The sequence below is a fragment of the Artibeus jamaicensis genome, unplaced genomic scaffold (genome assembly GCF_021234435.1).
Source record: "Artibeus jamaicensis isolate MK-2021 breed Jamaican fruit bat unplaced genomic scaffold, CSHL_Jam_final contig_354, whole genome shotgun sequence".
Taxonomy (NCBI): Eukaryota; Metazoa; Chordata; class Mammalia; order Chiroptera; family Phyllostomidae; genus Artibeus; species Artibeus jamaicensis.
In genome coordinates, this window is record NW_026521803.1 from 42857994 (window position 1) to 42928631 (window position 70638).

Consider the following 70638-nt stretch of genomic DNA (forward strand, 5'->3'; position numbering starts at 1 on the left):
CAGTGCAGAGGGTGCCCTTGGAAGGCTGCCTGGGGCACCCCGTCCTGCGTCACCCGGTTTTCTCAACTCTAGGCTCCTCTCCTTTCTCCTACCGGAAGAAGGGGAAACGCCCAATGGCGAGAAATCAAACCAGATTTGAAATTGGGCGATAGCGGTGCTAGTCATGACTCAACCACTCTTCACTCTGTCACCTTGGGCGAGTCCTGTGACCTCTGTGTCTGCTTCCTACTCTCTAAAACGCGGATGTGCAGGAGGGTCACTGAGGGTCCCCCTGGCTCTGTAAGCTCTGACTTCAGGAAGAAGAGGGACTCTGCTCCGATGCCTGAGTCAGGACGCTTTCGATAGGACCCTTGCCATCCCCATCTTTCACCAAGTGTATCTGTCAGACAGTATTTGTGGTTGCAGATGACAGTGACTGATTATCTTGAGCACACCAGGGATTTATTAGAAGGCTCTTGGGGGCTGGCGCTAAGAACAAACCGGTCCAGGTACCCCTGCAGGGTGAATCTGGTCCCCGCTCCGCTCCCAGATATCCCCACGTTTGCACAACTTGCTTGAGTGTCAGAGCTCTGGGAAGCGTCTCAGTCAGGGGCCTACCTTCCAGCTGTGCTGAGTGTGGGCCCGAGATAAAGTCTTATCTTCTCTCCAACCCCAGAGGGCTGATCAAAGGGAAGGCTGGATGGTGGGCCAATGAAACACCCGCGTCCACCAATGAGTGTTTGGAATTCAGCCAAGAATGGAGGTTTTAATACTATATTCAGTCACTAGTTTCTCTACACTAAAGTTGTTCCTGTATTATTATACTGTTGTCGCTATTGTTTTAATTCCCTGGGTAAGAGCTCATATTCTGGAGTGAGAGAGACCTGAGCTTGAATTTCAGCTCTCGCACGGTAGCAGTGTGGCTTTGGGAAAGGTACTTACTGCTTATGCTTACATACAAGGGGCCCATCTCATCCTCTGTAATGTGGGGATAATACTGACGTCTCAAAGGAGATATATTATCTCCTTTAAATGGTTAAAATTAAGGGAGATAATATATACAACAGAACTTAATGCAAAACCCGGCCCACAAAATATACATCACTAGTAATTAATAATCGGTATGGATCAGGCACCAACATTAAGTGCCTTTGTGCATTGTTTCATATAATCCTCACGACTACTTGATAGTGTTAACATCACAAGCCGCTCCCCTACCCCAACCCCCTTCTATGAAAGTAGAAACTGAGGTCACACCTGAGAAGCTTGGTTAAGGATACACAACTGCACGAATTACCAAAGTGGAGATGCCAGACCTGCTCCACCAGACTCAGACTTGACCTTGTCTCCTAAGCTCAGCTCCTTGTTGGCTTAGTGCTCACCGGCCCTGCTGCACAGCCTCCCAGTCCAGGTGCTCTGGAGACTGGGCACCCAGGCTTGTGCCCGAGGTCCTCCAATCTGCCCGGTGCCTTCCTCCGAAAGGGCTGGAAACAAGAGGTGTGGGGGCGGGAGAGTCTGCTTCTTTCCTGGTTACTACTTGTTTTCGCCACTGACCTCGCTGACCATTCTGTCAGCCTCCACCCACTGTGACTGGATATTTGAGAAGCGAGTTCCACCTAAATTAGGGTAAGAAGGTGCTCTTACCGTGGTTTGCTGGGTGACATCAACCTTATGTATATACTATTTGGTCACACAAACCAATGGAGTCACCTGACAATCCAATTTTTAATTATTAGTCTAGGTTTTGTGTTTAGTGAGTATTGTACATCAGACATTTATCGGAGTGAAGATCAATTACTGGAACTCTCTTAAATAACAGCTTTATTGAGGTACAATTCAGATATCAATTCACACGTGAAAGACTTTAAGAATTTTTCCTCTTAGCCTATTGGTTTCTTTTGTAAAAGGTCCCTACTATTCCAGACACAACTTTTAAAGTTAACAATAAAATAACTCAAGTTGGACTTTCACGATACTTGTCCGCAATCGCTTTTCTTCAAAAGAGAAGCAAACCGTTTCCTGTTGATTCCCACGGACAAAAATCAAACCTGTTGTTGCTGCCACACATCAGTAGCGCGTTCGGCCCATTTCCAAAGAAATGAGTCAAGCGACCGGCATCGCGGTTTGGAACCGAGCGGCGCAGCCGGAGCGAACTCGCCCTCGAGGAAAACCCGGCAGAAGAGGACACCGCGGGGAGGCGGGCGGCTTGGGGCAAAGACCAAGTTTTCTCTGAACAAGTCAGTTCGCGATTAGCCCGAGGAGGTGCGGGCAGGGCTTCCCGCGGGCGCCCGGGCCTCTCCCTCCCCGCGGAGACAGGCCCGGGTCGCAGCTACAGGTGAGCGAGCCTCGGGCCCGGGGGCCGGCGGGGTCCCGACCCCGGTGGCCCGGGCCCGCAGGCGGGGAGCGGAGTGGGGGGACCGACCGGGATCCGAGGCGCAGCCGCCGGGAGGAGCGCGGCGGGGGCGGGGGCGCGGGAGGGCGGGCCCGGGGCCGCCGAGGTGCGGGGCAGCCCGGGGGCCGCAGGGCGCACGCCGCCCCCGCCCCCCGCCCCCGGCGCGATCCCGCCCCCGGCGCGCCCGGGTCCCCGCGCCGGACGCCCGCCTGCGCTGCGGGCCGAGTCGTGGGCGCAGGGCGGTCCGCACAGAGGAGGAGGAGGAGGAGGAGGAGGAAGAGGAGGGGGAGGAAGGCGGCGGGGGAGGAGCTGCGGGGAGGCGGGCCGAGCGCCGCAGTCGCGCCGGCGCTGGGCGAGGAAGCGGAGCCGCCGCGGCCGGTGAGCGTCTGCGGGGCAGGGTCGGGGCCGGGCTGGGCGTCCGCCGGCCCCCCGCGGTCGGGCGGCCGGGCGCGGGGCGCTGCTCCCGGGGCGGCGGGGCCGGGCCCGGAGGAGGCCGGTGCAGCCCGGGGGCCGGGCGGCGCGAGGCCCTGCGCCTGGGCGCGGGCCGGCGGGCGGGGAGCGGCGTCCGGGGAGCCGGCGGGGAGGGCCGAGGCCTGCTTCCGCCGCCGCCCGCCTGACCCTCGGCCTCCGGGGCCGCCGCGCGCCGGGCCGCGCCGCCGCCTTTGTGGCCCCGCAGCCGCCGGGGAGAGGCCGGGGCGCGGCCTGGCCTGGGGCGGCGGCGCGGGGCCTGCGGGCTCCTCACCCGCGCTCGGCCCGCTCGGACCCCGGTGCCGGGGCCCGGGGACCGGGATCTGCGGGGCCCGAGCGGGGAGGCGCGGCCGGGCCCCCGGGCGACTCCGCAGGGCGCTGCTGGTTGGATTCACTGTCGGGGCTGCGGGTGTTCGGAGGTGGAACCGGGGCAGGCCGCGGTTCCCAGTTCGCCTCGGGACCTGGCAACTTCGGGGACACCGAGGTGGCTCGCGGCGGAGCAGGGCCGTTGACGTTTCCCGGTGCGGGTCCTGGCCCACAACTTGCCGCGCGTGCAGGTACCTCCGTGCGGGGCACGTGCAGCCGGGATGGGGGTTCCGTCCCCACTTTCTGGAACTGAGGGCCCGGTGGGAACACGCGGTGGAAGGCGGGCTCTTCCGGGGAGGAAGCGCCCAACGTTGGACTCGGTGCCCGGAACGTTCCCGGGACCAGGCGACGGCACCGAGCCAGAACGGTTCCCAAACAGGGTGCTCATCGAACGGGTTCCTCGGAATGAAAACGTGTTCGTAATCGAACAGAAGTGAACTGCCCTGTCCGGCCAGGTGAAGTCTCCGGGGTGTTCTCGGCCCTGGGAGGCATGCATTTCTCTGGACTCTTTCCTTAACCCAGCACGTACCGCGGCATGAAATGCGCTTCACTTCCCTGAATGAATGAATTCTAAGGGGTAATATCTAGTGCTGTGGACAGTCGAGTGGCCTTTAAAACCGCGAACAGCACGGTTGACCAAGTTTCACCGGTAAAGCCCCCAAACGTAGCCCGGGGTACAACTCTCCCCACTTCGGGGTTCTCCTCCCTGCTGCTTGACCTGGAAGCCCACATGGTGGGTGAGGTTCAGAATCTTTCGGGCCCTTAGATTTCCGCAGGGACCCCAATGTTCTCTGGTTGCTGTGGGGGAAGCTGTCTGGTTATTCACCCGAACCTCTGTCCTTTTTAGGACTCCCTTCCTCATCTCTTTGAAACACTTTCCTCCTTATTCTGGTCCTTAAATATCTTAGGAGTTGGTGGGGGAAGTATGCTGTTCCTTTCCCTGTCTTTTTATTTATTCCTCACCCCAGGACATTTTTTCATTGCTTTTAGAGAGAGAGGACTGGGGGGGAGGGGGGCGGGGAGAAACATCAATTGGCTGCCTGCCCTGTGCGCCCCCAGTAGGGATCCAGCGTGTAACCTGGGTATGTGCCCTGACTGGGAATTGAACCCACAACCTTTCCATCTAGGGGATGATGCTCCAACCAGCTGAGGCACCTACCAGGGCTCCTTTCCCCTTCTTTCTGTGGAAAGACTGGTGGACCTTAAACGGGACTGCTAGAGGATCCAGGGACACACCTCCAGGCGTCACCTGGCACCCTGCCCTTTCTAGGCAGTGCCTCACAGGGAGTGGCAGAGAAGGGGGCTGGGAGCCCTTGACCTGGGCTGTACCTGACCTCCGAGGAAAAGCTCCCCTGTCCTGGCCAGATTCCTGCTCCTTTCGGGGCCCAGGGTCCTGCGGGCTCCCTTTAATGGCCCTGTTTTTAGGGAACAGAAGCCAGTTTCTTAAGACTGTCTTGTTATGTACCTTCACTCCTCACTGATAACTTGGGGAGTTTGGTCACTTTTGTGTTACTAGTAGTAACTAAGAATGTTACTAGTAGAAACAATGTTACTAGTAGAAACAGTGTTAGTAGAAACATTGTGGTCACGTGTCAGGAAACGTTTGTGTTACTCGTAGTTAAGTACCTTTTATTTTGCTTGCATATGTTACTGTGCAGTCTTCTTTAAAAGTCATAAGCTATTCTGAAAAAAGAAAACGTTCGGTCCGTTTCCAGTTTGTGGCAGTCATTGTTTTCGCTCAGAAACATGCCGCCCTGTGAAATGGGTTGGCACACAACTATGCTGAAGTGTGGCCTTTATTTATAATCCACTCTAGCTAATGGGTGTCCATGCATCCCTTCAGTACTTCACAAGGGCAGACAGGTACACGCCCCTGAGCTGAGATGGCCTCGTGCTGTTTCCTGCTTGGGGCGTCTTGTAAGGGACGTGAAGGTTGTCTGTTTCAGTCCCCTGTCCTCATCCCTCGCCCCGTCCAGTTTGGGGACCGTGCACCTGTCGTGCCGGAGTACTTTTGTAAAATTACACCTTTTACAAGGGAGGCATTTATAATAGCTAGTGTATGTCACAGGCAGGCCAAACTTTTTGGTGTGACGGGGCTGATCAAAAGAGTCACCTAGGCAGGAAACTGGAAACGCAGTGGGACGCGATTCCTTTGGACTGAGAGTGAAATTGGCACCCGTTTGCTGGTGGATTTATTATTCTCTGGAGCACAATACATAGTGAAGGCTTTAGGACTCAGGGCGCATCTTACTTTAAACTCAGTGTCTTCTGTGATGATGCCCACAAACATCACATTTCACTGAGTTGGAACAGTTGTTTTTAGGCAGCTGTTGGTTGTGTTGAAATTTCAATAACAGATGTAGTAGGTGAAGCCATTGAAGATTTCATTTCTCGCGTTGCGCCCAGAGGACGTTTTGGGCGTGTTAGATCTTTAAGAAAGAGTGTGTGTTGTTGTTAGACCCTGGACAGGTGTTCTGTCCCCTCTGAGTCTCTTCCTCTCATGTGGCCAAAGTGGGGGCCAAGGTGACACCGCTGTGGTAAGCATGTTTTGTTTCAAGGAAAATCCGAACCCTGCCCTGGGTTACAGGGTCCCTGTCTGGTTCTGCAGAAATTCACAGAGTAGGTTTTTGAAATCAGCTGTCAGTCTCGTTTGCCTCGTCTGTAAAATCGTGCCTTTCTCAGCCTTGGCGTGAACATTAAGTGAGATAATGGGTGTAAGTGTATGAGTTCGGTGCCTGGCATGGGACCAGTGCAACTAGTCACAGTTAGTTTAAAATATTCTGGGACTGGTGAACAGGAGTAGTATCCTTGTGTATCCTCAACGTCTACATGAGACTCGGCCTTTCCGGTTCAGGAATCCCTGTGTGGGGACAGAGGGAGGTGGGAATGAAAGAGGGGAGAATGGGAGCCCAGCTGCTCTGGGTGTGAGGTGACAGGGGCTTGTGATATGAGCAGCGGTTCGGCTGCTTGGCCCTGGGTCATGGTGGTGAGCGAGGGGTCGAGAACACAAAGGTCCTACCCGTGTCCTTCTGCAAGCCCCACGCTGGTTTTCATACATTTTCACGTTGTTTGATCACTCTCAACAGCTGTCACACTGAACTTTTTTTTTTAATCATTAAAAGGGCATCACACTCCAAGAGTATGTCTGGGGAGCGGTGGCTCCCCCCTTGTCCCGGGGAGCAGACCGTGGAGTAGAAAAGACAGAGAGCAGAAGACAAGACCGACGCTCTGAAGGCCTGGGGGGCGAGCAGTCCGTCGTCCGGGCGTCACGGAACCTGACGGCGTCACGGAACCTGACGGTGTCACCGAACCTGCCGGCGTCACCATGCCGTCCTGAAACTTCCAACAGGTGAGTGCAGTTGTCCGAAGAGGCCCGTGCTCCCTACCGCAGCTTCGTGGCAGTGTGAGCTTATATTTAATACACACACTTGTGTTGAAAGTTGTTGTTTTTTCCCCCAGAAAGCAGAAGGTATATCTGGGTCCTATTCGGTAAGATGTTCATGAAGAACAATTTGAAGAGTTTGACGTTATTCTTCAGAACTGTCTACACAGTTCTAAATACACGGTGTATTCACCAGGTGCTCCCGACAGACTCTCACTTGGTGCTGTGTACGGCTGTCCTTGCGGTGACGGCCGTTGTGCTGGACGCCCCTGCAACCCGCTGCACGGTCGAAACAGCAGCGATCCGCTTGTACACGGAGGTGAATTCTTACTCGTGGGCTGTTTACTCAGTTTTGGTTTTGAAGGAAATATCCTTTTGACAGTTGTCGTTTTTGCCCGTTGACGTTTTTTAAAGATGAACACATACACACACCCCTCCCCCATACACGTGGACTTCGGGAGTAACGGCGTTACCAGGTATCACAGACTCAGACTGTGTAAGCGGGAACCAGACTGTGTTAGGATGTCTGTGGTTCGGCACACGGGTGGGGTTCCTGCGTTGTGGACTCAGAAGGACGCTGCTGAGGGTTGACCGGCTTCATCCTCACCCAGACGATGAGGAGGCCGAGACTTGGAGTGGTTACCGAGTGGCCAGAGTCCCACACCCCGTGACAGACCCCGCAGTGGATTCTGGAATCTGCTGCCTGTCGCTGGTACCACCGGTGCAGGGTGTCGCATTGACTCCTGGCAGCAGGAGAGTTTGGATTTGTGTCTTCATGGCAGATGTCACCACAAAGCTGGCTCTTAAGAGGGTGACCTGTGTGTGATTGGGAAGGGCTAGTGACGATAGGACTGTTCCCGCAAACAGGGGGAATCAAACCCGAGCTGTATCATCCTCCTGGAGTTTTCTTCCCCCCTCTTTCCCAAGTAGGGTTTGCCTGTTTTCTATTTCTTAGTTTCCTTCCTCGATTTGATGGAGCTCATCCTTCTGGTGATTTCCCAGATGGGGGATGGCGGAGCAGGGTGGTGTCATGTGTGTGAGTGTTTGACACCTTGCATGTCAGAAAATGTCTGTGTTCTCAGTGTTGGATTTGGAGTCTGGCTGCATGTAGATTTCTAGGCTGCTGTTTAAGTCAGTGGCAGCCTAAGTCAGAAATCTCAGCACAACAAGAAAAGGTGCGTTTCTCGCCTTTGCCGCGTCTGCTGCGGCCTGGGCTCCTCTGGCATCTTCCTTGGGCTCAGCCTGCTTTCACCGGCGCCCCCTCTCATTCCCTGTGGCCCGGGCCACCACAGCAGGGGCAGACAGAGCTGACAGGCGGGACGGGGCCGGCACTGAAATATTTGCCGCAGACGTGGCGCATGTCACGCTTGGTCACAGTCCGTCACCTGGAGCCAGTCACACACCCGTGCTGGGGTGCTGAGAGCAGTCATTGGCTGAGAGCCTGTGCCGCGTGGAAGGTCCGTCTCCGGAATCCGCAGGGCGCTGGCTCTCAGTGGGTGTCATCGCGTCCTCTCCCTGGATGCCCTGTGGGACCTTTGTGTCATTTCCGAAATTCTAACATGTTACGGTGATGTGCCTGATGATTATTTGTTCTTTTTTGGATGTGCTGACCATTCCATGGGTCCTTAGACTCTGTAAACTTGCAATCTTTGGTTTTGGGAAAATGTTTAAAATTTCTTTCATAATTTTTTTCCCTTGAATTTTTTTTCTTTTTTGGACTGAAGTTCTGTGTTACATGTTGGACTGCCCGAATTGATACATTATTATTTTCTAACTTTTTTTCCACCTCAATTTTGTAAAATTAGCTTTGTGGGGAGGGAAATGTTCTCAATTTTTTCTTTTTTCTTGAATTTTAATTTTGGCTGTAGGAGGATTTGTTTGCTAACTGTTCTCTCCCTACTTTTTATTTTTATTTTTTTAAAGATTTTATTTATTTACTTTCAGAGATTGAGGAAGGGGGGGAGAAGCGAGGGAGAGAAACCTCAATGTGTGGTTGCCTCTCACATGCCCCCAACTGGAAACCTGGCCTGCAGCCCAGGCATGTGCCCTGACTGGGAATCGAACTGGCAACCCTTTAGTCTGCAGGTTGGCACTCAGTCCACTGAGCCACATCAGCCAGGGCCTCTCCCCACTTAATAGAATAGATAGCTTATGACTCTCTTGTTTCGGATTTGTGATACCTTTTCTCAGATGCCTCTTTATACTGCCTTCCCTCCCAGTAGGGGAAACTCAGATTTCAGTTTTCTTCATTCTCTCTAAGCCGGTTCACACTGTTATCTGTTTGCCATTCCTCAGTGTCCTTGTGTGTTTTTTTGTGGGGAGGGGGAATAGTGGAGATAAAGAAGTATTCAAGTTCATTTAAAGTTTTTTTTGTTCTTTTTAATAGTTTGTGTTTATTTTCCTGCATCAGTGAATATTCAAGCCTTTTGCTTCCCGGGGGAAGCTCACATCTAATTTCCCTTTAAACAAATTCGTCATTGTCATGGAGACGCACCTGTGTCCCCAGGTTCCCTGTAAGTGAGATATGAAGGGTCCGCTGATCTGCAGCGGGCGGTGCACTGTTTTAAGTGGGATCATTGTAAAATCGAGAGTTCCCATGTTTGGCAGTTTATAATAGATGATCACATTCGACAGTTATCATTTTACAATGCGTAAGTTTTCCGTTGTGTGAGATTTTTATACTGTTTGCTTAATAGGGCTGCATTATTAATTTGAATGATGATTGTACCTCAGGATCCACTTTATCTCTAAAGGTCAGTGAGTGAAGTTTGCATTTGCCATTAACATACATTTAGTAAATCTTATGGGGATTTCTTTTGCATCCCAAGCCTGCTATTAATTTCAGTGTACTAATAAGAAATGTGGAAGAATTATTTTAACTGAAAGCTCATATTCTCTAATGTGAGCTGAATGAAAAAACTCACATCTTCTCCGCAAAAGCATTTGAAGGGTTGACAAACTGCTTGTTAAAATTGGAGCTTCTGTGTTAAGATCTAAGGGCTGTTAGTTATTTTTATGTGCCTGTTGCTCTTAAGAGTTAAACGATTTTGCTTCAGTACTTCAGTATGGTTAAGAAATTTTGTGTATAAGTGAATAACCTGAAATTTTGAAGGATGTAACGAAAGTAACGAAGGAACTTGGTCATTGGACTGTCTGGTCAGCGACTTCGCCGCAGAACGAAAACAAAACCAGAGCTACACCTTCGGAGACTACTTCTGTGTCAGTGTTTGTCAGAAATTCTCCCAGGATGCTACCTACCCGGTGGCTGAAACAATGAGGTCATTCTTTGTCATCGGCAGTCACAGCGCTGAGGTGCTTTATGGAATCCGCTGTGCTCTCAGCCCAAACCCCGAAAAGTGCTTGGAAAGGTGTAAAGATATGCCCATTAACATTCAGTATGCACATATATCAAGATGGGGGGGGGTGAATGGTTATATAAGTGTACTCCTTTTTAAAATCCAACATGTTAAAACTCCAACTAGAAAATTAAGGAGGGAGTTTATTTCATTAACTAATTCTTACAAGGCAGCTCCGTTAATATTTTACACGATTTCCTATTCAATTTCCTATTCAGTAGGAATGCTGGGACACAGTTATAGAAGATGCTTAGGAACGAGCAGGTGAAAGTTCTCTGCAGGCTTAATGTCTGAGTGTTTGCAGGTTTTGTTTTTGTTGAGTCACATGCTGTGAGAGCAGGGTCCGGGTTTGAGATGAACTTGTTTCCAGGGGAAGACAGACGCAGGGTTTGCTCGGTGCCCGCAGGCAAGGCGGTGCCGCCCTGTATTTTTACTGAGGTGGCCTGCAAAGTGGGAATGAATACTTATCAGAACTTTTGGTATAACTATACATTCATTTTAATGTATTAAATTTTAAATTATTTGACACCTTTAAGTCCATTTTTCTTAACATGGTTATCTTTAAATTTTTTTACCCACCTTTGTGGTCATGCAGGTGTTCATAGTTTTTGTGAATAAAGCTTATTGTGGTAAGATCTAGAGGCTCTGAAAGAAGGCAAAACCTTTACTGTGTTTCAGTTATTTTTATTTGCATGTAATTCTCACGAATGTGAAGAGTTCCAGATTTTACCCCATGGGCAAGCGGACAAGTTAGCCTGAAACAGAAGAAATGAGACCCCCCAGCCGGAGATACAGGACTTTTTCCAGGATACGGTCAGTAGCCAGGGGTCAGCATTTGCGCCACCTTCTCGAGCACCAGTGCCACGCTGAGCAGAGGAAATAGGGGACCGACCAAGAAATCCAGGAAAACTCCTTGGAGGCTGGTGCTGTGGAGCTGGGACGATGGGGCCGCAGCGCAGACCAGCGTGGGGGTGCAAAGTGGTTGGGTTCTGCGTGCACGGTGACCGTGGCCAAGCCTGGGATTTTGTGACATGGGGGACGTGGGGTGTGAAAGAGAGCAAGGAGCCGAGGGCGACTCCAGATGTTTGATCTGAGCAGCTGGACGAATGGAGTAGCCGCGAGTGAGCGGGAAAGGCAGAGAGGAGAGAGCGGTGTGGGGTGGGACGGGAGAGATCCCAAGTCATCTTCTGAGCTGGCCCATCCGTGTCATTTAAGGCCAGTGAAGTCACTGAGGGCAGACGAGTGGATGGAGAAGTGACCGAGGATGCGTGCTGTGCTGGGAGCTCCAGGACGGAGAGACTGGAGGCTGCTGGGGGCACCACCCGAGTGTCAGATGCTGCCGATGGCGCCTGCAGATGAGGACCAGGAGCTGGGGCAGGATGTGCAGCGCGGGCGTCACTAGGACCTAGAGGAGGGCCGTTTCCGTGTGGCGGCGGTGGAGGCGGTGTCTGGAGTGGTTGCAGAGAATGCCGGGAGAAGCGGGCGGCAGGCCTCGCGTGTGCGTGCTTTCCCCGCCGCGTTTGCTGCAGGCGGTTTGAAAAATGGAAGCTCTCTTCCCATAGCTGGTGGGAAAGTGGGGTCAGGACAAGTTCGCTTATTCGTGTGAGAATTGACATTTTCAGGAGTGATCTTGTAGAGTGGGGAAATTGGACAGTGAGGGAGAGCGTGTGTGCAGGTGGAGGGGGCCCTTGGAAAGGTGTGTGTCCCTACACGGGGGGGAAACAGGGAAACCCATGTCGCCAGGTCGGTGGGAATGATGCTGGAGTTTGAGGTTTTTCTGTGATGTTCATTTTCTCAGTGAAACAGGAAGCCGGGCCATCAGCTGAGGTCGATGGTGGTCGATGGCGTGTCACAGATGTGTGGAAAGCTGTGGAATGGTCCACCAGAGCAGCGAGAGGGGGCGCGGACCAGGGAGGTGCAGTTTGATTTCCAGGCAGCATGGCGACTCCCTCTGAAGTTCATGGGCTGGGCTATCGAGTGAGACCATGGGTTTCTCCAGCCACATTCCCCTGGAAGGGTACAGGTGTGGTCTAGACAGAGTTGGCCCTAAATGGTATTGGGGTTTTGCCAAGAGAGTGAGAGAAGCGGCGGATTGAGGGTCTCTGCTGGGAAGCGATTGTGATTATCGTGGAAAATAAGCTGAGTTCAGAGCCTTTTGGGCTTTGAATAGGTCAGGCCATTCCCTGATTATATAGACACCCAACAAAACGTTAGATTTGCAAAAAGCTATTTTTGGTGGGGTGAGGAGAAGGTGGAGTCTGCCTAGGTTCTAATACAACAAAAGTAATACAGTTATTTTTATCTACCGATTTATGTCTTTGTTTGGCGGTCACCATTCACTGAAAGCCAAGAAAAGGCCTGTGTTTTGCTCTGGCCTGATGGATTTGCACGACCATTCCCTTTTAAAGAAGAACAAACACACACACACTTCATTCTTCCGCTGAAAATAAAATGCTGAAAGTGACATTTACAAAGACTTCTGTGATCAGCTGGACAGTTTTGCTGTATTTCCTGCTGGTCTTGTTTTCCACCCTATTCTTTCTGTATAATCGAGACCATGCTTTACATGCTACGATTTTGTTCCCTGCGCTTTTGCACGTAACAAACGAACAATGTGAACTTCTCTCCCATGTTATTTATCTCTAGTATAAATTTCGGTGTAAGTGCTTCCTTCAAAGCCCACTGTGTAGATGGACCAGAATTCTGTTTACAGTTCTCTTACTACTAGAAGTTAGAATGCCTCTGGTATTTAAGTCTTAAATTTATTTTTTTCATATATATGAATGCAGGGGACATATGCTTTGATTTCATATCATTTCTCGAAGATTTATAAAAATAGCATTGTCAGGTCACAAAGTATGGATATTTTGGAGTTGTGTATCTCCAAGTTATATTTTTACAGCCATATTAAGACATCTTCGTATAATCAGCATCATTGTTTAGATAAATCTTTGCTGATGTGACTTGTGAAAAATCATTACTGTTTTAATTTGCACATCTTTGATTCTTATGAGGGTCAGTATTTTTCTGGGAACATGTAGAACCAATTAGTTATTTATGGGGAAAAGTATATAATTTTCTCTGCCTCGTACATACACCAGTACCAGATTAATCAAAGACTCACATTTGAAAAGTGCAACCTCAGTACTTTTCTAGGTAATACAGGAGGCTCTAGTGCTTTCAGGTGTCAGGGGATTTCTTAAGAAAATAGAGGGGCAAGCAGTAAAGGAAGACTGACAGATTCGACTAAAGTAAAATGAGAAACTCCTGTTCTTCAAGATGCCACACAAAAAAGAGAAAGTCGGGACACAAGATCTCCACCATGGTGGAGAAAATAGGGGGGTGATCTGTGGGAGCTGGCATGGAGTGATTTAGGGTCTGGAACGGACCTGCCAAATCATGAATCTTTTTGTTGTGTATATTTGGCCATGCGTTTAAATGATTTTTCCCACAGTAATCAGGAAAAGAAAAACGTTGATTAAAAGCCAGCTAATTGGATGTGCCCAGTGGTATTGCATGAGGGTTCCCAGTCTCGGCAGTGGTGCGGACCCTGGGCTTGCCCCTCAAGTGGAGGGGGGTGGCACCTCACTGTGCTTTTCATTCCCAGGGACCAGTGTGATTAAACACCTTTTCATGTGGTCATCACTCATTTGTATGTCTTCTTTGGTAAAAGTTCTATTCCAGTCTGTTGCCCATTTGACAAATCGGGTTATTGCCTTACCTACATGTTCTGGGTCCAAGTTCTTTGTCAGATAAATGATATGCAGGTATTTGCCCCCTTTCTGTGGCTTGTCTTTCAGTGATGCGTTGGGGAGCACAGAAGTCTGGGGTGTCAGTGAACCCAGAGCTGAGTGGTTTGCATCAGCACTTTCTCAGCTGGCGCTGCTTATCTCCAGAATGGTGACTTTGGACAGAGTGGCCCACTAGAGTGTTGGGTTTTGCAGGGACAGTTTGTTCCCTCCCTCCAGAAGTGACTCCCCCGGGACTGTGTTTATTGACTCCTTTCCGATCAGGAAACTGAGGCATGAACACCCAAGCCTGGTGGGAAGCGGCGGCTGTGGTCTGAGCTCAGGCGGCACTGCCAGGCTCTGTCCCCCGAGCCGGTAGTGGGCTCTCGCAGTCGGATGAGGTGCTGGCTTCAGGTCCTGTCCCAAGGGGGCCAGCACTTGCGTTTAGGCGGCTTCCTTTGTGACTTTGAGCCAGTTGTTGAAACTTTCTAACATTTAGTACCTTCCAAGTGGAGTTCTTGGGAGGATTCAAGAAGATTAATGCACATTTCTCAGTACGCACCTGGTGTGTAACCGTCAACTAGGTGGTGGTGGTGGTGGTGACAGAGCCGGAGCAGGGTAACAGGAAAGCACCCCTCCTCCTGGTGTGAGTGGGGCGTCTCTCTCAATGGTGGTGCTGTCCTCCACGCGGTTCTTCCTCTGAGTATTCTCTTGCTTACCCTCTACACTGGAGCCTTGCGGGTGGGTGTGGGGACTTGGTTTTTCATCCCTGGGGTTAGACTGGCTGGCCGCTGTCTCCTTCTACTTTTCAAGGGAGGGCGGCGTTGCATCAGCATCAGGACCAGGGTGGGACCTGGAGGGTTAGAGGGAAGCAGGTGTGGGGCCCTGGTTGGGCGGCTCCGCAGATTGGAGCGTCGTACCCCACACCTGGGTTTGGTTTGGTCGCAGGTCCGGGTGCACGTGGGAGGCAACTGGCGGATGTTTCTCTCCCTTCCTCTCTCTCTAAAATCAATATAAACATATCCTCAGGTGAGAGGATTAAGAAAAGTAGGCAGGCAAGGGAGGCAAAGAGGTGGGCTTGCATCGTGGAAGTTTTCAGCATCAGGGTGGCTGAGGAGAACCACTCGCTCTGCGGGGTGAACTCGGGTGCCAGGGTTGTGCAGTGGGGTTGTTTGGCCGGCGCCTCGGGAAGCGGAGCCCAGAGGAGTCTGAGTTGCGAAGACAGAAACTGTCTGGGTGTAGGTGGGGTCTGCAGAGTGAGGCAGGCAGGGGTGGGCAGAGCGCCCTGTGGGTTAGGACCGGGGGAACCGGGAGTGGTTGGGAGGGCCGAGGGAGAGAGAGCAGGGGAGGCTGTTGGGGCCTGGACCCAGAGGGGTGCAGGGTCCTGCTTCCCATGATCGTCGGTGGCAGAGATGCTCGGACAGGCACTGTTTACCTGGACCGCCTGCGCTCCCAGTGTGGGTGGGGTGGCGGTTCTGTCGTGAAAGGAAGCCTGCCCCGCCGTCACTGAGAGATATAGTGGAGAAAGCATGTGACTGCCAGCCTCCAGCTCTTGTTTCCTGTCCCCTGGAGGTGGTCACCGATGTTGGGCTCTTCTTTTAGAGGTTTACTCTACCGATTTAGGCTTATCAACACACACACCAATGGGGTCACTGTGGCATTTTGTTTTGTAGCTTGTCTTCTCCAACATGTGCCTCGGACCTCTTTCTTTACCTGTGTAATATTCATTGTACTGTTGGAGGGTATAACTTACTAAACCAGTGCACTGATTTTTGATGCTTGTGATTGTGTCTTGGAAGATATTTAGGTCAAGTCCACAATTCCAGCAAAGAGACTTAGACAATAAAAAGTCTGTGTAATGATTAAGCGGGCTCTTTCTATAGAATCAGTTTTGTGATTTTAGGTGAGAGCCGTCCTCTCTGCCTCAGCTTCCCTGTCTGTGCAATGGGAGCATCACTATTGTTATGACTCCCATTAGCTGCAAGCACTCCAACTTCTATAGCCTCGTACGTGCTAGACTTTTTTAAAGGACATCACGTATATTAATGCATTTAAACACCACAACTAACTGCAGTGATCCATACTGTTATTTATAAGATCACACAACCGTTAAAAAGGGTGGAGCCAGGACGCACGGGAACTTGTGCTTTCTGGTTCCAGAAGAGCACCCCCCACTGTGCTGTGTGTGAGCATGGTACTGAATTTTCAGGGCTACAATGATTGAATGAGACACATCAAGTTCAATGGCTTCAGCCAAGGCCCGGCACCCATTAGGCCAATATGTGGCTTGTTTTTACCAACAATAGGCTTGGTACTAGGTAAATGACCAAGTACTATTAGCCTTTTTTAAATTTTTTAATTAATGCTGTAGGAACATCACTTTCCATATGTCCTTATTTTAGGCGTGAGTATATATCCAAAAGATAAACTCCCAAAGGCATAATTACGTGGTTAAACCATATGTGAATTTAAAATTTTGATACATATTTTAAATAACCCTGCGCAATTGTACCATTTACACTTAAACAGTTACCTGTGAGTGCCCAGTCTCCCCTACCCTTGCCAACATTGTTAGTGACTCAACTTTTGAGCTTCACGGGTGAAAGATACTCTCTCGTTTTGAGCGGAATTTCCTTCTCAGTGAATTTTTAGGGTTCAGGTACCATTTCCGTGCAGCGAGACTCACCCTGCCCGGCGCACTGTCTGCTGTTTACGCCAGTGCAGGTAGGTGTGTGGCCACCGCTCACACCCAAGATTCAGAAGGGTTCCCACCGCCCCCAGGGGCCAGCGACATCTCTGTGATCTCAGAATCTTCCAGGCTGTTGGTCGGTCACTTGAGTTAGTTTGCCCCTCTCTTTCTTGCTTTATTTCTCTTGCTTCTTTTCTTGCCTTTTTTTCTTCCATCTTTTCTTCCTTTGTCTTTCTTTTGGTGTGAACGGTTCACCGGGATATTTTGCCCATTTGCTGATGAGATCGTGTGCCTGTTTACTGATTTCTGAGAGCACAGCCTACCTTGTGAAAGTTGGTCTTTCGTCACGTTTGCGGTTTTTCTCCAGTTTCCATTTGTGCTTTATGCCATTTTTTGGCGATCTGGAAATTTGTAAGTTTTGCTTTTTTTGATTTATTGTTCTTTTCCTTTGTGGAGTCAAGGCTTTATGTAATGCATAGAAAGGCTTTCTGTAGTGCAAGGTTTTTATTGGAACATCTTTTCCCAACTTTGATGGTTAACGTTTGCATATTGGACCCCCCTGGAATTTATTTTGATGTGAGAAATAAAGTACAAAGCTCTGCTTCCCCCTCCCCACTCCCAGGTGGTTATCCAGCCTACTCATCGTCAGGTCTTGAATAATCCCTCCTCCTCCCAGTAGTGGAACATGCCCTCTGAGTCACACACTCTTCTGAATGTGTCTTGGTCTATTCCTTAACTTTCTGGTCTTCTTTTCCCCTCCACTTGTAAGGTGTCACACTGTGTTTTAATGCCTTGTGCTGCCTATTTTTTCTTATTTGTCCTTTAGAATTTTTCTTACTCTTTCTTTTTATCTGTCAAAGTTAGCTTTGTCATTTGTCAGGTTTCTTGAAAAATCTTTTCAGGATATTTTTTGGGATTTTGAGTGACTATTTGGACAGGAGGGAGTTGCTTTATCTGAGAGCAGGGTGTGTCTTTCTGTATTTCTGTAGAACAAGGACGATCCCCCGAGTGAAGTTCTCAGATGGTTTTAGATTTCGAGGCACAGTCACCTGCAGAAACTGTCACTTGTTGGCTTTTGGTGTAGTATCACGGAAGGATGTCCACAGTTACGTGGAAAGGTCATTGCATAAAACACCCCTCCCCGGACCTCCCTGCCCTTACCTGTAGGAGGTTGGATTTTCTTCTTGAACTGAAACTGCGTACTGGAAATGACGGAATGCAGAGATGCTGACGGGAGAGTCCCCCAGTCGTGAGTCAGAAGATAAAGAAAGATTTCCAGTAACGTGGGACACTGCCGCTTCTCTCACCGAAGTTTTATCGTTTGAGAAATATGCGTTTATTTCTCCCTGACAGTGTTATGCTCACATGAGTGCATATATTGTCATTTTAAAATGAATCAGTAATTACGTATTTTTAAGTCTTCTCAGTTTTCATTTCTAAGTAGAAATTTCAGGCAGTGTAACCCACAGAGACACAGCTTCGCGAGGTCTTCGCTCACCTGGCGGGAGGTAGAGGAGCGCGGAGCCCGGCCACCGTGGGACCCACCGAGGTGACAACAGGACAGTCCTCCGGCGGGGCGCTCGTCCGGGGGATGGGCTGGAGCTCGGGCGCCAGCGGCCTGGCTCGGGCTCTGGATCTGCTGCTTCCTAGTGGCTCTTGTTTAACGTCACTGGGCAAATGTTAATCTTTCTGGGACCCGGCTTCCTTACTCACAGACTGACAGTAAAAAGCTGTTTCAGTCGTTGAAGGTTAAGTAGTTCCATGCTGTCTTTTAGTTTTTTTTATGAGGTGTTACAATGACATATGTGACTATGTCCTGTCATTTTTTAAAAAATGGATTGTCGATACTTAAAGATATTATCTTCTGCCTTTGTGCATGAAATATTCATGTCTAAAACCTTTCCCCTTGCAATGTTATACATGTTTTCAAGTATATGTGTAAACCTGAACTTCGACAGTGAGGGAAGCAGCAAAAGCAAGTCAGGATGTTCCCTCAGGCAGCGGGAGGCAGATGGTAACCCTAGAAGGAGGTGGCGTGTATTTTTAGAAGTGCAAACAGAAAAACAGATTCTCCTAAAAATTCCCGTGTAATCTCTGCCTAGAAAATGAAGGGAAGGGATAGAAGACCACATGGCCTAATAGAACTTTTATAGTTTATGATGTCTAGAATTGAATTTTGTTTATTTAATGTTAGTGTTGAGCTGCGTGTGGATCGATACTGAAAAAAGAATAATCGGTCCCATAGAGAATTACTGAGTACTTTTAACTGTGATTGTCCATCTCTTGCTTCCTGTGAAGTGCGTGCAGTAGTGGGGAGCAGGAGTGCATGACCCCAAACTGAGCGAGGGTAATGTCAGTGTGGATGCCTGTCACGCGGGAGCAGTTGTGTGACGCCTCAGCGTCGAACTGCCTGTCACTGTGGACCGTTCTCACTCAGTTCAGTCCACCGTTCACTCACCCTGTGTTCATGGAGCGCCTTCTTTGGACAGGTGCGCGCTAGGGGCTGGGGAGACCGTGCTGAGGAAAGAATTGACGTTCTCTCTGCCTTTGCGCCGACGAGACTCTGCTGGGGTGCGAGGTGTTCGTCCAATGGTGACAGGCCAGGCCTGAGCCCAGGTGCACTAACAGCAGGCGGGGATTCTGGGCAGGAGAGGTGCGCAGTCTTCCGTGGGCCTGAGGCTGGGGGATTCCATAGTCGGGCAGAGGGGGGCGTGGGTGGCGCCTGAGGAATCGAGAGACACGCTGGAGTTTGAGCAGATTAATCAGAAAGGAGACTGAAAGACACAAATTCAAATCAAAGGGCCAGTAGCTTAAAGAGTTCTGTATTGAGAGTATGGTGAACATGAGTGCTTTCAATGTGATGGACCAGGTATCAAGTCAAGGGAAGGCAGACCGTGTCCCAGCGGTGTCCAACCTTTGGACGTCTCGGCCACATATTCAATACATCGTGACATGTGATCACACAATAATCTCACAATGTTTTAAGTCGGCGTATGATTTTGGGTTGAGCCACCGTCATAGCCTTTCTGGGCCACAGGTGGGACACCCCTGGTCGGACCTTTTTTTATACCTTTTTCCTAAATAGTGATAAATTATCCCTCAGGAGGGGACTGAGTGGGTGGAGGTGGTCAGGGTATCTCACCGCTGCACCCGATTAGAATTGCATGTCTGAATTCATTTACTCACAATTACTGGGCCCCTCCGACGCCCTTGCAGAGGCCCTGGACTTTTGGGGGATGTCGGTGGGTAAAGCACAGTTACAACCCCTGCTTCTGTAAAGCTTACATTCTTCAATGTAGGGGGTCGGGGGCAGGCAAAGAATGCAACAAATGAGAAAGTCTGTTGTATGCCAGACAAAAAAAAATAACAGTGCCCTGTAAGAGGCTTAGTGATGCAGCTCAATGGTGAGGTCAGGGCAGGTCTCACAGAGAAAGGGCAGTTGGCCCTTGAAGGACTGAGGGGAGCAGCTGGTCGTATCTGCAGCACCAAGGCCTGAACGACAGCATGTTGCCGAATTCAGAGCATCGAGAAGTCCGGGCAGGGGCCGGGGAACAGTGGTGTGAAGACGGGGGCGTCAGGTCACGTGGCCCGCAGCCCCGTGCCTTAGGGCTCACAGACCCCTGTAAAGACTTTGGTTTGTACTGAGTGAAGTGGAACGTTACCTTGGGATTCACCCTTCTGGATGTTTGGCTGTTGGATTTGAGACAGACCGGAGTCTGTGTGGGCAGGAGACGAGGCTGCTGCCCCCTCACGGCCTGCCTTCCACACCCCGGGCCGGGTCTGCATCTTCTGTCCTCGTCCGCACGTACCGTGTGTGGGTCCTTCTACCCTGGACTCACCAGGTGGGGTGCCCAGCGTCTTCCTGGCAACTCGAGATGGGCCCGCCCCTACTCCTGCCACATCAGTGGTGCCCACACCCCGACACACGTGTCTGATGTCAGCACGAGTACACTGTGAACCGGTGGACCCGGCAGGGTCTGCAGCCAGGAGCGTTTCCGGTCAGGTGTCAACTTTCAGCCAATTAATAATTCTGATTGAATGTTCGTTAGTGTCTCCAACATTACACCACAAAATGGAGGCATGATGAAGAATTTCTTGAAATGGAAATTAGATGTGAATAAAATTTCCATTGCAGTTGACTCAGGTCTGAGACTTTCCAATGCTTCTATGTTGAACTTGAACTTTTTAAATCAAACCATTGTTGGGGAAATTTAAGAGGCTTGTGACCTACTAGGGAAAAGTGGACAGTACTCTCCTGGAGCCAGCAGTGGTTGTTTTAACAACTTACATTTTATTAAACCGCTAGTCCTTCTTAAAAATGGGGCAATTCGAGACCTTTGGGATGTTCTCCTTCGCTCTGTATCTCGTCATCAGAGTTGCTTTCCTGGTAGGTTGGGGTTTGCGCACTGAAGAGGGTGCACTGTGGGCTCGGAAACTGGGACGTATACATATAAACTAGACCATGTTGGTATCTGAAGCCTTTTAATTCTTCTCCTTGCACTTAGACCCGAATACCTTGAACTTGGCCATCACGTGCCCCTCACTCACGCCCCAGGCTTCAGACACGTTGGGCTTCTCAGTGTTTGTATCTGCTGGTCCCGTCTCAGCGCCTTAGCTCAATCTGGAACCCAGGTGGCAAACACAGGGCCTGCGGGCTGAATCCGGCCCAGCACCTTGTTCCTACCCGGAGGCCGCGCCGAGCTCCTTGCCCCTAGTTAAGGAGAAGTTGCACGTATACAGTCCTAAAATTACACTCAGCCCTTCGAAGGCAGCCGTGAGGCCGATGTGGCCCCTGGTGAAAATGAATTCGACACCCTGCTCTAGCCAGTCGTTCCGTCCACTCCAGCCTTTCCATTGGTGACTTGCTCCTTCTCGTCATTCCTGTCTTGGCACGAATACTGGCTCCTCCAAGGGTTTGGGGGCCCTCAGGTGTTTGTGGAATCTGGAGCAAAAGCCCCAGTAGTTGCCAATGACCTTCTTCTTTATGGTCTGTGTCACAGTGACCAATCGTCATGTCCTCCCCGGTTCACTTGTGTTGTCTGCGTTTCCCAGACGGCCTCTGCCAGGGAACGGTGATGTGAGGACACAGCTGCTGGGCTCTGCTCCCACCCGCCTGGCTTCTTCCTCCCAATTACTACGTTTTCTCTGGGGACAGACCTTTGTGTGGGTTCCATCTCCTCGGAGGATGTGACGGTGGTGACGGCTGGAGGAAAGAACATGGGCAAGCCATTGGGTATGTAAAGTTCAGGGGGTTCACAGAGACTCGGGGACCCGCCCGTGGCTTCGCCCGCACCCTGTTGTGCAGCGGGGTCAGGGTGCTGCTAGGAGGCAGAATCAGAAATCGCCGTCGGTTATGAATGGCCATATTCTTGTCCGACAAATAATATATGTTAGTAATTTAAATGGTACATTTTTGTGCTCGGTAGAGGACAGTGGCACTTGGACAGTGAGTTCATCTAACATACAATAATGTTTAGAAGGGACTGGGTGTTCTGAACGTGTAGATGTATTTTAATTTTCACAACTTGCTCAGACACACGGGATGTAACGGAAAGACTTTTTTTTAGCTTGTTTCTTCCATTATAGACATGAGATTGCTGATCCCCCAGGAGGTTCTCCGATCTGAGTGGCTTTTACTATAAATGACTTCGTGGATTCTGCCCACGTAGGAAGCAAATCAATGTATTACTAAATCAGTGTCGGTGAGCTATCTCTCTCCTTTCAACTCCTACTGTGTGTTTTGTCGCTGTGCTGCTGATGGGTTTGCATTATAATTTATCCGCCGATCGACCCCTCTCCTGCGGGGTTGTGAGGCCATGCACCCTGCATTCAGCTGCGTCTCCCCACACAGCGCTGGGTTTGTAGTAGGCTTAGTGAACACACAGTGAATTCATGAGTGTCACCCAGGGTGGCACCGTAGCCTTTTACCACAGAACTGAGTGGCACTAATCTGCTGGGTGGGGAGGTCACAGTTGTACTCTTAGTAGGGTTAGCATCTTGCTCAAGTGCAAGCTGAGCATCTTTGTTACGACCTTGTACTTCAATAGTCGCACAAACTGCAGAGCATGGCCTCCGAGAACACGAAACATGTGCAGTTTAAGCAGAATGATTCTCAGGATCTGTTAGTACAGTTAGAGCAACTTAGGCCAGCATTTCTCCCTGTGATGTGAGGTCAGAAAGCCTTTACAGAATGGAAATCGTAGCATTTCAGTGACGGAACTGTGTGCAGGAAAAGTTTAGAAGTTGTGTGTCTGGATACAGAAGGAAAATATTTGCCTTTGGAAATTGCAAAATAAAAAATAAGAAGAGGAGGACTTAATAGTTCTGGAACTCTGCTTTGTGACCTTCTTTCAAATCGCTCTCCACCTGTGGGAGTACACAGGTGAGGCTCAGGGGCCAAGGTGAGTGGACCTCACAGGGAGGGAGGGGCACTGCGGGGCTTTTCCCAGAGAATTTGTCACAGACTGTGGGATGCTTTTTCTTCCTTCATTTTTTACAGAGGTTTGAATTTTTTAAAATATGTGTAAGTTGTTGAGGAGTCTACCAGGCTCGTTACTGTCCCAGTTCAATGCGGTGCCTCCGCCCCAGAATGATTGTTGCCTGTGGGGCACGGACTGGCAGCCAGGCCTCGGGTGAATTGGTGCAGAAGAGGAGCTTCTGGAGAGACGAGAACTCTGGCCCATGCTTCAGGGCAAGGAGGCAGGGGAGGGTTTGATCATTAAGTGTTGGGACATATTTGTCAAGTGCCGATTGCGTGGCAGGCACTGACATTCCTGCCGTACAGGGCAAAATGGAAGAAAACCCCTGTTCTAAGGGACCCGAGCTTCTTACGCACCCACTCTGGTGTCTTTGTCCAACAGCTAACAGAAACCGAGTAAAATAAAAGTTTTGTGAAAACTTATTTGATGTGACCTCTTTCAACAGTTTTTCATTTTTTTATTTTCTAGAAAATGGCTCCCGAGGGCACATGAAGCTGGAAAAACACACAGATGCAGTGTTGCATGCTGCCTTCAGATGTTCCAGGAGAACATTCCAGAGAGAAATTGATCCCCTCGGGTTAGGCCCTTCGTCATAATGAAGAAAATTAGTCTCAAAACCTTCCGGAAATCGTTCAACTTGAACAAAAGCAAAGAAGACACGGATTTCATGGTCGTACAACCACCGTCCCTGGCCAGCGATTTTGGAAAAGAAGATTCCCTGTTCGGTAGCTGCTACGGGAAAGACATGGCCAGCTGTGACCTCCACGGGGACGATGACAAAGGGGGCAAGAATCGGTCCAAGAGCGAAAGCCTGATGGGGACGTTGAAGAGGCGGCTGTCGGCCAAGCAGAAGCAGAAGGGCAAGGGCGGCACGCCCGCCGGCAGCACCGCCAACGACGACACCTTCTCCTCCTCCTCAGCGCCCATCGTCTTCAAAGACGTTCGAGCCCAGAGGCCCATCCGGTCCACGTCCCTCCGCAACCATCACTACAGCCCCACGCCCTGGCCGCTGCGGCCCACCACCTCGGAGGAGACGTGCATCAAGATGGAGGTGAGGGTCAAAGCCCTGGTGCACTCGTCCAGCCCGAGCCCCGCGCTGAACGGCGTCCGCAAGGAGTTTCACGACCTGCCGCCGGACCCCGCGTGCCAGGAGCAGAGGGGTTCCCTGAAGAGTGCGGAGTCCCCCAACGGGGACCTGCACCTTCACCTTGACGAGCACGTGCCTGTCGTCATCGGACTTATGCCTCAGGACTACATTCAGTACACTGTGCCTTTAGAGGAGGGGATGTACCCCTTGGAGGGGTCGCGCAGCTATTGTCTGGACGGGTCTTCTCCCATGGAGGTCTCCACGGTCCCTGCCCCGGGGGGCGGGAGCTCCTTCCCCGAGGATGAGCATCAGGGGGACCAGGAGCTCGTGGTGGCCCCCGAGATCTTCGTGGATCCGTCGGGGAACGGCTTGCTCATCGGCACCACGGGGGTCGTGCTGCAGAGCCCCAGAGGGGCCCACGAGGATGCCCCCCCACTCTCACCGTTGCTACCTCCTATGCAGACGAATCCAATCCAAAGGAACTTCAGTGGGCTCACTGGCACGGATGCCCACATGGCAGAGAGCGTGCGCTGTCATTTGAATTTTGACCCCAACTCCGCCCCTGGGGTGGCCAGAGTTTACGACTCCGTGCAGAGTAGTGGGCCCATGGTGGTGACGAGCCTTACCGAGGAGCTGAAGAAACTTGCGAAACAAGGATGGTACTGGGGACCGATCACACGCTGGGAGGCAGAAGGGAAGCTCGCCAACGTGCCCGACGGTTCTTTCCTCGTTCGGGACAGTTCCGACGACCGTTACCTTCTAAGCCTGAGCTTTCGCTCCCACGGCAAAACCCTTCACACGAGAATCGAACACTCCAACGGTAGGTTTAGCTTCTATGAGCAGCCGGACGTGGAAGGACACACGTCCATCGTGGATCTCATCGAGCATTCCATCAGGGACTCTGAAAATGGAGCTTTCTGTTATTCGCGGTCTCGGCTGCCTGGGTCTGCGACGTACCCCGTCAGACTGACTAACCCCGTGTCCCGGTTCATGCAGGTGCGCTCTCTGCAGTACCTGTGTCGGTTTGTCATCCGTCAGTACACCAGGATAGACCTGATTCAGAAACTGCCTTTGCCCAACAAGATGAAGGATTATTTGCAGGAGAAGCACTACTGAAGTTAGGGGAGCCTGCGTCCTGCACTTTGGGAGGAAGAGAAAGAGATTGGAATACAGTTTACAGATGTTCATCGCTATCAGAATCTTTGCTGCCATACTTATTTCAGTTTTATGTGTGTAAAAGAGTAATCGATTTGTTTTCCGGTGGGGAAGTGCTGGCAAGGTGTCTTGGGTTTATTTAGTCTTTAAAAAGGGAAGGCTTGAAGGTTTAGAAGTATGAATTCTCTCTCACCGATGTGCAGAATAATCCCAATGTGAATGATCAGATTCTCCTAACCCCCACCCTGTCCTTTGCTGCTATCCACTGTGATTTTTATGCATTAAAAGCACATTTCGTGTGTATTCCACCCTAAGTAAAGTTGAATGAAACCTACAGAATGAAAATTGTTAGTTTCTTTAAATGGCCCACTTTCAAAGAGAGTGTTGAGTGAACATACCCGTGTGATAAAACACAGAATTTAGGCATACACTGAAAATGATTTTTTAATCTCATAGTGGAGAAGGATCTGTTGAGAATTATGAATGATAGAATCTTGGGTACGGGAACACGGACCTGCAACATATCTTTTGTGACACTTGTTTCTAAATTATTTTTAAGGTTGTGCTAGGTTCTCTCTTCTTTTTTTCACTTTGGTTGTGAAAATTTGGATTTTTCTGTTGCCTTCATTTTTGTCTTTGGTTCATCTATTTTAATAAATGGCCTTACATTAAAAAATCATAAAGAAATACATATCACCAGTTTAGAAATTGTTGCCTTTTCTGTCTTTGAGCTCTAATACAAATCGTGATAACATATAAAGACCTAGACCAAGTCACACTAGACATATTAAACACTAGATGGTCATAGTTTCCTGTGGAAGCTATTTTTTGTGTTATCTCTATTTTCCTTTGCTGAAATGTTTTATCTGTGATTTCTTTAGCTTAGTCAACATTCTTGGGGGGGAAATTGATGTAGAACTGATTTTCGTAAATGGACTGGATTCTGTTGGAACACTCAGATTTCATATTAAGTTTTAAATTGATTTGAATGAATATTAAGAGATGTTAGATTTGACCCTTCATCCCACCGAGAAAACGAATGAGCCCAGTGACTTGGTTGAAAAATGGTGGAAATTGGGGAGCACCACGTGAGAAAAATACTGAAACCATCTCAGACAATATGGCAGTCTTGTTGCCCACCGTAGAGAGTACCGCTGTGGTACAGGTTTCCTATTGGTTGCTTTTTAAGTCTCAGAGAAATTGGCATTGGTGCCTCTTTTATCTCTTTGATTCAGTCATTTCGGTGGGGATGTGTATGTGATATCCCCTATACTTTGTAGTTCTTTTGAAATGCCGTGTTTACTCACTGTATGGTTCCTTAGTGCCGTATTTCAAGATGGCCCCACCCAGGAAATGTTCCCATCTCAGATAAAACATGTAATTAAGACATTTTGTCCTTTGTCACCCAGTTCTCCAAGCTCCTAACCCTGTTGAAGAACAATAGCAAACATCTTAGGTCAGACTTGACAGCTTTTTCATTCCAATATAGCAGTGTCCCCATTTTTCCTCTACTTGCTTTTTAGGGTCAGAACCGAGAGTTAACAAGAAGGGGCGCAGTACCATGATGTCTTGTTCTGGTATTTTGACTTAAAGGGGGAAAGGTACTTAATTGTGGAATGTTAAGTTGTACCTTGTTGCGAAGACTCGCTTTCTGATGTGTTCACCTAATACGATGGGGATACTGAATATACTGTAATAATATAATTTTAAATGTTCACTATAAGCTATTTGGATTGAGAACTATTGCAGAGTTGTAAACGTATCAAATTAATGCAAGACATTTAAACTATTTTTTTGCAAAACTATTTATTTTTAAACAATTTAAAATATATCTAGGGTGAGTTAAAAGTCCTTGTGCATCGCTGTTAGATGGCAGGTATTGTCACAGAGTCCCCGTGTTTTAATAATAGATGTTGAAATGGCTTCTCACGTGTGTAGAAGCGTGTCCGTGTGCTCTTTGTGAGGCTTTGCTGGGCAGAGGCCCTCCGAGTCCGCCGGGAGCCCCGTCTCGGCATGTGGGCCCAGCCGTTCCCCGCCGCTTCCTCGGTGGGGCGTGTTTAAGATCTAGCCATTTAGTTTCAAGTTCCGATTATCCTGGTTTTCATTTGAATGTTTTTTAAAGTATGTTTCGTGTTTTTATGGAGGGCGAGTCTTGATGCTGTTCTCATGTGGAAAGCCGATTCTGTGTGCTTTTGTATATTCGTAATATCAAATACTTTAAAGTAAAATGGGGTCTGACGGTGTGTGGATAAAAATAAATGGATTTGCCAAGAAATTACAATGAAAGAAGTATTGCAATATTTTCTGTGAGTGCCTGGGGAGGACCATTTGAAGTAGGCTACACAACATAATATGAAAGACTTTATAAGATCTTTGTAAGATCCCCAAACAGTCTGGTTAAAAATGGACAGGGGGGAAAAAGAGATAAATATTCAGGGTCTAGAGACAGTTTGGATAAATTTCTGGATTACATTGAATGGCAGCTTAGATGACATGGGCACAAGCCGTGAGTGATTTTTAAAAGTCTGAGCTCCAGGCATGAAGAAGAAAACAGGAAAGCTGCATCCTTCTGCCATAATAAATGAACCAGAGTTGTTTTTATCAAATATTTCACCTCACAAGATATGATGGAGACCAGAAGCTATTCCCAGGCTTAGTAGGACACTATTATGCATTTCTACTTAAAATAAAAAGAAGCTTAGAAAGTACTTGAAAAATAATCTCCCTCTTCTTTTCCAAGGAAAACTGTTCTCTTTCTACTTGGTGCAATAATCTGAAGATTTAGGAGGTCAAACATTTGTATCACAGGAAATGATCATAGAGCTAAAAATAGTCTTTAAGGAAACCGGCTACACAGGGCAACCATCTTGCTATTGAAGAAAACTGTGTGCCAAACCCTAGATCATTGGCACGTAGGGAATAAAACCAGTACATGATCCTTTCTGAGCCAGTATTGCTGAAACAGGATACGAGTTCCCAATATCTCAAACAGAGCCCGTATGCAGTGTCTCTGCCAGTGCTGAAGTCTAGAACATCTTTCCCAACAGTGCTTTCAGAAATGCCAGTCGTAATCATTGTGCACTTCACATTGTATGCGAGAGGGATTTCCTTTGGGTGACTCCCATCATATATTTTCAGTTTTTGTGAATTTTCATTGAATGTGAAGTCTCAATTTGAAATCAAAACCGCTACCAGCAATAGACAGTTTTGTCGAAAACTAATAAGGAACAGTGACCAGTTCCATAAATAGCTTAAAAATTCTAAAAGTGTGGGTACGTTAGGAATCAGAAATTCGGTTTCTTTGAATACTTTTTTAATCCTGCAAAAGTTTTTTATAAGCATTTTTAATGAACCAGTCAACACCTGGTGGATATGTAGTTGCTGTTTCTGAAAATCGACCCAAACAGCTCATCCGGAGAGGACAAAACATTCGTATGGAATTTTGTAATAAGTACACATGTTGGGTTAAAGAAGTTTTATAGTTATCAGAGTGCCATGAAGTTAATCCTTGAGATCAGGTTGCTGTAGTTTACACTCTTCTGTATGTTTCCGATCAGGTGTGTGCCATTTGTACCGAGAACACCACAGAATGAATGATCCAAAGTCCATTGATTTTACTACGTGTTTTGGTTTGTACACAAATTATAGTAATTTCTTGCACATTTTTGGAAATTAATTGTATAAGAATTTATGTATCTGCTTCTAGATACAGTGTGTAAATAAAAATTTCGTTCCCAAGATCTGTCTTGTAGTCTATTTAATACCTACGTACAGATTGTCATTTGTATGGGGTTGGTTAGGTAGTTTCTGGTTGTCCCATAAACGAGGCAGACACTGGAGAGTAGGGAGCAGCCAACTTTAGTAAAAAGGGGGAAGTGAAATAGTGTCATTTGTGGGCGACATCAAATTGGGGATCCGCCATGTTGCTAATGCCTGAAGTCTTCAATACCGAGGCTGGAGTGAGCTGGCAAAACATTTAAACAGAATAGTTAAAATCAACGCAGTAATAAAAAAATGTTTGGATTGCGACCCTTAAAAAAGCATGTGTCTTATTAATATTATTTCATAGAATCAAGTTATTCAAGTGCATTCTGTAGGAGTTATTTAGAAGTCCATCGCTAGTGACAATTTCTCATAGCCACTAAATTTTAATGACAGGTTTTTAAAGTCATTGAACTCCATATTGGGTTAAAAGTTCACTTTAAAACTTTGTTCTGTTACTTTTTAGCAAGTCTTGTAAAAAAAATCCTAGCTAATTCAAAGATAAATTTTTAAATGACCTGGTTTGGAAATATCACAAGCTTTGATGAACCCAAATAACATCACATTTTTATGTTCCAGAGATGGTCTCAATCAGCAGCATCGACTTTGATTTTCATGTCGTATTTAATCTGTCTGGTGCAGGGGCAGTGCTGAAATGTGAAATTATGGGAAGGGAATGAATGGTCAGGCCTCAAGAACTGTGTAAAAGGCCGGTCTGTGGACTACATCAATGCACATAGGGTTTTGATAGAGATCAAAGAATGTAAAAATCATGTCAGAATAAAGACTTTATTGATTTTAGAGAGGGTAAGGGAGGGAGAGAGAGGAAGAGAAACATCGGTGTGACAGAGAAGCATCTATCGGTTGCCTCTTGTTTGTGCCCCAGCTGTGGACCGAACCCACAACCCAGGCATGTGCCTTGCCCAGGAATCAAACCAGTGACCTTTTGCTGTGTGGGACAATGCTCTAACCCACTGCGCCACACTGCTCAGGGCAGAATAAAGCCTTTTCTAATTGGGACAAGGGATGTAAAGTGAGAAGGAAAGTGAACACAATGTTTGGAATTCTTAATTTTTAAAAATGGTTTTTAAGAAGCATTGGGGTGAGGAGCTGAGAGAGAGGAGGTATCTGAATTTTATTACCAGTTTGACTATATTTTAATTTTAATAGATACTGCTTGAACAGAAACATTTAAAAAAATTCAAAGGTACCTGAATTAAGAATCACTCTGATTAACAATCTTTCAATAGCTAATAATTTTTAGACATGAATTGCAGAATAGATACAGGATTCCCTTGGCATAAAATTTCCATTTCCATTTTTTTTTTCCCTCTAAGAAAATCGTCTGCTGTGGTGTCAAGATTCTGCTGTACTTTATAGAAAAGTGTCAGATATGGAAAGTTCCTTTGATCCACTCAGGGAAATAAAATACTTTCTCTTAGTGAATTATTCAAAGAGACAACCTTAATTATAATAAAGTTAAAAACTTTGGAAGCCTAATGGACAGAGCTTGCATTTAACTTAGTGGGTTTTCCCCCATTAAGTTAAATGTTTAGTTGGAAGGGTATTTCTGATACTACATATGACTCTAAAAGTTCTAGACAACCCCAATGCACAACCAAGAGAACTTTCCTTCTTTCATTGTCAAGGTGCACCTGCTCCAGATGGAAAACAACCTGTGAGTAATTTCTTTCACTCTGCCCTGGCCACCCCATCCCAGGAGTCTTTCAACTCGAACCCAGCCTGTTTTTTTGTCCAGAAATGGCCTTTTTATAATTCCGCATCACACGTTTGCCTGGCCTGGGCGGTATTTCACAAAATTCCCTTCGTGAGAACAGGAACCACTTTCTTTTGGGGAGAGATTCAATTCCATCCGGTCTGTATGTGTGAATAGATTAAAGGTAAAAGGTCCTGTAACTGGCCAAAGCTCTTCCATTACAGAATACAATCAACAACCTCCATGTCTCCTTTGGTCCGGTCCTGCTTTTCTTCACCGAGCTCCTCATGGAGCGGCTTTAATAGGAAAAAGACAGTGCACAAGGCAAACATGGGAATCAATACCTTTTTCTGTAGCAACCTCAGGGGTCTCAATAAAATGAGCATACAGGGTGCTTGCACGTCCCTAAATAATTCACCAAATGGTCTCCTGACTTCAGTCACTTTCCAAGCTGGTGTCCCTGTTACCAGGGCTGCGGCCTCGTTTTCATGTGAGAATGTCTCTCCGGGATGCAGCAACCTGCGGAAACCAAACTTCCATCTATGCCCTTCGATTACGGGAAAAATGTGGCTGGAAGTCCCTCGTTAGACACCCTGTCATTTGGGGGGGCCTCCGGTTGGAAAGTGCAGCTAAGGCGTGGTAGGTGGGGGTTCTGTTCCTGCTTTCGGGCCCTTACTCAAACCTGGACCACTTATTTCTTCAGTGATGCTGGCTGGTTTTGGTTGCTTTAAAAAGTGACTTAACTTTTCCCCCCTACTTCTGAGGAAGTAGTTTTTCACTGTTTAGAATTTAAGGACAATTGGTGGAATCTAGAACTTCAGCTAATGCCAACTATTGTAAAAAGGGAAAGCTGTCAGCTTCGGTTTTTAGAGTTTTTTGCACAAGATGCTACTGATTTTTGTTTGCATTCTGCTTTATATTCTTGAAAGAACTACACATATTTATATTGTTTCCACTCATTTGTGGTTTTTGAAGCCGTCTGTGTTTTCCACGTGAAAAGAAAGACATATAAATTAAGTAAATTAATAACATAATTGCAGTTACTGATTAGCTCAAGGACATGAAAGAGTTCATTTAAGTACTTGAAATATGTAATATCTATCAACTAATAAGTGCTGAACTTTATTGATTGATAGAATCTTGGATTTTAACCTTACCATGAAACTGTTTCAGTTGAAAGGATTTCTCTACTGGAGCTCAGTTGCAAGGCATAACAGGGTGGGAATAGATTTCTATTGTTTTCAGAGGAAGTTCAAATGCAAGTCTAAATGTTCAAATCACTAAAAATGCAAGTAAAGCCCAGAGGAAAGGAAATAAGTGTACTGATTTTTTTTCAGATTTCACTTCCATGGTAGCCTTAGGGTAAAAATTCAATCTCAATGTCATAATGTTTGTTTCTGTTCATAACTCATAGACGTGAGTATGCCCGGGCCCAGAGGTTGAATATATATTATGGTAATCTGTTTGCATTTTGGCATGAATTCTTGAATTGCATGCCTTAAAAACGTACGGCTTAGTAAATTTTATTTTTCACCTAAATGGATTATAGAGTAAGGTTCCGGAGCAAACTCTGTGGTTGCCCAGGTCTTTTACGACACTGAATCGACTGTTGTATGTTTATGGCTCTCACTGTAGCAGTTAATCACCGACTGCTTACCTGTTCACGCTCGGCTGCTGGGTCTCCATGAAGATGATAAAATGCTCACAACTGAGTTGTAACCTTGCCACAATAGCTAGCGTCTAGGCCTTGATGACTTCCTTTAAATATTACTAAAATTCATAATAATTGTCATCAGCAGGCGCATCGCCAGCCTTGTTCACAGTAAAGACTAGGGTGATTATAAGTCTTTTCTTCCTTTTCCCAAATCCTTAAAAATCATAAGCCTTTTTAAAATTGTATATGTCTTAAATTCTTCAGATATTGCAAAGCGGACCATCCAAGCTTCCAATATAAATTTAAAAAGAAAGGAAAATTGTCAACATCGATCCTTCCATTTGAGAATGTTAAACGAGAGAGATTTAGGTTATTGAACGTCAGAATCACAAAGAGGCCGATCCACCCTGTGGGCCTCTTTTCTGTGGGATGCGGGGAGGATGCGGGACGGAAGAAAGAAGCAGCTAATGCGTTTGGTTTCTGGTCCTGAGGACGATGAGAGGAGACGACAGGGAGGGTGACAACGGGCCAGTGTGTGTGTCTCCCTGTGCGCCCCCGGGTCCCACACTTTTTGGAGGAGTTGATGCTTCTAGAACAGCAGTCTTCAGATCAGGTCAAGAATAGGAAAGGCCCGCAGTTAAGTGCCTGAAAAATGTTCTAAAATATGCCGGTCTGGATTGTTTAAGGACCCGTTGGCCGGGGTCCTCAAGAACCACGTGTGTTCCTCTCTAAAATGGGTCTTCTGCGGGCGGGGGGGGCTGCTTGCGCTGGACTCTGGTTAACTGGTTGCCTTCCCCTTCACAACAGTCCTTCCCATCTACCCCACTGCCTCAAGACGCCGCCTGCACTATGCTTCATCCTCCCCCAAATCCCAACATTTACCCCCCCCCCCACATCTGTTTAAAGGCTGGGCATTTTTCTTGTGTGGTGTTCTCCTCGCTCCCTCAGGAAGATGAATGTTCAGTGAGGTAAGCGCCCTTTGCAGCTGGCGCTGCCCCTGCTCCCACGGGGACTTGGCCGGTAACCAGAGACACGCGAGGGTGAGTCACAGGGCCCGCGTGTGGCAGGGCGGGGTTCAGTCTCAGGCCGTTTACTTTCTGTCCTAAATGCTCTGTGGTCTCACAGACTTTATTTCAAGCCACCTCACATTATTCTGAAAGAATTGGAGAGTGCCTTATTAACAAAAGAAAACAAAATGTTGACTTAACCTCAGTTAACACAAATAATACTTATATTTCTAAAGTATTTCTTCCCTCTCTGCTACTCATAGGTACACCGTTTTTGCTAACCTTGTAGACAGTATTTGAAAACCTCTCTGACATTTAAGTATTCTTGTGTATTCTTTTATGTTGGAGATCGCTTTGTATTTTTCTCCTTTTCTGTTTTTTTTTCTTTTATTGCAAATGTTTAGGAGTCAAAAAAATAACGAGGGCGCCTGTATGACAATGATTCGAGTGGGCCGGGTGGATGTGCCTTTGGGTCCGTGCTGTCTCTGCCTCCTAACTTAGTTTCTGGGAGGTGCGAGGCCCCGAGTGACTCATCTGGGTCATCTGTGTGTCACCAGGAAGGTGCCCCAGAGACAGAGCATAGACTGGGACTTAAGGTATCTGGACTCCAGTGTGTGCTGGCTTACTGGCTGTCTCTAAGTGGGGTTACATTTTGACTGTGGTTTAAAGGTAATCGTTGAACTTCATGTTCTTTGTGTCTCTCTGCCTCTAAAATGGTAGCAAAGATCTTGACCCCTCCCCCTCCCCACCAGGGTATTGCAAGGGTGAATTATTATTAAAACAAAGTGGAGTGATCCATCTCTCTGGAGATGTTTGCTCTGTAAACATGAGGAACAGTTCTCATGGATTCCGGGGTCTTTATTGCTGTGTTTGTAAGGTGACTAGGCACTTTCTCAACCTGTAAGGGGTTTCGAAACTCCTTCCAGTGCAGTCAGGCATTTATTCTGAATGGACCTGGAGGCTGGGAACCCTGGAGTGGCTCCAGGTTCTTACCCTGCAGGTAAATATTCCCGTGACCTAAGAAGCTGGTTTAGACGGGTTATTCACGGATTTGGCTGTTACTGCTGCATTGTTCTCGAGTTACTTTTGTCCTGTGTTTTAGAACCCCTGTACTTTTGTAGGTCCCCATGCTTAATCTGAGTCAAAACATGTTCTTTAGTCACAGGCAGCATCCTGGAGCTGGGAGGGACAGTCTACCTGTTAAGAAAGGACACTTGTTGTCAACTTAGTAAGACATCCAGATGTAGGTGTTTCTAGATTGGTTGGTGACAAGGTCGTGGGGGTCCCCATGCTCTTCCTTTCCTTCCTCTCCAATGTTGGAAGCATGTTTAGGTCTTTTGTTTCGATGCTTCCTGGTTGCCAAAGGGTGTCCACACCTACAGACAGCAAGTCTTACACTGCCTGTCCAAGTGTAGAAGCGGTCAAGTGAGCAACAGAGAAGAACCTGCCTTCCGCTTTTATGCAGGAACACATGTGTTTCTCAGAAACCCCTCCATCTTTCATCTGCCGGGGCAGAAGGGGGTCTTGTGGCCCTTTGGAGTCACCAGGGTGGCAGGAAGAGGGAGCATCCTGCTTCTTCCGCATCTGCACCAAGAGCCAGGTGGTCGAGAAGGGGGAGGCTTCCGAGACCCAAGTGTTTGTCACAACTAACGGCTCCCTGCTGCCTGGATCCCAGCAACCACTGCTGGGGCAGCCCACCCCCCAGAGTCTCAGACATGGACTCTGACAAATGTCCCCATCCATCAGGACAGCCGATGCCTCCCTCAACCCCCCAAAGACGAGGATGGACGATGTGAAGACAGGGCCCCACATCTGTTCTGCTGGGTTTGAAAGGCAGTAGGCTCCTGTGCATGAGGATGGAAAGGTCAAGTTAACTTGCTTTGAAGTTTTCCAGTAGAGCACCCCACAACCACCAACTGAGGAACCCAGCAGAAGAAATTCCACTGGCCTCGACCCGTGTGCCCTAAGGGTCCAGGGCTGGGGACAGGCCACCATCTACCCTACTGAGTCTGTCCATGAAGTGAGTGGTGAAAGGTAGCAGTTCTGGTGCTGGGAACTGGGGGGCAGCCCTTTGATTTCCAGGTGCTGATGACCGAAAGTGCCTGGACTGGAAGCTTTCCATCCTAAACACATCCCTGTAGATCCTGATAGCCGGGATTCAGCTGAAATCCATGGGGCTCTTTTTTCCCCCTCTAACCCTCACCTGAGGATATTTCTTCACTGCTTTCAAAGAGAGAGGAAGGGAGAGAGAGACACACACACTGATGCGAGAGACAAGTACGGGGTGGCTGCCTCCTGTGCCTGTCTGGACTGGGGAGCAAACCTGCAACCTTTCCACTTTGGGAGGTGCTCCAACCAACCAAGACACACTGGCCAGGGCTTTGGGGCTCTTTTAAAAAATCGGTGTCTCTCTGATTTCCTTGCCTTTACGTTGAAATTTGTGTCTTGTTTGCTCTAAGTAGTTGGAGAACTGCATGGCGTGACCATGTTCTTAGACAATACACAATACAGCCAGCGCGGGGTGTGGATTCTGGAGCGGTTTTCCTTCACAGCACCGTTCAGGGACACACTGGCCTCACTGTCCTGGACACTTCTCTCTGTGTTGCAGTAAGACACCGAATTCAGTCACTCTCCTTGGATGAGAAGGATAATGAAGGGACTGCCCTTCAGTTTTACTTTATCATGAAACAACAGGACCCCACACCTGTCTTCTTCCTCGTGGGGTCACTTGGCGCAGTGAAGGCCACCAGCCCATCTTCTGAAGATGACCCCTTTATCAGAAGCAAAGGGAGCAACTTGATATGAATAAAAGCCAAGGAATTTCGGAGAGTCCGGGGTTTCTTGATCCACTCTCTCCACTCGGGAATGATCTGAGAGTGACAGAAACTTTGGTGCTATTAGACAAATAAGCAGTTTATTTTTTCTTTCAAAAAGCATGGGGAGGTCACTTCTTGTCCAGTGCAGTGGCCCCTGGGCCTGCAGCATTTTACTTGTCTGCTCCGACATCCTTTGTATGCGCTGAGCATCTGACAATTACGTCCGCATTCCAGGGACCACGAAAAAATGAAAGAGGAAGGATAAGGCTCTCTCGGGACTTGGAACATTTCCAGGAACTTCAGGGAACATCATCTTGTCACCTGAACCATGTCCCCAGCCACCTTAAGCTGCCAGAGTCAGGTGGCTACAGGTTGTAGCTGGACACAAGGCCACTCCTGTAGAAACTGAGGCACCACGACCAAGCGTGGTTTCTGCATTCCATTTGTCAGGCATCACTTTCAGCATCTATTGCTGTAGTAAATGTAAGTAAAAATGATGAGCTATCAAAAACGAATCTGTCATTACTGCTTTTCCAGGGAAGCAGTAGTAGCCTTCCCATGCATGCTTCTGAGCAGCACTGAGGTTTGTTTTCCTGTTTTCTGAGTACAGTTTACACATGGAACCCCATTTTTGGTTTGTGTGGGTGATGAGTGCATTTTGGAAGGCAGAAGCCATTGGCTTGTCAAAGGGGCCTGAGATTCATCCTGGGACCGCTGTGTTCCCACAGGGCCTGGGCATCCTGGCTTCCTTTTGGGAACCAGCACTCCAGCCCCAAATATACCTGGAGACGACTGAGCTCAAGGCTGAGGAGTAGCTTCTGAGTCAGCGGCGGGGGACCCGTTTTCTGCTGTGCCTGGCCCGACAGTCCAGCTGGGTCTCTACGGACACTCTGGATGGCGTCACAGGCGGCAGGTCAACAGTGCATTCAAACGGGCAGGGAACACTGGGTGCATAACCCAGCACATTGCAGTCCGAGGGCCTTCTGGGACCGGAGAGTGTGATGTTCGCCCCCAGCAGACCCATCCGCGGTCAGCCTTTGCAACCGGGATACCAATTTGAACATTTCCCCCCTCGCTTTCCCCCTATTCTTCCTTCTTTTTCTCTATGTAGATTTTGTATTAGAAACCTTGTTCAAATTTTCAAGTTGGAAAGACTTAAAGAAGTCACCTTTCCTAAGTTCCCACCCATAGGGACCTCAGTGGACCCCACCTAGGCCCTTTGTGCAGAGATCTGAAGACAGGACACACGCATGAGCTCACACACCAGCCAGTTCTGAATGACGTGTCTGAGAGGCGTTGCTTCTACGAAGCTGCTGTCTCCTATCCGATTTTGTAATCTCATTCCAAGAGCAAAACTCTCAATCTTATTCCACAAAATGACAGGGAGGACTGTTGTGCTTACTGGGGATGACGTTGCTGGGTCTCCCCTTTTGTTTAAGCTTTATTGATTCAGAACTGAGCTTACGCGTCTTGGGAATTTTGGAAGGAAAGTACACGTGAGGCAAGGCAGTGATTCTGTGTAAAAGCTGAACAATGGGATGAGCGTGAAAGAGAAAGAAAGTGAATGGAGTTATTTGCCGATTGTCATCTTTCCAACTAAGATGTGGAGGCCATATCCTTGTGAGGATCTTTGATTGTATTCCTCTCCATCCTCAGCAAGACTATAAAAAAGGTTTATCTCCCTCCCTCCCTTTCTTCTCCCCCATCTTCCTTTCTTTCTAAGGCTTATGACTCTGAGCGTTTCAAGGAGAATTTAATCAATTTGATTTAGCACGATGAGAGGTGGCCTGAATTGATTGTGAAGAATGAGTATCAGAGTCTGGTCAGATGGGATGGCAGAGAGTTGAACGAAGACAGATGGACGGATGCCATAATTGGTATTGTGTCAGCCGGAGGGACTTAGTCCTGATGGCTCAGGCCACGGTTTCACACACCAGGTATTTGGCCTGCAGCCATGACCGTGAGGAGGGCAAAGCATTCACCAACAGGCTGATGCAGAATGAAAGCCAATACTCAGAAGTGCTCTACCTCTTCCTCCAGGGGCACACATTACGGACCTTCCCAGGCAAGACACCCCCAAAGAGGCTGCGTGGGCCCCATGCCATTCTGCACCGGCTGCTGTGACTTTCTCCCCTTTGTGACGAAAGCAGCCTGCAGAGCCTGCACGGCAGCATTGCCAGGAAAGCAAGCACAGGCTCTGCGCCTGTTGCTGAAGAGCCCTGACAGCTGCTTCGAGCTAACCATGCAGGTGGCAGTAGTTGCAGCTTATTGAAAGGTTAAAGGCCACTTTTAGAATTCATCCAAGTCTGTTCATTTAGGGTTTGGTATACAGATGCTCCTCGGCTTACATGCCCCAATAAGCCCATTCAAGTTGTAAATACTGTAAGCCCAAAACACATTTCATGCACCTAGCCTACATTCAGAGTACTCAGAACACTTACGTTACCTGCAGGCGGGCAGTGATCTTGAGTCCCAGCTTCTTCTCACCAGAAGCAGAAGACAGAGCTGGGTGCTTGGTAGACAGATTGGGGTACTAAAACACAAAACAGAATACCCCTCAAATGCTGGTGGCTCAGTATGCTGTAGAGTATTGGGTGGTCACCCTGGCAGTCATGTGGCCCACTGGGAGGTGGGACTCTCCCTTCCACCCAGTGTTACGAGAGAGTATCATATTGCACATCGCTCACCCAGAAAAAGATCCACACTCACAATTTGCGGTATGGATGCTACAGAATGATCATTGCTTTTGCAGCAACATAATAAAAAAGTTGTAAGTCAAACCATCCCAGGTCAGGGACCATGGGCAGTAAGGAGTCAGTAGCTATTACATTTCTTCTGCTAAAGACTTGGGAGTTGAAAGAACAGTGAGTTTGTACAGTAAAAGGAGGAGGTCTCAGGACAGTCTTTCATTGGTCAGCACCCTGTTTAGGTGGGACTTTCTCTTAGGGTGGGATTTTTGGAAGTCATATGGAGGTGGTAGGGGTGGGTAGTGGGCAGGGAGCCTTCTGATTGGCTTTCAAACTTATTTGACAATCTTTGATTTGCTCACTATTAGTTCTTACATATACGTGAGGAACTTCCTAGGCTGGGTGGGTTCCTAGGGGGTCTTCCTGCTTCACCTGAAGGAATTATCTGGTCTTCTGCTTTGGGTTCCAAGTCTAGCATAAGCCAGGATTGTTGTGTTAAACTGTAGGCTCATTTTTTAAGTTATGGACCAGTGTCTACTATACAGTATGGGTTCAATACCTACTTGTAGAATATATAACCAATATTTCACCAGATGGATTTTCTCCCAACATTTTCCTATAAAGACTGTCAAATAAATGTACCAGGTAAATCACAGATTCAGCTTGTTCTTGTCACGAGGACTTTGCCAGCATGTCTCTCCATGATTTTGTGGGAGGTTTTGTGCATTTAAAGCTCTTGGCAACAAGAGTTCAAGACAAGTTTTAGAAAATAATCCACCCTCCGTTGCATTATAGCATGCATTTGTACTCTCCTGTGCATTCATTGTTCTGCAATAGATTGTTCCACTCATGCTAGGCATCAGAGGACTCATTCCAGTAGGTACTAACTTATTCAGGGCAGGGAATGTGTTTTCTAGCTGCTGTGCAACCATAACATATACGTCCTTGCTATCATTATTTTTATGTGCTTATTATTATTACTTTTATGAGGAGGCCTCTGCGAACTACTTTAATTAGCTAGATCATGAAATAACTGGCCTGAGTTTTGCCTTTTTTTTGCCTTCCTGGGCCTTGAGCGTTGCACCAGTTCAACAAGGGACTTAGTCCATGCATCTTCTCTGAGAGGCGGTGTCCTCTACATTGGCTGTTGTACCTTGTGTAGACAATTGTTATGAGAGAATTTGCTTTTTGGTTCTGTTGTGGATTTATTTGTGTTGGCATATAGATTCCTATCATTGGTTTTTGCATCTGAGAGGCCAGGAAAGCTCTGCCTCGCTTTTCAGTGCCTGGGGGTGGGCGGAGGGGCATAGTAACTAGCATTGAATAAATGGCTGTGTTTCTGGCGTTTGGAACACATTTCCTCCACATTGTGATGATTACAACACGGCCTTGAGTATTTAGTGGGTGATTTCTCTAGGCACTGGCCATGTGATTTATGGTGTTACTTCGATTGCTCTCCAATGAACCTAATGGGAGGATAGGACCACTGCCATTTTCTGGGGACAGGACAGAGGGTGCAGGCAGTTTGCTCCAGGTGGCTCACTCAGCCCAGGAGCTGCAGAGAGAGCGTTGGTCTTTCGGACTCGGAAGTGTATTCTGAAGTTTGTTGAATGACCTCTTACCATAGAAGAAAACACTTCTTACCTCTTAGTGTGTTTGTCTACATGCTTAAACCATGCAGTCATTGAGCAACCAGTGTGAAACTTTGAAAAGTTTTGGAAACAGGAAGCAGGGCAGCTCTTGTTGAATGAGGAGACAGAAAATGCTGGCAGCGTATGCCTCGCTTGGTGGTGAAACTCTGTGCTTTGGAATGGGCTCTGGACAGGTTTCCAGAACCAGTCTCGGCTCCTGGGTTTCCTGTGCTGCTGGCAACACTAAGACTCCTTCCTGTGAAAACCAACTCCTCGTTGTCCTCAGGAGCAAGGAAGGAGTGATCTCTCTGCTTCGCAGTGCGACAATCTTTTATTTTTCTCAGCTGCAGATCTCTAAATGTAAAAGGAGGGTGAGGATATTAGTAGATAAATTATTAAGGCAAAACTGGTATGTTTTTTAGTTGTCTTTTGCCTACAAGATTGTTCCCAAGAGATCTAGGGCTTCCCACACAATCCCCATCCTATCTTTGTGTACTTGTCTCTTTCAGCCACTGTCAAAGGTCATCCTTACTTACTGTCTTTCTCAGTCATTCGGGGTGTGAATTTGGAGAGGTCAGTGCAGGTGGTGACCTGCCCAGCAACCAGCTGTTCCTTCTTCTTTCTGACAGTAAAGCCGTCCCGGTGGGATTGACCTCTCCCAGCATCCAGGGATGGGCCCTAGTTGGTTTCAAACAATAAGGGCTTACCATTGTTTAAAAAAAATATTTGTAATCGCTGAGTCCTAATCTTACATGTAAATGTGCTGGCTCTGAGCCAGGCAGAGCCTGGAGTGTATCTCACCTTAGAAAATCGCACCTGCACTCTGTCTCATAAATTAAACAACGGACCTGCAAAAAAGAGGGATTTTCAGGCCCGCCCCACAATCAGCACTTAAAGCTTGGAATTTCTCCTGATACGGAATAAACGCCCCTTTGTTCCTGTGGATTGCTCCCTTTAGCCCAGTTACAAACGAATGGCTTTTTCCTTTGCTTTGTTCTCCTGAACTGTCCTGCTGGGCTCGGCACAGGTGTTGTTATGTTGCAAAACCTGAGTCTGCCTGATAAAGTCCAACACTTATCTCTTCCTGGATGTGTAGTGAAGGAGGAAGCTTGCAGCTCTGAGACCCTGCTGGAGGCCGTCCTGGGAACAAGAAGGGCTCAGTCAGGGGTCAAAGTCTTCCAAAGAGCAGAATCGAGATATGGAAAGAGGTTGGGTCTTTGATGACCACGCCTCACCTCAAATCTAAATATGGACTTTCTCAGTCAAATGGACAAACAATCCCCCCAGTATTTAGGTGAATTTCAGCTACATTTTCCTTACCTGATAACAGAGGGTAGAGTGTACAGGCTAGGACACATAATAGCTCCTGAGCTTCCAAAGATGAGTAAGACGTTTTTCTCCCTCTTAAAATCTAGGAGTTCATAATTTAAGAACCTTCATTCTGCCATTTAATACTTTCCCTTCTTGTAATGCCATGGGTCAGGTGTTTGATTTATAACATCATTAAAATTTTCTTACACATTTTCAATTAGGATTAGTTCACGTGTCTTACTAGTCACTCTTTGAAGGTGAACAGTTCAGGGATTTTAGTATGTTCACAACTTTGTGCCATAATCGCTAATTTCAGGACCTTTATGCATCAGCCCCCTTCAAACCCCGTATTTGTCAGCTGACTCCCCACTCCATCTCTCCCCCTCCTCTGGCAACCACGAAGCTTCCTTTCTCTATGGATTTTCTATTCTGGACACCTCCTACAGGTGCAACCATATGATGTGTCCCCTTTTGTGACTTGCTTCTTTCACTTAGCACCATGTCTTCAAGGTTTGCCCATGGTTTAGGATGTGTCAGGCCTTCATTCCTTTTTTAAAAATTATTTATTTTTTAATTTTAATTTTTTAAATTTTATTTAGTTATTTTTCAAGTACAGTTTTCTGTCTATTTCTCCCACCCCAGCCTACCCTGCCCCATGCTCCCCACCTCCCTCCCATTTCCACCCCCCTTAGTTCTCATCCCTGTGCCCTTCATACTTGTTCCTCCAAATCCCTCCCCTGTTTTCCCCCTTAAATTCCCTTCTGTCTCCCCTCTGGTCACTGTCCCCTGGTTCTCTATTTCAGTGTCTTTGTTTTTGTTCTCTTGCTTGTTTGTTTTGTTGTTAAGCTTCCTGTTAAAGGTGAGATCATATGGTATTTGTCTTTCACCGCCTGGCCTATTTCACTCAGCATAATGCTTTCCAGTTCCACCCATGTTGTTGCAAAGGGTAGGAGCTTCTTCTTTCTCTCTGCTGCATAGAATTCCATTGTGTACATGTACCATAGTTTTTTGATCCATTCATTTACTGACGGGCCTTTTTTATGGCTGAATAATATTCTACTTCACAGATACACAACACCGTTTACACGTCCATCAACTGATGGACATTTTTCCACTTTTCAAATATTGTGAATAATTCTTCTGTGAATATTCATTATATACATTTTGTGTGCAGACATGTTTCCAATTTTCTTGGGTGCGAATGGTTGCATCGTTTGGTAACTCTATGTTTAACTTTTTGAGTAACTACTAGACTGTTCATCCGAGCGGCCAGGAAAATATGCCTTTGTTCTCATGGACTTTAGAGTTATTAATGTGTAATAGATCGCAAACATCAACTGTGAGAAAATTAGGCCAGAAAGAAATCTTACAGCATCTTCTGTGTAGTAGTAGTTTTTAGTATAATAAAAACTTCCTCTGAAATCCTTATGAAGAAAACAGATATTTGATCCCCGGGTAGCTCCTAGCAAAACAGGGACGTGTAGTGTGTTTTTTACATTATGACACTAAGGGCCTTTAAATTGGGTGTTTCTCTTCGGTCACAACTGGGAAGTTAGGCATTTATGAATCCCGCTAAGCTCCTAACTGAGGTTTATCATTACAGTTGGAATTCCAAGGAGCTGTTAGGTCAAAATAAATGCTTTAAAATCCTTTACATTTTCTCTAGAAAAATGAAAAATATTAGCAGCATTATTTGAATGATAAGAACCAGAAACTGTAATTAGTCAGAAAGGAAGTAACATCCTTGGTACAAGTGTTACTGCTCAGGAGCATTTAAACCAGGCAGGTACAGCACAGGACACAGCTGCTTTTCGCAATTGTTCAGCTGCAGCGGCTGAAATGTGTTAGCTCGTCTGCAGAGCTGAACAGACAGGTGCAGCGCCGCCGGAGGCATTAAACGCATAGCAGATGCAACCCGACTTACCTTTCTCTTCACTGCCTGGTGGATGGTTATGGCTTTCCTAAAGGATGTTTGAAATCATCTCTAAAAAAACTTACATTTGATTTTTTATTTTATTAATTTATTTTCGATTTAGTCCTTATTGTACTTTTTCCCCATTGCCATTTAGCCCCCTTACACCCCTCCCTCCACTGCGGTCACCGCACTGCTGTCCACGTCCAGGAGTCCTTTTTCCTTTCTGATCAGTCCCCCCACCCCTTAACCCCACCGCCACCGCTAGCTGTCATCTGCTCTCCATCTATGCGTCTGTCTCTGTTTGGCTTGTTCAGTTTGCTCACTAGATTCCACGTACAGGTCAAATCGTATGGTATTTGTCTTCCTCTGACTGGCTCTTTTCACTTAGCGTACTGTTCTCCAGGTCCATCCATACTGTTGCCAAGGGTAAAATTTTCTTATTTTTTTATGGCAGAGTGTCATTCCATTGAATAAACGTCCCCTGGTTGTCTTCTCCACTCATCTACTGATGGACACTTGGGCTGCTTCCCCATCTTGGCGATTGTAAATAACGCTGCAATGAACATAGAGGCGCTTACGTTTGTTCGAATTACTGATCTTTGGTTATATTCCCAGGAGCCGGATCACTGGGTCAAAAGGCAGATCCATTTTTAATTTTTTGAGGTATCTCGTGACAATTCAGTTGTGAAATTAGAAAAAGACTCAAGGAAAGCACTAAGGAAAATTCTGCACACACCAGAGACCGCACTGGCACCCCCTGTCCCCGGGGACAGGCCGGATGCAGAGGGTGAGAACTGGTCCCTGTCGTAAGGAGTTCAATCAGAGGCAGCGGTCACGCGAAGGAACACTTGTGCCGGGCAGAGACGGCCCATCCCTGGGCTGTAATGTTCTGGAAGGCCCCGTGGAGGAAGCATGGTCTGGGGCAGGTGTGGAGGACTGGAGACTCCGCTGGGTCAAGGCCCAGAGGAAACAGCAGTAGGAGGGAGCGGGGGCTGGAAAAATGATGCATCGGTTTCCTTCGCTGGGTAGAAGATCTGGGTTGGAATGAGAGGGAAATATGAGGAATAAGAAACCAGGTCTAAAACCCGAGTCGGGTCCAGTCACTCCTCTGCTCTAAACTCCTCAGCTGCATGAGTGCCTGTCTAACCCAGAGTAGAGGTGGACTTCTTCCCCGGCCTGCAAGGCCACACCTGCCCCAGGTGCCTTCACCCCCAGGGGCTCCCTTCCTGGGTGGGGCTCAGCACCGGCCGCTCCCTGCCCCTGGAGGGGGATCTGTGTGGCCAGCTGCTCAGCTCCTGCCAGGCTTGCTGCGTCTCACCCTCGGAGGCCCACCTGCCCTCAGAAGGGCAGGTCCCCTGGTATTCCCATCTCCAACCCATTTTCCGTCTCGGTACATGAGCACACTGCACAATTCACGTATCATTATCTTTCTGATCTGACGCTCTTTGCCTCCTGAAAGCTGTAAGGCAGGAGATTCCGTCTGTTGTGATCACAAACGTAGCCGCAGGGTCAGGGGAGCAGGGGGAACATCGTAGGCCCCGGTATTTATCCAGCAGCTGAATGGACCTCAGGTGAGGGGCACCCCCACGAGGATGCGCAGGGACAGGCAGGACCCGGGGGCGGATTGAGGGGGTTGAGGAGGTAGGAGCCGTGCTGGAGGGAGCTGGCCTGCAGCTGGCTCTCAGGGCCCACACTTCCTTTTCTGGGAAGACCTAGAGATACCCAATGCTTTGAGGAACCTCCCAGGGCTGGAGCATGCGAGGACCTTGGAATAGAAAGTACTAAGCGCCGTTGCAGGTAAACTGCTGTGGGACATCAGAGGGTCAGAGAGAGGAAGACATCACTGCTGAGTGGAGCCGGGCAGGGTAGGGATTGCTGGGGAGGTGGGAGGCTGCGGAAATGGCAGAGACTAGTGCAACCTCTGTGGTGGCCACCTCGTGGTGGCCGAGCACAGGGCTCTGGAGAGGGACTGCAGGTTTGGGGTGCGAATTCTAGTTTATAGGTAACGGCTGTGTGATCACCGGCACCTTGTTAGCTTCCTGCCTTTTGCTTCCCTCACCTGTGAAATAAGTGTAACAATAGTCCCATCATTATAGGGGTGCTCTGGGGGCTTCAGTGAGTTACGAGATATAAAGGACCTAGAATAATGCCAAACACATGGCAAATGTTCTGGTTTGGGTCAAAAACACTGATAGAGAGTATCCTGCTTTGGATGGAAAAATGCCCCGATAGTTTGGACACAGCCAGTCGCATTTACAGAGGGATTATCTTTCCCTTTCTCTCCCTCGTCCACCTAAGGAGTTGGTTAAAATAAATATCAGAGGAGAACACAGAGTCAGCGAAGCAGTGTAAAAGCCAGAGGCTGCTGGGTTCCCCTTTGTTAGTCCCTCCTCCAGGCTCCCAGGGCACCGCACTGAGGCAGCCACCCCTCTCGAGTTTGTTTTCCACTTGGAGAAGTTCCGGTAGGAGTGGGAAGAAGGAGCTCTGTCACCAAAGGACATGCAGGTCCTGCTGGGGGGTGAAGTGAGGAGGAAGTCAGGTGTGGGCAGGTGCCAGCTGGGACCTTCAGGTTTTGAGCCTTCTTGAGTTAGGAGAATAGATGTGGGATCTGCAGGACAAATGCCTTTGCGAGGATAGTGATGCTGGCTTTCAGAAAAGCCTCAGTCACAGGTGTGTGGTGCAGGTGATCGGAGGTCCATGTGGACTAAGGGGCTGGACTCGACCGAGGGCACAGGGCGGGAGATAACAGCCTTTTAACAGCCTCCTGGCCACTGGTCTCTGTCCTCTGATTTACTCCCTGCGTGACCTTCAGCCTGGTCTTGTAAGCACACATCTGGCCAGGTCACACCCTCGTTTATGTCGAAAATTTATTATTTCTGGCTTTGTTTCTTTCATGGGCTGCTGGGCCCATCTTTGAAGGTAGCAGGAGGAATGAGAACTGGTTTCTTCTTTTCTCTTTCTCAGTCCTTTTCTAGAGAGAATGCTGGTCGATCCGGGACGATGAATTTAAGGAATTGCCCGACACAATGAGTTCAGAGGGATGGCACCGAGAATGGGTCAGAAAACGCCCTGATGGGCGTCACAGTGAGGATTCAATGCGTCCAAGGAACGCAATAGCATAGCGAGTACCCCGTAAATTCCATCTGATTATGACGGCTTCCCCAGAACAAGGGCAGCATGGTATCTGTGTCCTGGGAGAGTCCAACGCAGCCCTGAGTGGGTGCCACTGAGGGTCAGTGTCACAGTCATGCTCAGAGAAAGTTCATATATGTGGTCATCTGCTCCCATGCCCTGGATCACACTGCACCTGCTCCAAACCCGAGCTTTCTCCCCCTGACCCGCTGGGACAAACCAGCAGCCCTCTGTCTCACAACGTGGCAGCTCAGGGTCTACAACGGCGAGATGTCAGCTCTTTTCCAAGTAGGATGTCCTGTCCTCAGTGCCTAATGGGGGTCTTGTAATTTTTGACAGTTACAACACTGTGTGCTCTCACTCTGTCTTGTGACTCCGAAATCCCTCCTGGCCCTGATCGGGTGAGAGAAGTACATGGTCAGTAGCCCTGGTTCCAACACTGCTGGCCTCGGGGGTGCATAAGTGGGACCCCCTGGGCCTGGAGGGAGTCCAAGACTCTGTTAACCATCCCTGCCTGTGAGCCTGAGGACATCATTCGCAGCCCCACCTGCAGCAGGAAAACCCCGAGAGTAACTGGAACATCTCGTGCTGACATCAGTCGCTCTTGTACACCAAGTGACATTTCTACCTGTGGTCATTTCAGAAAAGGTTAGGATTTTACTTATGTATTTAAATATATTTTATTGATTATGCTATTATAGTGGTCCTATTTCCTTCCTTTTATTCCCCTCTGCCTTGCACACCCCCTCCCACCCACATTCCCCCCCCCTTTAGTTCATGTCCATGGGTCATACTTACAAGTTCTTTGGCTTCTACAGTTCCCATACTATTCTTAATCTCCCCTGTCTATTTTCTACCTACCATTTATGCTACTTATTTTCTATACCAGAAAAGGTTATGATTTTAAATGAAAAAAGCACAGCATATACTTGCACTTACATTATGCTTAAAACTCACTGCAGACAAGAAGATGGAAAGATATACAAAATAAAAACAATTGTTAATGCCTCAGCTATGAGGGTGATTTCTCTGTTAAATATTTATAAATATTCAATAAGTTTGCTTACTCAATGTTCCTGGGTCGAACTAATAAAAATAAATTAATTTTACATTTTTCTTTTTCTGCTACAAATAGATGAATTAAAAAGGAGGCTCATAGTGGTGGTGAAGATTGCAACTTACAACCGTATCCTCCAGGGGCCTGAGGCATTCTTCCAAAAAACAAATAAAATGATAAAGTTTTAAGCTGCTGGTGAAGAAAGCGAGGAGTCCATACCTACCAGTTTTTTTTCAAACCACTGTTACTGACTTTACGTTTGCAATTTGATAGGAGCCAGGGGTCATCTTACAAAAGGAATGGTTTTACGAGAAGCCAGTGAACCTACTGTTGGAACAAACCCAATTACGTGTTCACATACGTCTCTCCGGAGACAAAGCATCTCCTGTGTTATTCCGCACCGGGCAGCTGCGGGGCGCTCTCCCTTCCGAGAGAATGACCTGGGCTCATCCGAACAGGCGTTCGCGGCTCAGCCGTGCGCAGGTTCCTGTGCAGGCGCAGGGTCTCGCGATCCTCACTGCTGTGCCTTCTGCTGTCTGCTGACCCGTGAGATTCCTGTTGGCAGGGTCAGCATTTTCTTCTTTTTATTTCCCAGGTCATGTAATCATGGGGTTGGGCTTGGTGCCTTACAGCCGTTCAGAAACAATAACCTCCTTTTTCTTAGGATGCAGACTTTCAATAGACTAAGCATCTGAGGTTATGGGTTAAACAAAGTCAACAGCAGCAAAGTCGGTTTCGAACAGTGGCCCTCACAATATTGTTGTCACGTGGAATGACAGGGGAAAAAACATGTTACATCTTTGACAATTTGCAAAAATTAATATGAAAGTGCTAAAAACTAGCTTGAACAAAACTAGAGTTTTACAGATATGAGAAAATATTTTTACATGTATGAGTATAAATACATGAGCTTTTATCCTATATAATTTTCTGCAATGTTATTTAGCACGGAAAGATTCATAATTATCATCATCGTCAGCTTTTTTATCATTACCAAATAACCCTTTGACATTTTGCCTTAAATATCATATTATCTTCTCTTAGTATTGCTCTTCCTACCTCTTTCTCCTCAATTACCTGATAAATTACTGCTCATCACTTGTCGTCCACCCAGTCACCTGGTTCCTGTTTCAACATCTCCACAAACAGCAGCTCGCAGAACTCGGTACTATGCTGACCTAGCTCCTGCACCCACCTGAGCTGTACTTGTCTGCAAAGCACCCAGGGCGTGGGGCTGTCAGCAGGGAAGGACGCTCTTTCAGCCTCCTAGTGCGTGATGGGAAAACAGAGGATGCGCAATGACACGGCGCTTGTCAGACTAAAAGAAGAACACAGGGCGTGTAGTGCTCTTTCCGGCTGGATCCTTTGCAAAGCCTGCTGCTGCTAAAGAGCAAGAAGATTCTAATCTTGTGACTCGGATGCCTCATTTCTGAGTCAACATGTCGGGGAACCAGCATGGGTACAGAGGGGCCCTCCGGTCCAGCCCACACTGGCCTGGCTTTCTTTCAGTTTTGTGTGGAACTGAAGCAGAGCTTCCCGGTCCTGCAGCTACTTCTGAAAAGCTCTTTTTTTTTTTTGCCTGGAATGCACCAGATAGGATGTTCCTTGTTATCAAACATCCCGAGTCCTTGAGAAGAGAGATGTAACATTCCAGTGTGATGTTCGTTATGGCTAACCCAAATGTCCGAGGCTGGAACTCGGACAAGGCAGATGTTGGGTAATTGGGTATTAGGTAGTGAATTGGAGGTGCCTTTCCTGGCACTGCCCAAGGGTCCACCCCCTCTGCTAGGACTGGTTGCCCCCCACTCATCTGTCATCCTGCTCAAGTGTCACCTACACAAAGCCTTTCTTTCTACTCCCAGGCAGTGCCAATGGCTTCCTCCTCTGGGTCCTCCAGGCCTTCGTGTGATATATTTAGAACCAAACACATTGTTCCGCAATGACTTGTTTACACACCCATCTCTCCCAGGAGGTGACGAGCTCGGAGAGCCAGGGACTGACTGTCCTCACCATTTTTCTACACCCGTCTCCTGTGGTGAATAAACCGTTGAGTCATTACCCCATCTCTTCCCATGATCCTCGTGGTCCTCAGCTTAAGCCCCTGACTCCACTTCTGTTTCATGGTCCTCAGCTTAAGCCCCCAACTCCACACGGTCACAGCGGCCATCACACTGACCATCACAGCTCCCCCAAGCTGGGTGGGCTCCCCCTCCCCTCCCTCTCCCCATAATGTCCCCTCCACTTGGACTGTAGCTCCCCGAATATCCCTGCTCTGGTGAACTCTTCCTCTTTTTCAACGCTGGTTAAGAACGCGCCCTGGGTGTCCCTGTAGATTCTTTGCTTCTCCCAGCACGTGATACCACACACGCAGCTGTGAGTGCCTGCGTGGTGTCCGCTCCCCCCCAGGGAAGGACCCTTGAGCCCAGAGCATGGTACTCAGTAAATATTTGAGGACTGCATTTCTTACAAAATCCACATCGTGTATCACGGGGCTTTGTAATAAAGTAGAACCAGTGTGGAATCAGAAAGTAGAAACATTGAGTTCTTATGTAGGCCCTGCTATTTATAGAGGGGAAGAAAATAAGCTATAAAAACTTGCCTAATTGTAAGAGTGCTTTAGCAAGAAGTAGACATAAGCAAATAAAAACAGACCCTGCCAGGAAGTAGGACCCGAAGTCCAAGGACAGGGAGAAAACAGACAAGTCAGCTCAGCAGCACCTGGGGCCAACAAGGCCCAGTAGAAAGGGGACAGCATCTCCTGGTGTCAACAAGGGCATCTGACAGTGCAGGAGCCAGGACAGGCCTGTGCCCAGGCAGAGGGGCACCAAGACCACCCCAGGGACAAAGGGAAAGGATCGGTCCTTGGTCTGGGATAAAAATAGACATCAAGCCGGAGGTTTCTTTATTGATGCACATGTCTGCCCCGTATTCCCCAATGAAGCCACCACTGGGACAAATCCGTCCACTGTGTGGCCTTGCTGTGTGGAAGGGAGCTTTGTGGCATGATTGGCATGGGACAGCTGCTCGGGCTGCTTTGCACTGGCGTTGTCAACACAGACTACCTGAGCGAGAGCTGGCAGGGTGTTCAGTGTCTGAGTCAGAGGACCTCTCGGTAAAAATGCGGAGGTATACTTACATTCTGAATCTTAGACGACATAAAGACATATATAAAACTGTTTGTGCTTTCTGTCCCGGGCCACGCGTGGAAGCGAGTGTACTTCAAAGGACAGGTGACATGTCTGTGTGCCCTAGCCAACCCGGCTGCCACACACAGCGGCTTCTTCAAAAGCGATTTCCTCCGACAGATGTGGAGCCACTGGTCCTTAAGTCTCTCTGACGGGTTAGCTGCCTGGAGCGCGTATTCTGCACACCTTCCTCCCATTGTACTGTATTCATGGAGCAGAGGTGTGTGACGTGGTCCTCGTCTGTGTCGGGACCACGGACAGGAAGTCAAAGCTGAGACGCAGGGAGTGGGGACGGGTAGGGATGAGCAGGTGGGAGGGATCAGCGTGTGCGGAAGGCCGAGCGGTGCGGGCTGGTGGACGCTGCCCGGGCTCCGGGTCGGGCTGCCCTCTGCTCTCTCTGCCTCGCACCATCTCCGAGACTGAGCAAGTTCCTTACCTACGTCCCCAAGCCCCAGTTTACTGCCGATGGGTGTGAGTACCAGGAGCTGCCCGAATGGCCCCACAGCACCTCTGCGGGACTGCACCTGTGAGCCCAGCCACGCTCAGCTACTCTTCGTTCCTTATCGACGTCTGACATCGGCCTGCACACCACGGTGCGGCTGTCCCTCCTGGACACACGAAGAGAATGAACTTCAGCCAGCATCAGGAAACGAGGATGACACTTTTCATTAAATGGCTGATTTGAGTTTTGAGGTGGTTTTGTCAGCTACTCAAAACAGGGGCCCTTCCACAGTGCCAGGCTGAATTCGAGGTGGTCCTTAAACTTTGGGAACTTTCTTTTGGTCTGTGGCGAGGCCACTGGCCTTTTCCTCGACTTCAAATCAATGTGACTTCTGCCAGCTCCTCTTCTTCCTACAGCATTTCCTCCGGCCACGGCCAGGTGCTCAGGGAACGGACCCCATCTTCAGAGTGTTTACGCAGTTCCGGTGCCCACACTCCCTCTGGGTGAGCAGGCTCATGGTGGGCTTCCAGGGGAGCCGGGGGGGGGATGAGGAGTCTCCCAGAAAAGTTTCATAACTCTGAGAAGGACACACCACAGCTGGGAGGGACCAGACAGCGATGGACACAGTCTGCACCCTCCATGTTGCTGCTCGTTTGTGACCGAAGCAGCCCTGCGACCAACTGCCACCCCTTCCCCCCGTTGCTGTGCCACCGGATGGGGCTTTCTGTTGTGACACATGATAACACGGACTTGTTTCCAAGTTACCTGGAACATGAACTTTTTGTCATTCACAGCGGAAAGGTACTGAGTGGTCTTAATCGCCACACGATCCATGCAGGCGGAGGTCCATCTGGCTGCTTTTATCACTGGACATTGTGCTTCGAGCCTTTTCCTCAGTAATTAGTACAGATTGTGGGGACATGGGTTTAACCGAATCTCACTGATGATGATGTAAGAAATGTCCAAATGTGTAGACAATTTTTATAGGAGTTTATCTGAGCCAAACTGACCACACATGCGAGGGAGTAAGATCTCAAAGGCTCCCGGGAAGGACAGTTTGCAGTTTCTTTTGTGCGTTTGAAATGAAGGATTGGACACAAGGAAGGTGCAGAGAGCCAGGTGGGATCAGATTGCAGGACCCTTTATGAGATTATTGTTCTTTTGAGGGTTAATACCTGCTTCAAAGGTGTGTTAACCTGGATGCACAGAGCCAATGGACAGGCTTTGCCTGAGGCCAAGATAAACCTGTTACTGGAAAGTCATGTGCCTGCAGTGTGTCCCCCGCTGTGACCTGCCCACATAGGGGTTTATGACCAGGTCGTCCTGTGAGATTACTTTCCATAGACCTCCCCCCTGCTTGTTTTTTCCATCTATACTGAGGAGAATTGAGAGATGGGACTGACCATGAACTTTCAGTTTTAAGATGAGTAGGTTTTGGGGATCTGATGTCCAGCACAGTGACCCCAGTTAGTCACACTGCATTGTGTACTTGGACTTTGCCAAAAACATGCATCTTAAGTGTTCTCGTCACACTTCGGAAGAGGTGGCTGTGTGACGGGACCCACATGTTGGTCATTACTTGGGGGCGGCAGTCACTTCCCCTTGTGTACTGAACGCGTGTTGACCTTTTATGGGGTGCTCTCTCAGCACACACACCTTTCATTGGTCCATTCACCCCAGTGGAGCTGGGGGAAAGGCCAGGACAATGTGGCGTCCTGTGTGTATTGTGCAGAGGTGCCCAGTGGGGGTGGCCCCAGGAGGCCATGGTAAAGAACAATGAGAGGGTCCTTTGCCCGCCCAGCTCCCAGCTGCATCTTGGGGTTGCTCTTGGCCACTGAGCTGCCTTGCCCACACGCCTCCTTTGCAGGGTAGCCACCCTCAGGGACCGACAGATCAGGGGACACCAGCTCCCAGCTCTCTTGTCTTGGTTCAATTCGGCTCTGAAGGCCATCCAGCCAGGAGTCTCCAGCGCGATATTTTCTTGGTGTAGAAACAACTTGAGTTTCTCTTCCTGGCTGTAAAAATGATCTTTCCACAGGAACCGATCCCGCCTCTCACATACCTGACCCTTAAGGTGGCCCATTTCTGAGTCGGCGGGTAGTCCAGACTACCTTTATTTCTGATCAGGACGACCGCAGCGACCTCCAGCCTTCCTTCCGCTTCCAGACCTTCCCCATTCCTACCCTTTTCCTAGGACGGCCAGTCACCTCGCTACAAGCCAGCCTGACTTCATTGGTCTAATTCATCAACACCAGCAGCCAATAGTACGGAATGAAGGGATGAGCGGAGTGAATTAAATAGAAGATGTCATTGGCTATAATTCTCTCTCCACTAGGTAATACTTAGATAAGAGACAGTCTTATCTGTGTCTTGCTTCCTTGACTAACAATTTCCTCTCCCAGGGAATTAATTCCTCCAATATTTCATTTAATCCATCAAGGGATGCTGTGGGACTTAACAAGGTTTAGTCCCTAAGGGCTCTTTATATCCTTCAGGTTGCTCTCCAAGTTTAAGTAAATGACGGTGAGATGGTCTCAATCTCACGTGGCTAGATGTGCACTATTTTGTCCTTGCAATTTTGTTGCTTATCTGGTATCTATAACCTTTCACCACACCCGTGCCCTTTGCCACCACCACCACCATCATCACCTCGGCATCTTTGTTAGTCAGCCGTCATCTGACTCCTGGACTTTCGCCACCTGCCCCTTCGCTCATTGTTATGAGCTGAATGCCCCCCCTTAAGTCCTATGTTGAGGCCCTGACCCCTGGAGTGACAGTATTTGGAATTAGGGACTTTAGGGAGGTGGTCAAGGTTAACTGAGGTCATACGGGTGGGCCCTAATCTGACAGAAATCTAGCCTGCTGTGGAGAAAAAGAGACACCAGAAAGACAGAAAGTCTCACCAGAAACCAGCCCTGGCACCCTGGTCTGGGACTTAGGGCCCCCAGAACTGTCAGAAAATAAATTTTCCATTTTAGCCCGCAGCCTGTGGTCTTCTGCCACGGTGGCCTGAGCTGACCACAGCACTCCCATGGCCGTGACCTCCCCACTGTCTTCTCTTTTATCTAGACCCCTGAGTGGGGCTGTGTTTTACCTGAAGTCCAGCATCTTCATCGCTGGGCTCAAAAGGAAGAGAGTGGCAAGAGGTGGGTGAGGACACAGGATAAGAGAGAATAGTGACTCGGGTTTCCAGCACCTGGAAGCCTTGGGGTTCCCACGATAAAGAGCGAATGAGCATGAGGTCATGGAGGAAGGTGGCGGAGGAAGGGCAATCATTGTTCAATGTGGACACCTGGACGGGGAGCCCGCCCCGTTCTCGGACAGCCTGCTCTGGCGGAGGCTTCCCGGGAGAGTGGGCTCAGCGTCTGTGGTTGGGGCAGGTCTTGTGAGTGGAGTGCTGGCTGCTGTTCTTTCTAGACTTTTCTAATTACCTTAAAACACACATGGATTCATCTTCAGAGCCAGTCTTGAGCCAAAAACAATATCAGCAATAACCTCTTTTTAACAGTATTTGGCTTATACCTGTACAACTCAGAGAGGCAAAGGAAAAGTTTTTTTGTACGAGTAAGTTTCATTCACGAACGTAAAGTATGTCTGTTTATCCCCAGGGAGGGATTGAGAAAACAGCAAGTGTCCAGGTGAAGACAAGGAGAGCGTGTCAGTTACAGGGAGACCGGAACCAAAAGTGAGGACCAGAGGCTGGAGGTGAACGTCTGGCCAGAGACCCTCCCCGCTCAGGATTCTGCCCCAGCCCATACACTCAGGTTCATCAGAACACAGAGAAATCAAAATGGCACAGTCACTGCCTGCGCTCCTTGTTCACTATGACCTCAGCAGCAATGGGGGGAAGAGAAAAAACAAAGCGCTGTGTTTCACTCCTTCTTTAGGTTTCTTGTCCTCGATGGGGTTGGTGGTTTTCCCGGCTCCCAGCCCAGGGCGCTGTCTGGGTGGACAGCAGCGTGGGCTCCCACTCGGATGTCAGGGTCACGTTCGCCTCCCTCTCAGTCCCCTTTAGCCTCCGAGTTGGCTTCAGGCTGTCCAGGTGGTCACATAACGTTCCCCCCACTCCCCGTAGCGTCGGGGTGTGGACCAGACTTCATGGGAGCTCACTTCGTAATTTATAGAAATGTCTACCCACTACGTGGTCCACCTGAAACTAGCATAATGCTGAATGTCCACTGTGTTTGAGGATTTAAAGAAAAAGCTAAACCATCACCTAAAAGGTTACAAACAGACAGGCCCTTCATCTCCTTGCTTTAATGGAGCAGTGAGGCTGTGGAGCTCGGCAATGAAGGGTGGGGGAGAGGATCTGTGGGTCCTGTAAATGTCATTTGGTAAAGAGTTATTTAATCTTTTGGGGGCAGGGGCCTGGGTCTGGTTGTTCTGGATTAGATGGCTGATTGATTTAGGCAAACCCCTGTACTCTCCTGCCGGCTTTGGGGGCTCGGGGGTGGTGGCTGCTGCCCACCTCCCTCGGCCAGATCCCGCAGCATGTGCTGAGCCCCTTCCGGCGATGGCAGAATTTCTCTGTCTCTGGATATAGTTTCCCAGTTCGGTGTAGCTTACTTACAATCCCAAGTTTGGATAAAAATAGCTGCCTTGCTAGAGCTCAGCCTGTCGACTCTTGGACAAAGCGGTCCATCCGGCTCAGGAGGTAACCTGAGGATGCCATCCGACCTCAGGATGGCGGGTGACCCGGCCCTGAAGAGCTGGTGTGTGCAGAGGGGATGTCTCCCGGGGGGCAGGGCACAGTGGGGTGGCGGTGTGTCCCTGGAAACAGCGCTTCATTCCACCCCAGACTCGGAGCACTGCCCAGTTCATGCAGTGGACCAAAGGGGCGTGAACATGCCTAACAGTCAGCGTGTCCGTGGCCCCACAGCCCACGGGGCAGGTGAGAAAGGAGCCGACTACTGTAGCTCTGGGGGGGGGCAGTGAGGCGCAGGGATGGGCCTGCCTTTCCACAGTGTTCCTGGTGCTGAGAGGCAGGCGTCATTGACTTCCTGATTCTCCTGTTCATTTTTATCAGCGTGTGGCTTCAGGTCTGGCCCAAACTGGACATATAATGCACATTCCCTGAGACATTGCCAAGGGCTCGCCTTGAACAGAACTTCAGCAAGTTTGACCTGCGTGGGTTGCTTTTTTCTGATTGCGAAAATGTACATTTGCTCTGTGAGAAGTTCAGACAGTTCAGAATGTGGACAATGAAGAAATGGAACTATCTCATAATTCCTTCCTCCAGACACAGCCACAGTTGACACAGGGCACCTTCGAAACCTCCTTAATGTACTTCGGAATGTCTGTTTGGGAGTTTTGAAAAACTTAAGAGAACGTTAAAATTTTAGAAGACGTGAAAGTATTGATATTCCAATACTTTCCAAAACAAAACAGTCTCAAACACCTTCCCCAACTTTATTTAATTGCCACAGACGTGCTCTGTGTCACCAGAAGGATGTTACTGGTTAATTTGTGGATGGGACTTGTATCAGGAGCTGCGCCCTAAGGAGCCAGTGTGGACCCTGATGGAGTTTGCTGGTCTGCGCTGTGTCCACAGAGCTGGTGTCTGGCCCACTCACCTTTGTGATTGCCCATTCAGGTAAGACCACGCAGCGTGAGGTGCCTTCTGAGACACAGCTCTACCAGCACCTCCCCTCCGCTTGAAATTGCACAGCTAATTCCCCTTGACCAGAAAAGCACACACTTGACGGGACGGCATCTAGTTTTCTGAGAGACGGCTTGCAGGGCTGACTCTAAGTGGTGACATACTTATCTGAAGAGGCAGTGGGTTCCCTTATCCATGCAGCTGGCCGAAAAGGGTATAAGGACGCCATGAGTGTGTTTGGGGATGTCCCCCTGCTGCAGATACCACTGAAATAAGTATGTGTTTGCGAGGACTTTGTAAACCATTGTAAGGAACGCCCTTACTCTCTCTGTTCCATCTCCCCAGAATGCCTTTCCTCCCAACTTTCCTGTTGAACTCTTGTTCACTCTTTAAAGCCAAATTTAAATCTGGTGTAAGTTCTTTGGTGAGAATATTCTCTCCATTGCTCTGGTTATTTATACTTATCAAAATAAGGGAGTTGTCATTAGCTGTTCCCTTCACTTGATAGCAAACTTCTTAAAAGCAACAGTTATTTATCTCTGTGGAAACAAGTGGTTAGTTCAGTTGGGTGTGAGTAGATATTCAGTAAATACATAATGAGTGAACATCTATAGCCGTGCATACTGGAGTGTGAGGGTAATTGTACTGTTTGGCTGCAACACTCGGACACCTCCACGGGGGCGAGGTTTGCAGCGCTAGGGCGTCTAGGAATTAGGAAGTGCACGGGCCGCCTCTCCTGCTGCCTGCTGCCTGCACACGCCACTGGGCGGTGGGGCCAGTCTTTTCCACTCTGTGATCGCTGTACCTTTCTCAGGGCTGCCGATCCGTTGGCCTCCATAAAGGGCACCTGTCTTCTTCATTCTGTCTCTTCACCTTCTAATTGTGCCATCATGCACTTCCAGTTTTGGCCTGCTAAACACGTTAAGTGCCCCCGACTGGAGGTCATTTTACCCTGTTTTTACAAATGTTTCTTTGAGCAAGGAGCACCCTCACTGGAGTCTCGTTCCAGTCCAGTAACAACACCTGGGCGTCTATTTTCCGTATTGGAAAAGCAGCATGGTCAAGGCACTGAGTTTTGAGCACCGTGTTTAGTGGCTACACAAGACACTCATTTGCAGTATCACGGGTTCCAAACCTGGCATTTATCCCTAAGAGGAACCTGAGAGCCAAGAGAAAGAAGGCCAGGCAGCCGCTTTGCAGGGGGCCCAGCAGAAGAACCCCTTTTCCTGAGGGGCCACGCTCTCCCCACAGAAGAGAATCAAACTGCTGTATTTCCATCTTCCATTCTTGACTCCAATTTGCTTATCAGGCCACCATCAGTTTTATCATTGTTCCTTCATTTGGAGACAGAACTAGTGAGTCTCGGTCAAGCCCTATGATTCATTTCCTTACTTTCAAGCAAAGGTCAGGGCAGTTCCCAGTTCAGACTCTGCCTGGCGCTCCCCTTGGGGGCGGGGCGCAGCCCGTGTGCTCTGGACTTGAAAGGGCTCTGGCGAGAGATGAGTCATTAATTCCCTAAAGTCTTTCCCAAGCGCAGATGAAACCCACAGTCGATTAAATGATGAAGCAAGGTGTGGAATGAGGGTTGGCACTGTTGTTGGAAAAAAAAAACCAAACACATTTCCTTTTCCAAAGTAAAATATTTATTTTCATTGTCTCACAATAGATAGTTGGGGTACTAGTAACTAACAAAAGAGAAGTGCACTGTGGGGAACTGGGAGTAAAAAAGAAAAACGTGCGCAGAGGTGGGAAATGTTGCATCCACCCAATTTGTGACTTAGAATCATTTTATAGGATTATAAAGGAGCAGCTCTGCAGAGCAAGAGTTTGAATCACAGTTTCAGAGCTGGGAGGAACTGTCCAAAATAGCTGATTCGACCCCCTTATCTTGCAGATGAAAAAAAACCCAAAACTAAGGCCCGACTGTTTAGAGACAGGACTGGTATCCCAGTTCCCGTGCTCTGCCCATCTTGAGCTCAGGTGGATCACGGATCTTGATGGCCAGAGGCGTCCAGAGTGATCACACCTCGGTGAAGATGCTGCAGCTGGCTGACTGGCCATGGCTCCCCGCTGGCCGGACTTGACCCAGCTCCCAGGGTGTGCTGGCCGGGCTCCGGGGGTGGCCCTCCCTGGGATGCTCCGTACTGCGGAGGCTCGACAGTTTCCAGGCTCCCCAGGCCTGACGTGTCCCTCCGTTACCTGTTCATGTTAGCTGTAGGCTTCCTGGGGCTCTGCAGCTGCTCCGGCAGTTTGGAACGAGGTACGGAGGCGAGGCTTAGGATGAACACTTTTACACTACACTATGTTAGTCTTTGTTTTAAAAGTCTTTAAAAGGCTGTCGTGGCCAACATTGATATTTTAAATGCAGGCTTTATTATCATTCAGGCATGGTGGTCAGCCGTGGCCATGGAAAATATGCTCCGTTACTCACAGTCCCCAGGGGAGGGGCGGGACACACGGGGCAGCCCGGGTGGGTCAGGAAGCCCAGGAGCAGGAGCAGTGGCCTTTAGTGTGGTTTCCTCAGGAAAAGAAAGGCCAGATGGGGTAAGCAAGCTTCAAACTCGCCTGTTTCAATAATTTTGGGGTCTCTGGGGGTCGGTGACCTTGGGATGAGTGGGGCAGAGGAGTACATTGGGGTCTCCTGGGGTGGGTGTCAGCGAGCGAGCCACGTGGAGGACGGGGTGGGCATGTGATGTTTGTGCAGGAAAGGTGAGCGGGTGCCATGGTTAAGAGCCACCAGCCCTGTAGGTTAGTGGGGTGCAGCCCCGGCGATGGGCACCCGTGGAAGGCCTCCGAGCAGCGCCTGGGCCCTGGGGGTGCCACAGGTGTGCACGTGCGTGATGTCCGAAAGGCAAAGTGAGACCCTCTTGCCTGTGGTCACTTAGTTCCTAAATTGTAAAAGAACATGTTGACTTTTATTGACGCTTTAAAAGAAGCAGCCAGATTGAGCACTCACCAGGCTTGGTCTGGTCTGCCTGTGTTTGTGCTCACGTCGTTGGCTAAACTAATATTTACGCTCACTCCTCTAAGCACCACACGTGAGTCAACTTCTTTCGTTCTGGAAACACTCATCACCCTCTCGTTTTAGATTAAGGAGGCGGAAGTGTGCTCGTGGGGGAGATGGTTGCACACCTACTGTGTGACCAAGGCAGAGCACCCCAGGCTGCTGGACTCCCCTGTCCACCCTCCACTGCTGAGCTCCGCAGCTGGTGACCCATGGAGGTCCCTGGTTGGAGTTCACGCTGGCCTGTTCAAATCTGTTGTTTCCATGAGATGAATTTTGAGAGTCAGTGTCTGGTGACTTCAGATAGTCCCAGGGGGTCTTCCTCAGATGCAGACATGGGCGTGCTGGGCTTGCTCCACTTCCCGAAATCCACCCACAGGGACTGTCAGAACGTGGGCTGGCTGCTGAAACAGCCCTCTCGCACCAGAAAAACGGGATTTATCACAACCCAGGACAAATGAACCCTGACGGTACTGAGGGTTGGGGACCCAGACTGTCCCCAGTCCCTGGCTACAGCCTGACTCCCTCCCCTGACTGACAGGGAAATGCTGGACTCTAGTTGGGGTACAGGCATTGTGGGGGTCTCTTGATATGTGTTCAGACTCAGTCAGGCATTATAATCGACATTTTCCTGGGAATTTGCACACTATTCTTTCACTTGTTTTAACGCTGGGACATGTTCCAAATGAGAAGACTCACTGTGGTTTTCACTTCGCTTTTTTTTTTGCATTCCTGCCGCCCATCACCATTTAGATGAAGACGTGTGGGAGAAAGCAATGAGACTACGAAACCTGGAAAAAGGACAGCTACGTTACTCACGCCAAGTTAACAAACCGAGTCCCCGTACCTCTAGTGACAACTTTGTAGAGAAGAGGACTCGGCAGAATCCCTTAGTTTTGGTTCCACTTACCAGTGTAATTTCCACACAGTCCAAGCCACGTGAGGCCACAGTTTTCTCTGAAAGGTCCATAAAAACAATGTACATGCCTAAGAAGAATGCTAGTGGTTGACACAGAACATCTAATATTAATATCGGCTAGGACATAGCAAAGGCTTGTTTACTACTTTGGTGCCTATAGCAAACCCGGAGTAGGAGCTCTTGTGACCCAGACCTTGTAACTGAGGCTGGCAGAGGTGACGTGCCCAGTGTCACACAGGGGAGCAAATTAAACCAAAGTCAAGTCTTCTGATTCTAAAGACAACACTGCTAATCATGATTGCTCTCAAAGATGATTTTCAATTGATTTTATTACTTTACAATTGTACCATATAAAATCCTTACTTCTTGGAGGGGGAAGAGAGAGGCTGAGAGAGAGAGAGGGAGGGAGACTATCACTGTAAGCAGAAATGTGGAGAAATGGAAGTAGACTCGGATAAACTATCTTAGTTTTACTTTAGCCCTTACAATCGATCACATCTCAGTGAGCTGTTCTGATTTTAAATGACGGCTGTAGAAAGCACAGGGACCCCACTTGGGAGGTGGCTGAGCCCAGGAAAGTCACGATCCCGTCATCTGGGGGGATGACCTAGACAGGGGGCTTGAACTAAAGCCAGTGCTTTAGCGAAGATTTGCTATAATCCTGCTATTGCCAGCCACCCCCAGGGGGACGCCTCAGCCCATCACCATGGGCCACAACTTCTTTCTCAAAAGAGAAACTGAAATTTGAAAGACGTGTGAGCTGGTAGCTTGGCAGGAGCACGCGAACACCGTGAGGAGGCCTTGCTTGCTGGCAGGTTTTGCTGGTGTGTTTCGGTGTCTGGTTCGTCTGTGGTGTTTGGGGACCCTGCCGACCCGACTAGAGCCGCACCCATGTTAAGGAGGGGAAACCTCTCTCGTGAGCACAGGTAGGCAGGGGAGGAGGCCGATGTGAAGGGGCGATTGGCTGAGCCGGGAAGCGCTGTCTCTGCTGGTGTGAAGAAGGCGGAGCATGGAGATGAGAGACATGAGAAATATTCAGTAAGGGCGGTGGACAGGCAGCGCAAGGACTTGTCCAGAGGAACCCCTCCCAATCCCGCCAGAGCCGAGGGAGAGAGGGTCTTTGCGTTGTTCAATTTTTAAAAATAATGGCAGGTCATAATTATAGAAAATGACAGAGCAAAACGCCACCAGCACGGGCACCTACGACTCACCTCCATCAAAGCTCCATCCTCAGCCATCTTTGCTTTGGGTGGATGAATACAAGGAGGAATTACAGACATATCTGACCCCCTCTGTGAGGTCTTTCTTCCCTGTACCCCTCCCCCACGCCATTTCCAGAGAAGGGTGTGGTGTTTATTATTCTCACGAGTGTGTTTTTTTTAAAGTCACTTTCTCACTTCTGCAGGTAACTATAAATTATGGACAATATTTGGAGAGGGTGGAACAAATGGTGGACCTCCAAAGATATGCCCACACCCTAACTCCCAGAACCTGTGAATGTGACCTCGTTTGGGAAGAGGGTCTTTGCGTAATTAAGTTCCAGATCTCTAGAGGAGACGATCCTGGGTTTATCCAGCAGGCCCCAAGCTCCAAGGCAAGTGTCCGCGTCGGGAGGAGAAGAGGGGCCTTGCACAGATGGGGCAGGCAGCGAAGGGATGTGGCTGTGAGCCCGGGAGTCTTGGAGCCACTGGAAGCTGGAAGAAACCAGGAAGGACTGTCCCCCGGAGCCTCTGGAGAGAGGGCAGCAGCCCCGACACCTTGGTCTCAGACTTCTGCCCTCCGGAGCTGTGAGGGAGCCCATTTGTGTCGTAAATACCCCCCATCCCATTGGTGCTAATTTGTTCCAGCAGCCCCAGGAAATGGGCACAGTATTGGGGTGCCTCTTTCCAACTTCTTAAAGCTAAACTTCGTTCCCAAGCTAAAGTCACAACATCTTGCTTTTAAATTTCTTTTAAATGTTTTAATGGATTTGGTTTTCACGCCTAGGTTTTTAATAGACTTTGAGTTATTTCTGTGCACGAGGAGAGTGAGAGATGTAATATTTCCTCCGAGGATGATCAATTTTCTCCCATTTACTGAGAAGACCAGGGCACATCTGGGTTCTCCAAAGCACTGGTCTGCTTTCTAATCTTGCAACAAAACCCACTCCTCCCATTGATGATGGTCTTGTAATAGTTATTATCAGGCAGGCAAGTTCTCACTCCCCTCTCAGCTTTTCTTTTTCAGAAATGTCTTTGCTGTTACTGGCTCTTTGCTCTTCTCTATGAGTTTTAGAATATATGCGTCCAATTTTAAGAAAAACCCTAGTGATTTGGTTTCAGTCAGAGGTTCATTTGTAAGACAAGCTTTGATATACGAAATGAGTCTTTCCATCTAAGAGCATGGACTGTGTCTCTGCTATTTGAAATCTTTTTGTGTCCTTCAATTATATTTATCATTTTCTCCATAAAGGTCTGGCCCATGTTTTTAAAGATATATTTCTTTGCATCATATAGTCGACATCACTACTTTTGGGCATCATTTTTTTCTATTGAATTTTGTACTCACTTATTATTTGTTTACTCTAAAGCTGGATTCTTTAATGATTTTACTTGTAGGTGACACTTTTTTTTTACAAAGTTGGAATTTTGTAGAAATGCGACCTCTACGATTCTGACGTTCATCTCTGCTTTTGTTGTCTAGAACAGAGCATTTTTAAAAATTTTGTATTTTTACCAGGGGGTGTGATGAGTGGGGGGAGGAGCTCTGACCTCTTTAGTTACAGACGGAGTAATAAAAAACATGGTTTTTCTTGGCACTGAAACTGAGTTGAATGGAACACACACACATATCAGAGAGGATGCATGTGTTACATATATAAATAAGTCCCCCCTCAATTCCTCTTACTGCTTTTAAATGGTGATGATCCAAGTTCACTTTTGCATGAAATATATATTTTAACAAGTTTATTTTTTAAACAAGTTGATATTTTATAGCATGCTGTAGCCATCTGTCACTCAGTAAGTCTAAAAATCGGATATTGAAACCAACATTTCTTTCTTGAAGAAGAAAAATTGTAATCATTTCTTTCTGACCTTCATACCTGCAAAGGGATTTAGGGTAATTTTGCTCTGAAGCAACACTGGCCTCCTGTGGCCAGGAGAGTCTTAAAAATTATCTTTTTCTTTTTACTGTGTTTCCTTTTAAGAATTTCTCTGTCACACTGACAGCTATTTCAGTCCACACAATTTAACTTATGGATGCTGAGAGAGTCCATCCGCAGTTCTCGCTGGCCAAGGCCACAGGTGAGTCAGGGCCCCGTGGGCTTTGTGGGAGGGTTGGAAACCGCTGCCCAGCCGGAGCTCACAGAGCAGGCGGTGCGGGTCTGGGTCGTGGGCCTCCGAGACGAGGCTATTGCCTGAGTTTATTGCCCGTCCCCTCTTCCACTTCTGTTGTAAATGAATCCGCTTTATTAAATGAGTTGTGGGAAGACCCAGGAGGCAGCCGTCCCTCCCTCCACCCAGTTCCCTTTCCACATCCCTGTGTCCCCTGCGGTCCCTCCTTCACCACCTCTGTGTCCAGCTTCTTTGAAGGTAACAGTGCCCCCCTTCTCTGACTACACACCTCTCGGTACAAATGGAGGGATGGTTGACACATGACCTTGAATTGGTCTCAGGTGTGCCACAGGGGATTCTGGGAGGCGACCACCACAGCGGGTCCAGGTAGCATCCATCGCCGCGTTGTTGCAGGGTTTTTATACTCGTGATGAGGACTGGGAAGATCTACCTCGCAGCCACTTTACCGGAGGCAGCACCGCGCCGCTAACGGTGATCGCCGCCCTGGGCCGCGCATGCCCAGCACGGAGTTTGTGACTCCCTTCACCCATCGCCCAGGCCCCCCACCCGGCACACCCCTGTGCTCTCTGCCCCAGCCTCGTCCCCGAGGTCTCTGAGGCCCTGGTCCCACTGCTGTCCTCGGATCCTTACAGGCCTGTGGCCTTAGTTAGGACAAGGCAGAAGCCAAGACAGTTGTTTGATGTACATCTGCATCTAATTATAAAAGGTGGCCATTCTGGTCCTCCTTGTCTGTTTCATTTCATGTTCTAGGACGCTGGTCTTTTTTGTATTCCCTTGTCTGGCACAGCCCCCCATCAATTCTCCCCCGGAGGTCAGGAGGCTGGTGCACCCTGGCCCACCAGGCCAACCTTTCTCAAACAGCGTGCTTTAGAGAGTTATTTTAGCTGAGTTGCAATTGATTTGGGGATAGTGTTGAGTTGGCCAGAAAGTTCACTTGATTTTTTCCGGATCATGTTCCTAGTACTGCTTAGTTGTCTCTAACTTCATTTGGAACAATTTTGTTGACTGTATTGAGACAGCTGTCATAATCATCATGCATTAAAAAAACTTATCGAAATTGGTGAATTTTTGTGCAGCCACTTTAATTTTGAAGATGGAAGAAAATACTCAACATTTTCAGCATATTATGCTTTATTATTTCAAGAAAGGTAAAAATGCAGCAGAAATGCCAAAAAAATTTTGTGCAGTGGATGGGGAAGGTGCTGTGACTGATAAGATGTGTCAAAAGTTGTTTGTGAAGTTTCTTGGTACTATTGACATTTTGGCCAAATAGCTCTTTCCTGTGAGGCTGTCCTATGCATCGGAAGATGTTTAGCAGCACCCCGGCCTCTATCCACCAGAAGCCTATAATAGTAGGAGATGGCCGACATATTCAAAATATTCAGATAAATAAAGTTATTGGTGACAATGAAAACTGTGTCTTTTATTTTACAGGAAAAAGAAAACACCCCAAAACTACATGGACATTTTGGTCAACCCAGAATGTTGGGTTAACAACATTGAATAAAACCATTTTTGTGGTTCATTCTACAAGTGATTCTTGAAGCGTGATCTAAGGTATCAAAGGTTTTATCGATCAAATAAATGCTTTTATTAAAAAGACACAAACCTGGCACTGTGAGAGAAGCTTCGTATTTGTCTGGTCACTCTGAGGAAGGCTTTTCGGCCAAGTAATGAAACTGCTTGTAACAGTCAGTCCTCGAGTTTCAGTGAATCTGTGAGATTCACTTCACTCAGGGGGAGCTAAGAACAGGGACGTTCATTCTGAGTACAGCAAAGCCTGCCTCAGAATTCCAGAACTCAGTTTGCATTCTAAACATTTAGGAGGTAGGGGTTTTTGTTTACTTGCTTTTGTTTTTTCTCTTGGCCCTGAGAATGTCACAGAAAAGCATGTTGGATTGGGATGACGTGCACAGCAACTGGAGGCCGGAGGCAGGAAAGACCCGCCCCCCAGGGGACTGCGCTTTGAGATGTTTTGTGAGTGGATTGCCCTCGGAGGAGAATGAAGAATGTGATGAATGGATCTCCAGGGCAGGGCTCTGTTGAAAAGATGCAAAGCCTGTCACTAGGAAATGAGGGAAGCAGGGGCCTGGGTGTCCTTTGTGTTTGCCTTTTGATACTGGTGTTTCTGTTTGACACTCCATTTCTGGATATATGTTCCTGAATACAGTCCTATTTTAAAACCTCTCCTCCTTTGTCAATTTGTTCGAGTTTATCTCCATCTTCCAGTAGGGTGGAAATTGGAAGATTAGTTGTGTTTTTACCACAGGCGTTAAGGGAAGGCTCTTGTTGGTTTGGTTTATCAGCAGCGCCCCCTGGTGGCATTTATATGTATTCCTTAATTCTACAATAAACAGTGAAATGTTTTCCAGGACAAGGGGAGGCCACATTTGATTTATAAACTATATTCTGTTTCTCGGGTTGTTAATTTAATTATTCTATTCTCTTGCTGTACTATTAGTTCAGGCTAAAATTCATTCTTACAGCATCGGGGACTGGTCTACTGATACCAAATTTAGGGATGAGGTCAGTGGCTAGGAGGGGATTGAGCTTAGGTATCATGTGAGGTTTGAAGACATTTTAATTACAGGGGAATCTACATCAGTGGCAGAAACCTGTGTCAAATTCTTACACTTGACCTGCTTTTAAACACAAGAATATTTTAATTATACGAATACATTTCTCAAGACTAAAATATTTCTGTTAGTGTCATTTCGCTATCGTATTATATTCCTTTTCTCTTTATTGGAACTCAGAATATAAATTCTCAAGGTATTTTCATCACCTAGTTAATATGTAACATGTGGTATTTTGGGCAACAGCCTATAAACTTGTACCCAACTTGAACTCTGTGGGAAGTCCTTTGGAAACTGTTTGAATAAAAGTATCATAGGTGAGAGGTATAGACTCAGCAGACTAGGGCTACCACCGGCCTTAATTTTTGAAAAGAAAAGCCCTCCATGTTTCAAATCACAGCATTAAAACTCAGAATAGATACTTCTCACATGAGCTGGATATCTGGCTAACTCCGACTCTAGAATGAAAACCAGTGTTAATCTCTCCCTCTCCCTCTAACCCTACCTCTCCCTCTCCCTGTACCTCTCCCTCTCCCTCCCCTCCCCCTCTCCCTCCCCTCCCCCTCCCCTCCCCCCTCTAACCCGAAGTCGAACTCAAACTCTAAGTGTAGCGTTAAAAACGATGTTGGCACTTCTTTTCGGTCATCATACTTTCTTGTTGCTGTAACTACTTTTCCCTCTGTCCTTCAAGTTTCCCTCTTGTTTGAGTAATTTAGGTTAGGGGGTCATTCAGAGCTCATTTAAAATACAATTTTGCTGAGACCGTCTTGAGCATTATGTCTGAGGGGTGCTGAATGATGCTTAGCTGTACAAGTGATCCGTTTTAGGGCAATTTGTTTAGCAGCCAGGGCTTTTCTTGGGGGGCGGGGGTGTGGGTGTGAATGAGCATGCTCATGTGTATTTAAAAATCCATATAAGGTTTACATGTGTTTTGAATGTATATTCTAGAAAAAGTTAGACTTCCTTCTTGGAGCAGTGGTGTCAGGTTCTTTTAGTTAAAATTCTATTTTCAGTCTCTTTCTCATTCGGGTGATAGCTTTCTAAGTGATACTTCAGCTTGTATAATCTAACTGCTCTAAGAAGGGCTTTGGATCTGCCCCATGAAGACTGTGCTGGTATAAAGAACTCTAACTCCACCAGAAACTGGTCCTCCAACAGAGGAGCTCCTGCTGCCTTTTGAACTGTAGGGTTCTTCACCCCTGACTCGTAGCTCCTGATGACCACGCTGTTCTTTTATAACAACAAAAAAATTTAAGAATACTTCTAGAACTTTATGGACATTTTGAGTCTTCTCATTAATATGCGCTGTCCTTTGCTTGCTGGCTAGCTGGCTAGCTTGTTTATTTATTTAAATTGTGGTAAACGTCACATATGATGAAATTTACCACCGGAACCTTTTTTTTTTTAGTGTACAGTACAGCAGTGTTAACTATTCATGTCTTGGTGCAACAGATGGCCGGGAATTTTCCATCTTGCAAGACTGAGACTCGGTGCTCTTGGCAGGACTCTCTGCTTCTCTCCCTCCCTCCCTCCAGCAGCACCTTCTTCTTCCGATGCTGTGGGGCCTGGGCTGGTCGGGCGGGGCGGGGCGGGGACTCAGGCCGGCAGGGGGCTCTGGGAGAAAGGGAGTCGGGTGGTGATAAACCAAACCAAACAAAACTAATTTTCATTAGAATCAGCCCATCGTGCTCAACTATCCTTCGCTGAAAGCACATTAATCTTACCCCATCGATGAACATAGCGGGACTATTTTTATGGATTCTCGTACCCTTATTTTCTCTCAAGGCCAATTTTCTTGATTTTTAAAAGTCCAGTTTCATATAGGGGAGAGGATTCTACAGTGTGATTGGTGCTAACAGCTTTGCTTTTTAAAAACTAAATTTTTTGGATGTCACTGGTTCACAGACCATACAGGTTCCGAGTGTATAAGAGTATTTCTACAATACAAACTCTGCATATGGTATGTTAACCACCCAAAGTCACATAATCTGCTGTCCCCATGTATTGGACCTCCTTCATCCTCCCGGTCCCCACCAGCTTTTTCAGCCTTAAAAAAATTAAATTTGTTGGGGTGGCGTTGATTAATAAGATTGTATACATTTCAAGTGTACACTCCTATGGTACATGATTCATATATTTCGTTGTGTGCCCACCACCCAAAGTCAAGTCTTCTCCCAGCACCGTATATGTGGCCCCCTTTACTGCACTCCCACCCCCTCCCTAAGGGAACCACCAAACTATCGTCTGTGTCCATGAGTTTCCTTTTGATATCCCACCTATGAGTGGGTTCATACGGTTCTTAGCCTTTTCTGACCTACTTACATCACTTAGTAGCATATTCTCAGGGAATGCTCACGTGGTTGCAAGTGGCGGTATTTCATCTTTTCTTCAGTCTGAGTGCATTTCCATGGTGTAGATGCACCGCACCGTCTGTATCCCATTCTCTGCTGAAGAGCACTCGGGCTGCCTCTGTCCTGCCCACTGTGAACGATGCTGCAGTGAGCATATGGGTGCACAGATGTTTGCAGGTAACTGTTTCCAAGTTTTGGGGGTAGGTGCCCAGAATAGAGATTGCTGGGTCATATGGTGACTCTATTTTTAGTTTTTTTGAGGATCCTTCATACTGTTTTCCACTGTGGCTGTACCAGTCGGCAACCCCACCAGCAGGGAATGAGGGTTCCCTTTCTCCACATCCTCTCCAACACTTGTTATCACTGGTCTTGTTGACAATGGTGTGTTCTAACAGGTGTGAGGTGATGTCTTATTGCAGTTTTGATGTGCGTTTCCCTAGTAGCTAGTGAAGCTGAACATCTTTCCCGTATCTGTTGGCTGTTGGAGGGCTTCTGGGGAGAGGTGTCTGTTCAGTTCCTCTGCCCATCTTTAAATTGGATTGTTTGCTTGGTGTTGAGCTGTATGACTTCTTTATATATTTTGGACACTAACCCCTTGTCAGGGCTGTTCACAAATATCTTCTCCCAGTCATCGGTTGCCTTTTTGTTTTGCTGGAGGTTTCTTTTGCTGTGCAGAAGCTTTTTAGTTTGACATAATCCCGTCACATATTTTTGCCTTTACTTCCCTTGCCTTTGGGGTTAAATTCATAGAATCTTTTTCTCTAAGACTGAGGTCCAAAGATTTAGGACTTTTGTTTTCTTCAATGTAATTTGTTGTTTCGGATCTTTTATTTAGGTCTTGAATTCCTTTCGAATTAATTTTTGTACAAGAGGACACACTGTAATCTTGTTTCATTGTTTTGCCCGTGGCTTTTCAATTTTCCCAGCAGCATTTATTAAGGAGTTTATTTATTCTTCATTGTATGGTTTTGGCTCCTTTGCCAAAAATTATTTGCCTCAATACATGTGGCTTTATTTCTAGGCTTTTAGTTTTGTGCTATTGGTCTGTGTGTCTGTTTTTTGTTTTGTTTTATTTTCTTCCAGTACCATGCTGTTTTGATGACTGTTGCTCTGTAGTATAATTTGATGTCAGGTAGTGTGCTACTTCTAGCCTCATTCCTTTTTCTGTGATAGCTTCGACTATTCAGGATCTTTTGTGGTTCCATCCAAATCTGATCATTTTTGTTCCATTTCTTTAAAAAATAATTTTGATATTTTCATAAGGATTGCATTAAATCTGTATATTACTTTGGGTAACATGGACATTTTAATTATGTTGATTTTTCCAATTCATGAGCACAGAATATCTTTCCATTTCATGTAGTCATTTCCAGTCTCTTTTAATAATGCTTTGTCGTTTTCAGTATATAGGTAGTATTCCACCCTTTTTTTTTCTTGTTTTCTCCTTTTGTAAGTTA

At 47.9% G+C, this 70638-nt stretch overlaps 2 protein-coding genes across 7 annotated transcripts; one reads left to right on the top strand and one right to left on the bottom strand.

Moving 5' to 3' along the window:
* Positions 1-2077: 2077 nt before the first annotated feature.
* On the top strand, positions 2078-25772 carry SOCS6 (suppressor of cytokine signaling 6). 6 transcript variants are annotated; one of them, XM_037145544.2, is made up of 3 exons: positions 2078-2314; positions 6328-6554; positions 23308-25772. In XM_037145544.2, the coding sequence occupies exon 3, from the start codon at positions 23435-23437 to the stop codon at positions 25040-25042; it is 1608 nt and encodes a 535-aa protein (XP_037001439.2). In that variant the 5' UTR covers positions 2078-2314; positions 6328-6554; positions 23308-23434; the 3' UTR covers positions 25043-25772. The 6 variants fall into 6 exon arrangements, with proteins under 6 accessions (XP_037001439.2, XP_053520235.1, XP_037001431.2 ...); XM_053664260.1 differs by lacking the exon at positions 2078-2314 and adding an exon at positions 2670-2749; XM_037145536.2 differs by lacking the exon at positions 2078-2314 and adding an exon at positions 3158-3396.
* Positions 2218-3593, bottom strand: LOC128627235 (basic proline-rich protein-like). Its single transcript, XM_053664159.1, has 3 exons — positions 3401-3593; positions 2697-3242; positions 2218-2585 (listed from the first exon to the last, which is right to left on the bottom strand). The coding sequence occupies exons 1-3, from the start codon at positions 3591-3593 to the stop codon at positions 2218-2220; spliced, it is 1107 nt and encodes a 368-aa protein (XP_053520134.1).
* Positions 25773-70638: the final 44866 nt, after the last annotated feature.

What these genes read in the sequence shown, in the direction of transcription:
- LOC128627235 (XM_053664159.1), bottom strand. Translation starts at nt 3,593, where the DNA reads ATGAGCACCCTGTTTGGGAACCGTTCTGGCTCGGTGCCGTCGCCTGGT. An exon ending in TGCACGTGCCCCGCACGGAG is followed by an intron (nt 3,243 to 3,400) that starts GTACCTGCACGC and finishes GAACACCCGCAG; the next exon opens with CCCCGACAGTGAATCCAACC. An exon ending in CGGCGCGACTGCGGCGCTCG is followed by an intron (nt 2,586 to 2,696) that starts GCCCGCCTCCCC and finishes CTCGGCCCGCAG; the next exon opens with CGCAGGCGGGCGTCCGGCGC.
- SOCS6 (XM_037145544.2), top strand. Translation starts at nt 23,435, where the DNA reads ATGAAGAAAATTAGTCTCAAAACCTTCCGGAAATCGTTCAACTTGAAC.